Raw genomic sequence first — 71,012 nt, 5'->3', positions numbered from 1 at the left:
CAGACTGCTGCACTGGGCAACACAGCATGGGGAGTAGGTGACCAGCCCTCTGTGGAGAAAGAAGTGGTTAGGGACTATTTAGAAAAGCTGGACGTGCACAAGTCCACGGGGCCGGATGCGTTGCATCCGAGAGTGCTAAAGGAGTTGGTGGCTGTGATTGCACAGCCATTGGCCATTATCTTTGAAAACTCATGGCGATCGGGGGAAGTCCCGGACGACTGGAAAAAGGCTAATGTAGTGCCATCTTTAAAAAAGGGAAGAAGGAGGATCCTGGGAACTACAGGCCAGTCAGCCTCACCTCAGTCCCCGGAAAAATCATGGAGCAGGTCCTCAAGGAATCAATCCTGAAGCACTTACACAAGAGGAAAGTGATCAGGAACAGTCAGCATGGATTCACCAAGGAAAGGTCATGCCTGACTAATCTAATCACCTTCTATGATGAGATTACTGGTTCTGTGGATGAAGGGAAAGCAGTGGATGTATTGTTTCTTGACTTTAGCAAAGCTTTTGACACCGTCTCCCACAATATTCTTGTCAGCAAGTTAAAGAAGTATGGGCTGGATGAATGCACTATAAGGTGGGTAGAAAGTTGGCTAGATTGTCGAGCTCAATGGGTAGTGATCAATGGCTCCATGTCTAGTTGGCAGCTGGTATCAAGTGGAGTGCCCCAAGGGTTGGTCCTGGGGCCGGTTTTGTTCAGTATCTTCATAAATGATCTGGAGGATGGTGTGGATTGCACTCTCAGCAAATTTGCGGATGATACTAAACTAGGAGGAGTGGTAGATACGGTGTCAGGTAGAGGTAGGATACAGAGGGACCTAGACAAATTGGAGAATAGGGCCAAAAGAAATCTGATGAGGTTCAACAAGGATAAGTGCAGGGTCCTGCACTTAGGACGGAAGAATCCAATGCACCGTTACAGACTAGGGACCGAATGGCTAGGCAGCAGTTCTGCGGAAAAGGACCTAGGGGTGACAGTGGACGAGAAGCTGGATATGAGTCAACAGTGTGCCCTTGTTGCCAAGAAGGCCAATGGCATTTTGGGATGTATAAGTAGGGGCATTGCCAGCAGATCGAAGGACGTGATCGTTCCCCTCTATTCAACATTGGTGAGACCTCATCTGGAGTACTATGTCCAGTTTTGGGCCCCACACTACAAGAAGGATGTGGAAAAATTGGAGAGAGTCCAGCGAAGGGCAACAAAAATGATTAGGGGTCTGGAACACATGACTTATGAGGAGAGGCTGAGGGAACTGGGATTGTTTAGTCTGCAGAAGAGAAGAATGAGGGGGGATTTGATAGCTGCTTTCAACTACTTGAGAGGTGGTTCCAAAGAGGATGGTTCTAGACTATTCTCAGTGGTAGAAGATGACAGAACAAGGAGTAATGGTCTCAAGTTGCAGTGCGGGAGGTTTAGGTTGGATATTAGGAAAAACGTTTTCACTAGGAGGGTGGTGAAACACTGGAATGCATTACCTAGGGAGGTGGTAGAATCTCCTTCCTTAGAAGTTTTTAAGGTCAGGCTTGACAAAGCCCTGGCTGGGGTATTTAATTGGGGATTGGTCCTGCTTTGAGCAGGGGGTTGGACTAGATGACCTCCTGAGGTCCCTTCCAACACTGATATTCTATGATTCTATGATTCATTTTGAAGCACTTGGAGGAGAGGAAGGTGATCAGGAACAGTCAACATGGATTCACCAAGGGCAAGTCATGCCTGACCAACCTGATTGCCTTCTATGATGAGATAACTGGCTCTGTGGATATGGGGAAAGCAGTGGACGTGATATATCTTGACGTTAGCAAAACTTTTGATACCGTCTCCCACAGTATTTTTGCCAGCAAATTAAAAAAGTATGGATTGGATGAATGGATTATAAGGTGGATAGAAAACTGGCTAAATTGTCAGGCTCAACAGGTAGTGATCAATGGTTCGATGTTTAGTTGGCAACCAGTATCAAACAGCATACCCCAGGGGTTGGTCCTGAGGTCAGTTTTGTTCAACATCTTTATTAATGATCTGGATGATGGGATGGATTGCACCCTCAGCCAGTTCAAGATGATACTAAGCTGGGGGGAGAGGTAGATATGCTGGAGGGTAGGGATAGGGTCTAGAGTAACCTAGACAAATTGGAGGATTGGGCCAAAAGAAATCTGATGAGGTTCAACAAGGACAAGTGCAGAGTCTTGCACTTAGGATGGAAGAATCTCATGCACTGCTACAGGCTGGGGACCGACTGGCTTCGCAGCAATGCAGGAAAAGGCCTGGGGATTACAGTGGATGAAAAACTGGATGTGAGTCAGCAGTGTGCCCTTGTTGCCAAGAAGGCCAACGGCATATTGTGCTGCATTAGCAGGAGCATTGCCAGCAGATCAAGGGAAGTGATTATTCCCCTCTATTTAGCACCGGTGAGGCCACATCTGGAGTATTGCATCCAGTTTTGGGCCCCCCACCAATGTTCCCTCTAATTTTTGACAGGCCATGTGTGCAAAAAATTTCTTCTGTGCAAATTTTTGACAGGCCATGTGCACAAAAAATTTCTTCTGTGCAGATTGTTGTGCTTCTGTGTACATTTTTGTGTGCACGGTGTTTCATCGTGTGCACGGGGTTTAGGATCTGTGTGCGCGTGCACATGCGTACAGCTTAGCGGGAACAGTGTCCCCCACTACAGAAAGGATGTGGACAAATTGGAGACAGTCCAGTGGAAGGCAACAAAAATGATCAGGGGGCTGGGGCACATGACTTACGAGGAGGGAACTGGGCTCGTTTGGTCTACACAAGAGAAGGGCGGGGTGGATTTGATAGTAACCTTCAACTACCTGAAGGGGGGTTCCAAAGAGGATGGAGCTCGGTTGTTCTCAGTGGTGGCAGATGACAGAACAAAGAGTAATGGTCTCTAGTTGCAGTGGAGGAGGTCTAGGTTGGATATTAGGAAACACTGTTTCACTAGGAGGGTGGTGAAGCACTGGAATGGGTTACCTAGGGAGGTGGTGGAATCTCCACCCTCTCTAGACTTTTGAGGCCCGGCTTGACAAAGCCCTGGCTGGGATGATTTAGTTGGGGATTGGTCCTGCTTTGAGCAGGGGGTTGGACTAGATGACCTCTTGTCTCTTCTAACCCTAATCTTCTATGATTCTGTGATTTACAATAATCATTTGTAAGTTTAACTACAATATAATTCTAGACTTGGTTTTGTTACTAAAATTCATTAGCTCCATTTTGCACAAATGGGTTTATTAAAAGGCTGCTCAGTAGTGCTGTGGAGTTTTGCTCTGGTTTGTTATGGTAGGGTTACTCATCACAGATTGGTATGTTCCTGGAGCATGCTTGTGAATGCTGGGTAAGGGGAACACTGGAGTGTCGCTGTAGAGTTGTTGCAGTGAGATGAGCTCCTTGCAGTTTTGTTTAAGAAAAAACTCAAACAATATATTTTGCTGCTTTCTAAAAAAACATATTAACTAATCTATACTAAATGTCATGTGGGGAATTTCCCCACTCAGGCTGGTAAGATCCATTCCTTACTTCTGCCTGAAATGAAACCTACATTTCACAGGGCATACAACTGCACAAGTCACAGGCCCTCCACTGGGCCAACAGCAGTCTGTGATAACTTGACACATGCCATGCACCCACAGGTTTTGCCTGTTGAGGTTGCTCTTAGGATTTGATGGCCATTCTTTGTACTGTTCCAATGTGCAACGGAGCACAGAAGAGGGGCTGTGCACACTGTATAAGAATCTCCAGGGCAGCTCACTCCCAGTAGTTGTAGAGGCAAACTTCATTAGTGTAAAGAGAGAGCTGGACAAATTTATGAGTGCAGTTGTATGACAGGGTTGCTCCTGATGGTCAGAGGCAGGGCTCAGCAGCCCTGGGGCTCACTTCCAGTTTGTTTCCTTAATCCGGGTTTCAGCCAGCCACCTGTAGGGATCAAAAAAGGATTATTTTTCTCCCCCACCCAATGTATTCTGTTTTGGGGTTTTTTTTTTTTGTTTTATTTGTTTTTGTCCCCTTCCTCTGAAGCATCAGAGATAGCCAGGGCTGGAAATGGACACTGGACAAGGAGGGCCAGGGCTGTGAGGTGGGCGACACCAAGCACACCTTCTCAGGTGCTATTCTTGCTCACATGCTCAGGGACTGATTGCCATACATGGGATAGGGAAGGAATTTTTCCACAGGTCAGACTGGCAGTGACCTTGGGGGGCTTTCACCTTCCTCTGCAGCATGGAATGGGGGTCACTTGCCAAAGTTATATCTGGGTCTATCTCACTTAATCACATCCCTTCCATTGCAGGGGCCTCAGGCACTGATGCATCTTGGTCCCTTGTATTGTCTCCCTGTGGCACATAACAGTCTAGTCTCCAGCAGGCTGAAATACTTTGGTCTAATTTGGGTTGTTGGGTTAGTATGCGGATGCTGGATGGTGTTGGTAGCCTATGATATACAGGGGGTCACACTTGATGATCTGATGGTCCCTTCTGGCCTTAATCTCTATCACTCTAACTCACCAGAGTCAGTTAAAAGGACATGACATGTAAACCACTGGAAAGCATCAATTCCACTTAAACTAAATAACAAGATGCAATGGTGGGGAAAGCAAAGCTTCAGCTGTTGATGGGTCAGACACTTGGCTGATGGGCATGGGGCTAAGAGCACAGACTAACCCACTACATTTTACCTAACTTCACCCTACCCCACCTCCTGCTCCACCCCCAGACACCCCTATGCTACCCAAAATCAACCCCACCCCTGATTCCCCATCCCACCCTTTCCCCACCTTCACCTAACCTCTACACTCACGCTACCCTACCTCTGTCCCCTACTGTATCCCACCCCAACCCCAACTCTGAGCCTACTTACAGCCCATCCCAGCCTAACCTCAGCTCCACCTCTGACCCCTTCCTCACCCTGCCTTCCCCCGCCTGTCCCCTACCCACCCCTGACTCCACCCCAATGCCATCTCTGAACACTACCCCACCTTACATTCCCCTGCTTCTGACCCCACCCCCAGAGCCGCCTGACCCGTACCTGACCCCACCCTGCCTGCCCCTACCCCCCCTCTGACACTACCCCACGCTGCCTTCCCCAACCCCTCTCATACTCCTATCCCAGTCTGCCTTCTCCAACCTCCCTCATACCCCTACCCCACATTCCCCTGTTGCTGACCCCACCCCCAGATCCTCTTGACCCCTACCCCACCCTGCGTTCCCCTACCCCCCCACCCTGCCTTCCCCACCTCTGATCCCACCACACCCTGCCTTCCCCCACCCCGCCTCTCACCCCTACCCCACCCTGCCTTCCCCTACCCCAACCCCCCTCTCACCCCCTACTCCACCCTGCCTTCCCCAACCTCCCTCTTACCCCTACCCCACCCTACATTCCCCTACTGCTGACCCCACCCCCAGATCCTCTTGACCCCTACCCCACCCTGCGTTCCCCTACCCCCCCACCCTGCCTTCCCCACCTCTGATCCCACCACACCCCGCCTCTCACCCCTACCCCGCCTCTCACCCCTACCCCACCCTGCCTTCCCCTACCCCAACCCCCCTCTCACCCCCTACTCCACCCTGCCTTCCCCAACCTCCCTCTTACCCCTACCCCACCCTACATTCCCCTACTGCTGACCCCACCCCCAGATCCACCTGACCCCTACCCTACCCTACCCTACCCTGCCTCTCACCCCTACCCCACCCTACCTTCCCCAACCTCCCTCTTACCCCTACCCCACCCTATATTCCCCAGCTGCTGACCCCACCCCTAGATCCACCTGACCCCTACCCCGCCTCTCACCCCACCCAACCCTACACCTTCCCCTACCCTACATCTCACCCCACCCTGCCTTCCCCTACCCCAACCCCCCACCCCACCGTACATTCCCCTGCTGCTGACCCCTACCCACCCCGCCTCACCTCACTCCCAGCCCCGCCTCGAGTCGCCCCCCGTGACCCCTCCCCGCGCCCCCCCAGGCAGCGGCGGGGCGATGCGGGCCCGGCCGGCCGTGCGGCTGCTGCGGCTGGGCCGCCTGGCCTACGCGGAGTCGCTGGCGGCGCAGGAGCGCTGCGTGGGGCGGCAGCGGGCGGCGGCGGGGCCGGGGCCGGGGCCGGGGCCCGGGCCGGGCGCGGCGGGCTGGCTGCTGCTCTCCGAGCCGGCGGGGCCCGTGTACACGCGCGGGCTGCGGGGCGCCCCGGAGCCGGCGGCCGAGGAGCGGCGGCTGCGGGCGCTGGGCGCCGAGTTCCGGCGGGCGGCGCGCGGCGGGCTGCTCACCTTCCACGGCCCGGGCCAGCTGCTGGCCTACCCGGTGCTGGACCTGCGGCGCCTCGGCCTCTCGCTGCGCGCCTACGTCGGGGCGCTGGAGGCCGCGGCCCTGGGCCTCTGCCGCCGCCTGGGCCTGCCCGCCGCCGCCGCCCGGCCGCCGCCCTACACCGGCGTGTGGCTGCGGGGCCGCAAGCTCTGCGCCGTGGGTGAGCGCCGGGACGGGGACATGGGGGGCAGCGGGGGGGGGGTGTGGGAGGAGTGCGGGGTTCGGGGGGTCCCGGGGGAGGAGGGGAACATGGGGGGCAGGAGAGAGGTCGGGGGTGGGGGGGGCTCGGGGTCCCTGGGGAGGAGGCAGGAAGGGAGTGAGGAGGGGAACATGGGGGGCAGGAGAGAGGTCGGGGCTGGGGGGGGGCTCGGGGTCCCTGGGGAGGAGGCAGGAAGGGAGTGAGGAGGGGAACATGGGGGGCAGGAGAGAGGTCGGGGCTGGGGGGGGGCTCGGGGTCCCTGGGGAGGAGGCAGGAAGGGAGTGAGGAGGGGAACATGGGGGGCAGGAGAGAGGTCGGGGGTGGGGGGGGGGCTCGGGGTCCCTGGGGAGGAGGCAGGAAGGGAGTGAGGAGGGGAACATGGGGGGCAGGAGAGAGGTGGGGGGGGGCTCGGGGTCCTTGGGGAGGAGGCAGGAAGGGAGTGAGGAGGGGAACATGGGGGGCAGGAGAGAGGTCGGGGGGGGGCTCGGGGTCCCTGGGGAGGAGGCAGGAAGGGAGTGAGGAGGGGAACATGGGGGGCAGGAGAGAGGTTGGGGGTGGGGGGGGGCTCGGGGTCCCTGGGGAGGAGGCAGGAAGGGAGTGAGGAGGGGAACATGGGGGGCAGGAGATAGGCCGGGGGTGTGGGGGGGCTCGGGATCCCTAGGGAGGAGGCAGGAAGGGAGTGAGGGGAACATGGGGGGCAGGAGAAAGGTGGGGGGTGTGGGGCACTGGCAAAAATTTTTGCACTTTTTTTTGTGGGTGGTGTAGTCTAGTCATCAAGCATGGAAAAAATCACACCCCATAACTGACCTGTTGGTGGTGGCAAAACCATAAGTGTAGATGCAGTTATACAACATGCTTTTGGTGATATAGTTTATTTCATTTAGGGAACTGGTATAAGTTATACCAGCAAATGCACTGTTTTCCTAGTATAAACGGCACCTCCACTAAGATGGTTTGCCAGTATAGTTACACTGGCAGATCCTTTCTAGCAGAGACAAGGCAGTATGCCTATATTAAACTGCTTCTCCTTTCGTGTGTTGCTGTGTGAAAGATCCATGGAAAATAGCAGGTAGCGTGAACAGATTATACATGAAGTGTGGCTAAAGGCAGTCCACATAGTGGAATAATAGATTCCCCCCCACCCATGCTAATCTCAATTCTAATGATTTTAGGGGTTACTTGTAAATCACTAGAAGCAACACTTTTATGCCTATTCCTGGAAAGATTTATGCACGTGTGTACCATTGCTCATGTGTGTAATCTCATTGGATTACTTCTCTGACTAAAATTGTGCACATGTGTAAATCTTTCAGGATGTGGGCCTTAATAATTCCTGGAAATTTTCTGCTACTGAAAAGCTCTATGATTCTCTATAAACAATGGTCACAGAAGGAATCTACTGGAATCAGGAATCTACTATGTAGATCAGAAATCTACTATGTATGACTGTGAAAAATTGCACATCATGCTGTCCTTTGTCCTCATTCGCTACCAGAGCCAAGCCTGCGAATAGGCAGGATTTTCTTGGCTAACAAGTAGATATTTACAAGAATTTCACTTCCTCATGAGGGACTGCACACCGTGCATGCATGTCTCTGCAATAACAATGAACCCAGTGTCCTGAGCTATCTTACTTACTGTTATTTACAATTGGTATTGTAATAGGGTCTGGGAACCCCAGTCACAATTACAGTACAGATAGACGGGTGTCTGCCCCCAAAAGAGCTTGCAGTTGAAGTGTAAGACGAGATAACAGATGCAGTCAGCAGATGGTGGGGGAGTACAAGGAAATATTGAGACGGTATTGGTGAATGGGATAAACTATGGTATGTGATAAGCTATGATAAGCACCACAGCACTGTTGTCTCATCAGCTGGACAACCTGTGTGGTAAGGTGGATAGGAGTCTTAGTGTGAAGGGGACATTTAACCATTGGAACAACTTGCCAAACGCTGTAGTGGATTGTCCATCACTGATAATTTTTAAAGCATTGGATGTTTTTCTGAAAGATCTGATCTAGAGGTTATTTGGGGGAACTGCTACAGCCTGTGTTGTACAGGTCCGACTAGATGATCACGATGGTCCCTTCTGGCCTTGGAATCTGACATTTAAGACGACTTTGGGGAAGGGGTGGTGTGTGGTTCATAGCACTGAACGAGGTGACATGTATGGTTTGCTTTTCAGGTGTCCATTGTGGAAGGCATATAACCTCTCATGGTCTGGCACTGAACTGCTGCACAGACCTTACGTGGTTTGATCACATTGTTCCTTGTGGACTCGAAGGGACGGGTGTCACCTCCCTGAGCGAAGAACTCCAGAGACATGTCACAGTTGATGAAATCACTGAGCCTTTTCTGGATGCTTTTGAAGAAGTGTTTCAGTGTACCCTAACTTCCCATGAGGAATCTATGGGATAAAGGGCTCCCAGCACCTCACTTACCTGTGGAAATGTGAATATACTTTGGTGCTTTCATGTTTTACTAGAAATCCAGCTTGCTTGTTCTGTCTTCCTTTCAGCAATTAAATATGTGTAACAAACGGTACTCCCAGCATTTGAAACCTATTTCTTGCTTTTGTAAAAATGAGCTGCTGTGTCTTTAAGTGTACATTGCATTCTGACACTGATCCTGGCCACCGGGAGCTCTTTCTCTTAATGATCAAATGACATACAAAACTGGGCAAAAAACCCAAAAGGGGTTTAATTTTCCTTTACATTAAACCCCCTTTACACCATTCTGGTGGTATTACAATGCTTTAAAGTGGGTGCAGGTGCAATTTACTCCCACTTCAAGCCCCCAGTGTACTGCCAGAGCAGTGAAAAGGGGTTATAGCATAAATGGGGATAAAGCCCAGGAATTTCATTTACGAACTAGGTGCTGTGACTGAGTTGAGCTTTCCCGGAGAAGTAAGTTTGAAATTGAAACAGGAAGGGCTATGTGATTCATGTCTAGTTTATGATTCATGCTAGCAGCCAGATCCTTTTCTGCAGTACTCCTGCCTAGGCGGTTATTTCCCACTACGTATTTGTGCCATTGATTATTCCTTCCTAAGTGTAGTACTTTGCATTTGTCCTTACTGAATTTCATTGCATTTATTTCAGACCACTTTACCAGTTTGTCAAGATCATTTTGAATTCTAATCCTGTCTTCTAAAGCGCTTGCAACCCCTCCCAGCTTGATATCATCTGCAGACTATAAGTTTGGTTCTCCGTGCCATTATACAAATCATTTATGAAGATATTGAGTAGAACTGGACCCTGGACAGATTCCTGTGGGACCCCACTTAATATCCCCTTCCAGCTTGACTGTGAACCATTGATAATGGCTCTTTGAGTATGCTTTTCCAACCAGTTATGCACCCACCTTACAGTAGGTTCATCTAAGTTATATTTCCTTAGTTTGTATATGAGCAGGTCATATGAGATGGTATCAAAAGCCTTAGGCTAAAGTTAAGATATATTACAAGGCTTCAGAGTAACAGCCGTGTTAGTCTGTATTCGCAAAAAGAAGAGGAGGACTTGTGGCACCTTGCTTATGCTCAAATAAATTGTTTAGTCTCTAAGGTGCCACAAGTCCTCCTCTTCTTATTACAAGGCTTGTTATCCTGTCAAAGAAGGATATTAAGTTGGTTTAACATGATTTGTTCTTTGACTAATCCATGTTGACTGTTACTTATCACCTTATCTTCTAGGTGCTTACAAATTGATTTTTTGATTATTTGCTCCATTATCTTTCTAGGTAACAAAATTAAGATGATTGGTCTGACCGGTCAGACCAATTCTTTAATTTGTCACGGTCATTTTGAATTCTAATACTGTTCTCCAAAGTGCTTCCATCCCTCTCAGCTTGGTGTCATTCTCAGATTTTATAAGCATACTTTCCACTCCATTATCCAAGTTAGTAATAAAAATATTGACTAATATTGGACCTCTGAGTGACCCCTGCGGGATCCCACTAGATATGCTCTCCCAGTGAACCCTTGAGAGCTACTCTCTGAGTTCAAACAATAAGGAGTACTTGTGGCACCTCACAGACTAACAAATTTATTTGGGCATAAGCTTTCATGGGCTAAAACAGGAAGGGCTATGTGACTCATGTTTAGTTTGTGATTCACGCTAACAGCCTAATTTGAACAGACTCCAACGAGAAACTGCAGAACTGGAATTAATTTGCAAACTTGACACCATCAAATTAGGTCTGAATAAAGACTGGGAGTGGATGGGTCACTACAAAAACTAATTTCCCCCTACTGTTATTCACACCTTCTTGTCAACTGTTTGAAATAGGCCACCCTGATTACATTGGCCTCATTACCACTACAAAAGTGATTTTTTTTCCTCCCTTGGTATTCTACTGTTGAGAATAGCCCACTTCCACTTTAAGTGAATTGTCTTGTTAGCACTGACCCCCCACTTGGTAAGGCAACTCCCATCTTTTTGTGTACTGTGTTTATATACCTGCCTACTATATTTTCCACTCCATGCATCCGATGAAGTGGGTTTTAGCCCACGAAAGCTTATGCCCAAATAAATTTGTTAGTCTCTAAGGTGCCACAAGTCCTCCTCATTGTTTTTGCTGATACAGACGAACACGGCTACCATTCTGAAACCTGTCTCTGAGTTCAGTCTTTCAATCAGCTGTGCACCAATGTTATATTATTTCATCTAGACCACACTTCCCTAGTTTGCTTATGAAAATGTTACATGGGACTGTGTCAGACACCTTTCTAAAATAAACATATACCATGTCTACTGTTTCCCTCCTATCTGCTAGGTTTGTAACCCTGTCAAAGAAGGAAATTCGGTTGGTTGGCATGTTTTGTTCTTGAAAAAATCTATGCTGGCTATTCCTTAGAACCCTATTATCATTTAGGTACTTATAAGTTGACCATTTAATATTGATGGTTCGAGTATCTTTCCAGGTATTGAAGTTAGGCTGACTGGTCTATAGTTCCCCGGCTTGCCTTGTTCCCCAAGAAGAATGATACCAGGAGCATGTAATGGAATTGAACTAGATAGTTATTTATTAATAACCTGATCAAATTATTTCTTTCAGTGAATTCCCTTCTGGCATTTACAGTGCGTGGGTCCTCATCTTGCAATAACCTCTGCTCAGGTGGACTCCACTGCAGAGCTCCCATGACTCTACTGGGTCTCCATACAGTCATAGCTCTCTGCCCATGTAGTGCACCCTTGCAGGACTGGGACCTTAGATCTCTTCCCCCCCGGAAGACTGTGTGGACAACTGGGAAAGTGACAAGATTACCAAAATCCTTAAACAATGGGAGGAAGGGTTGTCTAGTTGACAACTGAGCACAGGACTGCGACTCGGGAGATGTGGGTTTGACTCAGCCACAGGTTTTCTAAGTGCTTCCTTGGGAGAGATTTCCAAAGGCACAGAGGACAATTAGGCACCAAATACCCACTGAAAGTCACTGGGAGTTGGGTACATAACTCTGATTCAGGCCTTTGAAAATATCCCCCTTTATCTCTCCATTCTCAAGTCCCCATCTGTGCAATGAGGATAATACTTTCCTACCTCACAGGGGTGTTGTGAGGATAAAATCTATTGATGACTGATGCGCTCAGGAAGAGCCTCGCATGGATACAAAATTTGTATCCACGTCCAATCCACTGTCTGCAAACATGGTATGCGGTTATCGGCAGATTTGCAGAGCTCTACACTTAGGTACCACGGTGATAAGGGCCGCCTAAGTGCTTGGTAGATATTGGATGCCATACAAATGAAACCTGGTTAACAAAGAGGGGAAGTGATTGTTATTCAGACTGTTTAACTCAAGCTGACACACAGCTGGAAGGAAAGATTTTGATTCAACACCCATGTAAATCGATTAATGGCTGCAAGAGCTGACATCCCGGTTCTCGTGGCCCTGCAAGGGCATGTGCAAGACATGATTTGATATTGCTAAAGTAACAAGAAAAAAGCAGGTCCTCCCACCAACTGCATTAAAAAAAAAAAAAAAGCATGGCCCCCTCCCACCTCCTTTGCAGTCATCTTTAACAGCATATGTATTTTTAGTGTGATTCCAGTGCAGGCAGGCTAAGGCTGCTATCGTTTTCTTTGGGATTGTCTGTAGAAGACTCTTAAGGAAGTGGCCAGTCACCCTCAACTAGCTCCCCCTTGTCTATCTAACATAAGCTACTTGTCTTCACTTTCAAGACCTATCCTCACCCTACTTATCTCTCATTCAACCTATGATATTCATCGCGGTGACATTCCCCAGAGTACAATCTGGACTGATGGACAGCTGTGTCCCCTCAATTCTACAACCTGGGGGTGCCTTTTACACTGCTTTGCTGTGAGAACAACCACTCCCAGCCTTCTCACAGCCAGCCTCTAGCATGTAAATTATTCTAGCTGAGTTAAATGAGTGCTCTTCGCCAGCCATTCCTGAATTATATTTCAGAGTGACACCAGAAACTTCCCAGTCCCAAATTTGTCTCCAGAAATGTGCTTCTTGTACTGCCCACCCAGTACCTTCCACACATATTTACCAGGACAATAACGTTCAGCAGGTTATGAGCTTTCAAATGATACTTCACAACGCATACTTTATACAAAGTTTATCATAGGCTGGTAAAACACAAGGGTACAGACTGTCACAATTGCCCACTTGTTAAATTTTAAACAAGCACCTTTGTGCTTTCTCCCATGGTGCCCTTAAGCTTGGGAGGTTCTCCCTATAAACATCTGCAAAACTAACTTGTTGTCCTACTCCACAGCCCTTCTTAAAATTCTCCTTTTCCATGATGTCTGTTAAACACCTGACAACAGTTAGGCTGCTGGTATGCTGAGACCACCGCCTGTCATGCTGACCAGTGGTGTCTCATTGTTACCCTGTACTCCCCCATCTCTCTCTATCCATCTGTTGTCTCTTATCTACACTTAGGCCTGATCTACACAAGAAATTTACATCGGTACAGCTACATCCACACCCCAAGAGCCATAGCTATGCCAACCTAACCCCTGGTGTAGACTGCCTAGCTACCACCTCTTGGGGAGGTGGATTACTTATGCCGATGGAGAACCCCTCCTGTCAGTGTAGGTAGTGTCCACACTAAAACACTACAGCAGTGCAGCTGCAACAGTGTTTTAAGTGTAGCTATATCCCTAGACTGTAAGCTCCTTGGGGCAGGGGCCATCTTCTAGTTCTATGTTTGTATAGCACCCAGCATAATGCTGTCCCAGTCTATTACGAGGATTCCTATCTTAATACAAGTAATTAATTCTAATAATAATGTTGAAGGGCTTATTCAGAAATGCAGGATACAGCGTGCATCCTTTCAGCACCTGGGGAACTTTAGAAGAAAAATGCCACTTATTTTTAAAGTCTCATCACTTCACCTGCTTATAAAAATAGATAAAACAGTAATACAATAAGATTAAATATAATAAAACAAGTAAAGAAGCAGGTGTTATTTTGCTTGTCTAGTGACACAAAATCTAGGGTTGCTGGTTTGCGTAATACATTGTGTATTTACCTTTAGGCCTTCAGCCAAGCCCTTGAGAATGTGTTCAATGAATAATAGCTTGCTTTTATTGTACAGCCAGAGAAACTCCTTTGGTTTCATTGAAAAGCAAAGGATCCATATTATGTTGTCAGAACGGGTTGAAAAATGGTGCCAAAGGCAGATAAATATCCGGAAAAGGTGATTTAAAAAATTCCACTAGCAGGGCGAAAGGGTGGAAAAGTTAAGTAAAAGGAAAAATGGCAGAGTGGCAGAAAAACAGTGAGCAGAAAATAGGAGGGTGGTTTGAACTGACACGGCCCAAGGTCAATATTTGGTTTGAAAACAAGTTAAAAGATTTCTTGTTAATCTGTTTTCCTCTCCCATTTAATTGTGATTCAGTTGAGGAATTCAGTCTCTCAGGGTTTTTGCCTTCAGTAACCAACTACCAACATTTTGATGTATTGGAAGGGAGAGATTTAAACAAAGAGGACGTTACCACCAGAATGAATTCAGGGGACAACATTCTCTAAGTGGAGGCTGAATTCATTTCTGAAGTGAGTGGAGCCCCAGCATTAAAACCCTCCTCAAGCTTTGATCCCATCCCAGGCAATAACCACTTAAAATGTGCAACTTTGAGGGGGAGGAGGCTGAGATTTTAAAAATTGCCTAGGGGATGCTCAGTTCCCATTGACTTTAATGGAATTTGGGCATCTCAGGTGGCTCTGATACTCTCAGCCTTTGTTTGCATGGTTTTTTAACCTACTCTTCAATGCAGTCAAAGGGAGGAGCGATACAATCCATGGCCTTGGCTAAGTCAGTTACACTTTGGCCCTCTGCTTCTGGATCATGGCAATGATAATGCCTAGAGCTCATGGGGACATTGGGAGGCTTAAAGGATTTTGAGACTTTCAAGACAATTAGGTGGCATGAGGTGAATTCCACTTTGTGAGGTAGAGGACCACAAAGTATACAAGTGTACAATATTTTCTGCCAGTACTCCTGACTTACTGTTGAGAAGACAGGATAAAACTAGCCAGCCCAGTGGACGTGATATACCTTGACTTTGGCAAAGCTTTTGATACGGTCTCCCACAGTATTCTTTCCAGCAAGTTAAAGAAGTATGGATTGGATGAATGGACTATAAAGTGGATAGAAAGCTGGCTTGATCGTCAGGCTCAATGGGTGGTGATCAACAGCTTGATGTCTAGTTGGCAGCCGGTATCAAGCAGAGTGCCCCAGGGGTCTGTCCTGGGGCCAGTTTTGTTCAACATCTTTATTAATGGTCTGGATGATAGGATGGATTGCACCCTTAGCAAGTTCGCGGATGACACTAAGCTGGGGGGAGAGGTAGATACGCTGGAGGGTAGGGGTAGGGGTAGGGTCCAAAGTGACCTGGACAAATTGGAGGATTGGGTCAAAAGAAATCAGATGAGGTTCAACAAGGACAAGTGCAGAATCCTGCACTTACGATGGAAGAATCCCATGCACTGCTACAGGCTGGGGACTGAATAGCCAGAAAAGGACCTGGGGATTACAGTGGACGAGAAGCTGAATATGAGTCAACAGCATGGCCTTGTTTCCAAGAAGGCTAATGGCATATTGGGCTGCATTAGTAGGAACATTGCCAGCAGATCAAGGGAAGTGATTATTCTCCTCTATTCGGCATTGGTGAGGCCACATCTGGAGTATTGCGTCCAGTTTTGGGCCCCCCACTACAGAAAGGATGTGGACAAATTAGAGAGAGTCCAGCGGAGGGCAACAAAAATGATTGGGGGCTGGGGCACATGATTTACAAGGAGAGGCTGAGGGAACTGGGCTTATTTAGTCTGCAGAAGAGAAAAGTGAGGGGGGATTTGATAGTAGCCTTCAACTACCTGAAGTGGGGGTTCCAAAGAGGATGGAGCTCAGCTGTTCTCAGTGGTGGCAGATGACAGAACAAGGAACAGTGGTCTCAAGTTGCAGTGGGGGAGGTCTAGGTTGGATATTAGGAAAAGCTATTTCACTAGGAGGGTGGTGAAGCACTGGAATGGGTTACCTAAGGAAGTGGTGGAATCGCCACCCTTAGAGGTTTTTAAGGCCCAGCTTGACAAAGCCCTGGCTGGGATGATTTAGTTGGGGTTGGTCCTGCTTTGAGCAGGGGGTTGGACTGGGTGACCTCCTGAGGTCTCTTTCAACCCTGATCTTCTCTGATTTACACCTTCATTCCAATCCTCCCCATCCGTAACCATATTATAGCAGAGTACCAGCTCTGTTGCAGTTAAGGTTGAGGGTTGCTACCTCTTGAAAGTTGGACTATTCTAAGTGCTCTACAAGCCACATGCTGAAGTGGATTGTCTTGAAATTTGCCACACCTCATGGGGGCTAGGGTTAGTGATCCAAATTTGGGGTCATTTGATCAAGGGCTTCCTGAGGTGCAGCCCCTGCAAGCAAACAGCATTTTACAAAATCATCTTATTCTTAAAAACTTTTTTCTGTGTTTTGCGCACACCTGGGGCTTTAGCTATGGCTTTGATCCTTCCCACATTGGTCTCAGTCATTCAGGGTGTACGTCAACTACTGCATGGTCCCCCACAGTTCCCTTGGAGAAGCCATGGTGAAAAAGTCATTAAGGGTAAGTTTGTCACTCCCAGTCTGTGTGAACGAAACGGCGCCAAATGTACATGTGCGGCAAGAGGGTTTCCAGGCACTCTGTTGTCATAGTAACTGGGCGACTCAAGGGGACATGCTGTAGCCATTCAATCCCAGCTTCACCCATAGAAAATGCCCTCAAACTTTGTTTGTGCAGAGCTCAGGTTGCGCAATGGTGCCTTGTGCCCTTCCAAAATGTGGAGCGTGACTAAACTTAAAAATGCCTGAAAACCAGGAAATACAAAGTTAAGGTCGCAGTGTAACCTTAACTCTGCCCCCCCTGGAGCTGGCAATAACCACTGGGAAGGGTTCAGTAAGAGGGATGCAAAACTTAAACTACCAAGGGAAGTGGTGGATTCTTGTCTCTTGATGTCTTCAAATCAAGACCAGATGCCTTTCTGGAAGATGCTTTAATCATTATAAATTACTGGCTCAATATGGGAACGCCTGGGTGAAATTCTTTGGCCTGTGATATAAAAGGAGATCACTGACATAAAATCTATGACTCTGCTACATGTAGATATGAGGAAGGACTAAGAGAACATGCCATGGTTTGTGGCGTTCTACAGATTTGAATTCTAGCATTTGTTTGCATGCACTCTAGCTATGCTGGCCGTGTGAAGAGTAGCTGTGCTGAATGGTGGCGGGATTACTTGGAGCAGCTGGACACAGATGTGACTGCGACTGAGAGGTGCACATGTGCCTTGAGAGATCATATATGCCTCATTCTGTAGGTTGTGTATGTAGAGATCTACCAGGGTATCTTCTTGCCATGGGGATTGTCAGCAGCCTGGTGGCAGACCTGACAGTGGTTGCTGGGGCTTAGTGAGGGGTAGCTGAAGGCAATGCTTCAGAAGGAATCCCAAGGGCAAGGGTGAAGAGGCATGTCATGACTCATTTGTGGTAGAGCGCCCCCCCTTGGGCTACATGGGAAGCGTGCACACGAGCCCAGTGAATCTCTCATCCTGGCAGGTGTTTCAGGGTGTCTTTCTACCAGGCCAGTGCTTAATTCTCCAGCTAAGGCCTCTCAACCTTCTCATCTCCTCTCAGGGTCCCAGCTGAAATCACAGAACAGCTCACACTCAGCAAGCGGGGTTAAGCAAAAGAAAGGTAAAGAAAAACCTGTGAGCATCTCCCTCCAGGCTATGAGCCTCTCTTACTTCAGAGGGGGCTGTGCGAGTACCACGGCCCACTTCAGAGTCCACTGGGATTGCCGTGCACGTCTCAGTCCTTTTCCCCCTTCAGCTCAGGGGTTCTGCACCCACTTTCTGCGAGGGCAGGGGGCTGCAGGATGTCAGTCCTCTCTCCAGGGCTGGAGAAGCTCCACAAGATTACCCCCATCTCAGCGGAGTTCTGTCCTTTTAACTCCTCCTCCAGTCCTGGCATGATTTGCCAGTATGGCAGGGGGGACCACTCCAGCCCAAAGCAGCTCCTTAACCCCTTCCATGCTACTGCGGGGTTTATATGACCATGTCACAGGGTGGTGGCATTTAGCAAGGCTGGGGTGTTTGCGTGAAGTAGGCTCGGGGTTGAGTGTAGGTAGCTCCTGTGTGTGACACCTGACCTAAGCCCGAGCTCTGCCTTAGCGAAGCGAAGGTGTTGGACTTTGTCCTACAGTGCCCATGGTGCTGAATGCCCAAGTATTCTATAGCATCTGTAAGTGGAGAATCTTAGTATGTGTGTTATTGGAGTGCTGGGGCATGGCTCAAAGAGGACTTGGTCACATTGTGGAGGTGGCATGCACCTTCACTTCTTATTTCAGAAGTTTAGGTTTAGCCACTCCACATTTTGGAAGGGCATGAGGTACCACAGAGCAACCTGATCTCTGATTAACAAAGTTTTGGGGCATTCAATACCCTTCATAGCAACAACCATGATTTCTGAACTCGGTTGTTCAGAGAACACACTCAGATACTGCAGCTTCGCTCCATAACCAGTGGCTGGGGGTTATGAAGAAGGGTTGTCCTCTTTCTTTTAAAACCCAAGAGTAACATTTGCATATTGTTCCCAGCCAGCAAACCCCACCCCATACTCTCCCCATAAAACCAAACCAAATCCTGAGACCCAAACCCCAAGATTTGGAGATCTGGAATCTGTGACTGTTGAGACTCAAGATTGGTTGTTTGCCACCCACTGCATCTTCCTTACCCAGGACAATCCACATCCTAGAGGCCACCCTGTTCTTACAGGGAAGGAGAAGCTTGGGCCTTCGACATCAGCCGTGGGTTCATGTTCAGATTTCACCAACTTCTCAGCAGGTGTAAATCCCATAGCTCCATGGACTTTAGCAGAGCCATGTGGATTTGAACCAACTCAGGATCTGGCCCAGGGTGAACAATCCGGTGCTTCCATATAAAATATGCACCTCGGCTGCATTGCTTCTCGCGGTTTGTTTGGAAAGGCAGCGTGAGAACATGCCCTTTTTCAACTTTATTATAATAGACATTACAATAGCAGCTAGCAGTCCCAACAAGGGCAGCCCCAGCCATTCTGCTGGCGAGGGCAGCAAACGTTTTTGGCACCCTGCTGGCCACTCAGACGAGAGGGTGGAAAAAACCCCAAGTGGCACAGCAGTCCAACAGCTGCTCTGATTGCCCACCCCTGGGTCCCAACCATGACTGGGACCCTGTTGTGCTCGGCCCTGTACACAGTGAGAGCCAGTCTCTGCCTCAAAGACCTTACCGTGTAAATAGGCAAAGGACAGGAGGGGAAACTGAGGCATGCAGAGGTGAACTGACTTGCCCAAAGCAGATTAGTGCCAGAGCCACAACAGAACGAAAGTCTCCTGGCTCCAAGGTCAGTGTCCCCGCCTCTCCTCCAGGTCAGTGCAGTAGAGAAGAGAGTGAGGGTGTGACATTCCAGGGGTACAATCCAGACTAGTGGGGGGCTGTGTCGCTGCCTTACAATGCCTTGCTATAGGAGTTCCCACCTGGGCTGCTCACAAAGAGCCTTCCAGCATGCAGGTCACACCCTGAGTGTCTGTGTGTAACTGCAGCCTGCTAGCTACACCCTCTCTCACCAGCCTCAGTTATCCTGCACCCCGGGGTGAAAGTAAGTCTAGGGACTCACTGGTACAGGGCTGGGCTGGGGACGGCTCTGGCCCCCGGAAGGGGCGGGGCCTTGGGCAGAAGGGGTTGGGCTGAGGGAGGACAAAGCCAGCCCCGGCCCACCCTGTACCGGCACGTGCCTCCTTCCCCCCACCCTGGGTAACAACAGCAGCCGGGGGCTCTGGCAGCGGTTTAAAGGGCCCTGGGCAGTAGCGGTGGCCGGAGCCCTGGGTCCTTTAAATCATTCCCAGAGCCCCACCACCGTTTCCCCCGGGGCTCCAACAGCAGGGATCTGGGGACAGGGCTCCGGCTGCCACTACTGCCCTGGGCCCTTTAAAATCATCCCCGGAGCCTGCCCGAGCCCTGGAGAAGTGGCGGCGGGGCTCTGGGGATGATTTAAAAGGCCCAGGGCTCAGCCACCGCTACCGCCCCGGGCCCTTTAAATCTCCACCCCGGCCCTGCTGCCGCTACCCCAGGGCTCCGGCAGCAATTTAAAGGGCTGGGGGCTCCAGCCACTGCAGGCCCTTTAAATAGCGCCTTGGGAAGCCGATCCATCCCAGTACAGCGCACCGGCTCTTGCCGGTACGCCGTACTGGGGTGTACCGGCTTACTTTCACCTCTGCCTGCACCCTCCCACACCTCCAGTCCTGGAGCTCCCCCCAGAAATGTACATCCTGTACTGCCCAGCCCTCTCCTGGACAGTGCAAATATATTAAGTCTCTTATTCCTCTAAGGGAATAATATGCCACTTTATTATTTTAAATAGAGTATCCAGACATTCCAAATGAAACTCATTGGATTAGATAAAACAGTAAAACAGGTTTATTACCTACAAAGAGAGAGATTTTGAGTACAAGTAATGAAGTAGACAAGTCAGAAATGGTTACAAGAAAAATAAAGATAAAATGCTTACCAGTATCTATTTAAGAAACTAACAGTATCTGTTTAAGAAACTAACAGTTTAAAAGGAAAATTTCTCGCCATGTTTCCAGCATGGTTACTACAGGTCAGGACTCCTCCCCCAAAGTCCAAAGGCTGTTTATTCTTGTCTTCTCAGGAGCAGAGAATGAGGTGTGCGTGTGGGGGGGGGGAGGTTTATGATGGGTTCAGTCACAGAGACCCCCTTGGGACTGTCACCTGACATGCTGAGATTACCTCTGAGTCCGGTTTCCCTGCCAGCTTGGGACTCCAGAACCCTGCCTTGTTGAGCCAGACACGCCAGCCTGCTGCAACACAGACCCAGGTCTGATCCACGCTCCCAAAGCTGCAGGCTTTAACCAAAAACTGCTCAGCAGGTTACTTGCCTCCACCACCCAGACACCCAGCTCCCAGTGGGCTCCAAACCCCAAATAAATCCCTTTCACTCTGTATAAAGCTTACACAGGGTAAACTCATAAATTGTCTGCCCTCTATATCACTGATCAAGAGATGTGCCCAGCTGTTTGCTCCCCCAGGTATTAATCACTTACTCTGGGTTTATTAATAAACAAAAGTGATTTTATAAGTATAAAAAGTAGGATTTAAGTGGTTTCCAGTAATAACAGATAGAACAAAGTAAGTCACCAAGCAAAATAAAGCAAAAACACGCAAGTCTAAGCCTAATACATTAAGAAACAGTTTACAGGTAAAATCTCACCCTCAGAGATGTTCCAATAAGCTTCTTTCACAGACTAGACTCCTTCCTAGTCTGGGCCAAATCCTTTCCCCTGGTACAGTCCTTGTCAGCTCCAGCAGACATCTTAGGTGGAAAGCAGGGGTGTTTTCATGATGGCAGCCCCTTTTGTTCTGTTCCACCCCCTTTTATAGCTTTGGCACAAGGCGGGAATCTTTTGTCTCTCTGGGTCCCCACCCCTCCTTCTAAATGGAAAAGCACCTGGTTTAAGATGGATTCCAGTATCAGGTGACATGTTCACATGTCCTCCGAGACCCCAGCCTCCATTCTTCCTGGGTGGGCTCACACAAACACAGGAAAGCTTGCAGGTAAATAAATATTTACAACCAATTGTCCTAGTCAATGGGAGCCATTAAGATTCTAAACCACCATTAAAGGCCCACACTTTGCATAATTACAATATGACCTCAGAGTTACACTTCACATTTCTAGCTTCAGATACAAGAATGATACATGTATACAAATAGGAGGAATATATTCAGTAGGTTATAACCTTTGTAATGATACCTTACAAGAGACCTTTTGCATAAAACATATTCCAGTTACATCATATTCACACTCATAAGCACATTTCCATAAAACATTATGGAGTGCAACATCACAGGGGTGTCTTGGGGTGTCCATCCCTCCTTTTTGTAGTTTCAGTCCCCCTCTTGAAACACATTTCCAGCTGAGCCCCAGGAGAAAAAGAGTCCATGTGGAAGGATGAACCCTGCTGTTTTTTTCATCTGTTTGAACTTCCTTGGTTTTCTACTGCTTAAATTAAGGCATGCACATATTCCTTCCACTGTTTAGAGAGACATGGTGGGGTGAGTAATATAGTTTATTGGACAAATTTCTGTTTGTGAGGGAGACAAGCTCTTGAGCCACACAGAGCTAGGGTGACCAGAAAGCAAGTGTGAAAAATCGGGACAGGGATGGGTTGGTGGGGGTAATAGGTGCCTATATAAGATAAAGCCCCAAATATTGTGTCTGTCCCTATAAAATCGGGACATCTGGTCACCCTACACAGAGCTCTTCTTCAGGTCTGGGTAAGGAATTCCCAGCAGCACAGCAAAATGCGAGGCGTAACAGACTGGTTACCTGGTCAGCGCATTATAGATGGTGAGACCTCAGGGGATGATGTTTTGTTTAATGCATTTGCTCAGGAAGTAGATGTCACTATTAAATTTTGCTTCCTTCTTCTTCATGTGGTAGTGTTTCAGAGCTGACTTCTGCCTCGGCAGGACTGTGGGGTTTGGAACATGTGTTAATAACATCACAGAGGGGAATCTTATAACTTCACATGCAAAGTTGCCACACATATTTGACCAGGACAATACTGACCAGCAAATTCTGAGTTTTCAAATGATACCTCACAAGGCATTCTTAGAACAAAGATTATTATGATAGTGTATAGGCTGTAGACACAGGGTACGTTCTGTCACAGAGGGAAGATGCTAAGTTGTGCTGATCAATCAAATTTAAAATGACTTCATTTGAGTTGACTGAATTCCATGTTTCATTCTATATTTTGCTTGGAATTTCAAAATGTTTTTTTTTTTTGCATGACTTGCAGAAAGACACATCAACAACTGAGGTTTACAAAAAGTCTTTCACCCTGATCGATCCCAAAGGCTTTGCTATGCAGATGGCAGCACTGAAATGCAGCCATCTCTGGGGTGGAGGGTCAGCAGATGTTATTATTCACAGTTAGTGCTTAGAGGCCACAATCTGGGCTGGGTCTTATCATACAGGCACTGTACAAACAGAGAGAAAAGGAGAGTCCCTGCCCCAAAGAGCTCACAGTCTAACAAATGAGGTACTGTCAGGTGGATGAGGCAAAAATGGGGTTCAGTGTTGTCAAGGTTCCTTCCCCACTCTGAATTCTAGGGTACAGATGTGGGGACCTGCATGAAAACCTCCTAAGCTTACTTTTACCAGCTTAGGTTAAAACTTCCCCAAGGTACAAACTATTTTCCTTTTTCCCTTGGACTTTCATTGCTGCCACCACCAAACGTCTAACCGGGTTTATTTTATTAGGAAAGAGCCTGTTTGGAAACGTCTTTCCCCCCCAAATCCTCACCAAAACCTTGCACCCCCCTTCCTGGGGAAGCTTTGATAAAAATCCTCACCAATTTGCACAGGTGACCACAGACCCAAACCCTTGGATTTTAAGAACTAATGAAAAAAGCATTCAGTTTATTAAAAGAAGAATTTTAATAGATGAAAAAGTAAAAAAGAATCACCTCTGTAAAATCAGGATCGTAAATACCTTACAGGGTAATTAGATTCAAAACATAGAGAATCCCTCTAGGCAAAACCTTAAGTTACAAAAAGACACAAAAACAGGAATATCCATTCCATTCAGCACAGCTTGTTTCCTCAGCCATTTAAAGAAATCATAATCTAACACATATCTAGCTAGATTACTTACTAAGTTCTAAGACTCCATTCCTGTTCTGTCCCCGGCCAAAGCATCACACAGACAGACCCAGACCCTTTGTTTCTCCCCCCCTTCCAGCTTTGAAAGTATCTTGTCTCCTCATTGGTCATTGTGGTCAGGTGCCAGCGAGGTTACCTTTAGCTTCTTAACTCTTTACAGGTGAAAGGGTTTTTCCTCTGGCCAGGAGGGATTTTAAAGGTGTTTACCCTTCCCTTTATATTTATGACAAGTGTTATGCTGGGAAAATACAGGGTGACAGAACCAACAGGATGTGTGCAATGCTTCAGTGAATAATGGGCACACAGTGTATTGGACAACAGTACTATAGGGGGGTGAAGTGAAATAAGGATGTAGTTTTGGCCAGTTATACCAGGGCAAACTGCTTCTCATACCAGAAGTGCCATGGGATCTTTAATGTCAAACAATGCAGCCTTAACCTTGGGCTCTTCTGAAAGCATCACCTAGTGCAGGGGTGGCCAACTTGTGACTCCAGAGCCACGTGCGGCTCTTCAGAAGTTAATATGCGGCTCCTTGTATAGGCACCGACTCTGCGGCTGGAGCAACAGGTGCCACCTTTCCAATATGCCAGGGCTGCTCACTGCTCAACCCCTGGCTCTGCCACAGGCCCTGCCCCCACTCCACCCTCTCCCGTCCCCTTCCCTGAGCCTGCCATGCCCTTGCTCCTCCCCCATCCCCGCCTCAGCTTCCTGCACAAAACAGCTAATCGGGAGGTGTGGGGAGGGAGGGGGACGCGCTGATCGGTGGGGCTGCCAGTGGGCGGGAGGCGCTGGGAGCAGGGTGGGGGGGAGCTGATGAGGGGCTGCTGACGTATTACTGTGGCTCTTTGGCAATGTACATGGTAAACTCTGGCTCCTTCTCAGGCTCAGGTTGGCCACCCCTGACCTAGTGCCAGGTGTTTCTGGCTCTTGGTCCTATGCTTAGACCGCTAGCCCATACGTCTCTTGACTGTAGATTGAGTCTCTCAAAGAAAGTGGTGGAAGCCATATTGCTTGAGTCACAAATCTACAGGATAAAGCAATGGAAATAATCCCCCATTGATCCTTACATCCATTTTACACCTGCGTAAATGGAGGCACTGAGAAGTCGTCCCATAGGTCATGCAGTGAAATGATGGCAGAGTCGGGACTGGAACTCACATCTCCTGATGTTCTGCCCATTCCACCAGAAGAACAATTGGTGAGTTGTGATCAGCACCGTGGAAAACCCTGGACTTCTTTAGAAGAAACGAGAGAAGAAAGTATCTCATGGTGAGCCATGAAACTCCTCCCTCCCTTCCTCTATCAGGTGCAATTTAGAAACAGTCTATTAATAATTCTAGAGAAGGGTCACCCCTTTTAAATGATAATTAAATCATCTATGAGTAAGACTCAGTGATTAAATGGGTAAATCACAAAAGACTAAGTAACCTTTGGAAGTGGCACCATTTCAGCTAGCAAACCAGCTCCTCCTGTTTTGATTCCCTCCATACCAGCTAACAGGCAGCTAAATCACAGCTTGGAGCCTTTCTGCCAAACACGCCAGGCTCTTTTACATCCAGATGTAAACCACTTTGCCAGCTGTGCATTTGGTTCAAAGTTGCTGCAATTGCCTCTTGCATCTTGATAGGCTTGGGATAGTCGTTGCCCTAGCAGACCCCGGACACATAGTCTAAGGCAGCGGTTCTCAAACTAGGGTCACTGCTTGTTCAGGGAAAGCTGCTGGTGGGCCGGGCCGGTTTGTTTACCTGCCGTGTCCACAGGTTTGGCCGATCACGGCTCCCACTGACTGCGGTTCGCCGCTCCAGGCCAACGGGGGCTGCGGGAAGCGGCATGGACCGAGGGATGTGCTGGCCGCCCTTCCTGCAGCCCCCATTGGCCTGGAGCGGCGAACCGCGGACAGTGGGAGCTGCAATTGGCTGAACCTGTGGATGCAGCAGGTAAACAAACCGGTCTGGTGCGCCAGGGGCTTTCCCTGAACAAGCAGCGGCCCTAGTTTGAGAACCACTGGTCTATGGTACTTATATGGCCTCCATCACCATAGCAACTGAGGTTCTTACAATCTTTAATGTATTTATACTCAGAACACCCCTGGGAGGCAGGGCAGTGCTGTTATGCCCATTGCACAGTGCAGATCTGGGACTCAGAGACTAAGTGTCTTGCCCAAGGTCACAAAGGAAGTCTGTGGCAGGGGAGGGACTTGAGAAAGGATGTCACTCTTGGTGTCCTGGCTAAGTTTCAGTTTGTGTAGTTAATGGTCATTTTTCTCCTTATATTTTCCCTGAAGTTTCATATGGATCCAGAATTCTTCTATATTTCCTGTTCTAAAATGTTAGGTAGTGTTGCCCTGTGCTGTGAAACAACTGCCATGTTACACCCTAGAACTGGCTGCGTTTCGGTGGTGGTGGAACTGATACCTGCAGTTCATGCCATCTGGAAAGCTCTTTAGATTCTTTGAGCAAATGGGAACAATTATTCATAAACATTCCTTCCCTGACAGCTATTGGCCAAACAATGACAGGTCAAAATTGCATTAGTGCTTTCAGAAAGCTGAGGCCACAAACTCATTTCACCTCTGACCTCCGCCAAAGTTGAAACTACTGGGCCATCTATTTCAATACGAATCTGAGAACAGAAAAACATGTGAGCGAAGAATTAAACCAAGTTGAAGGAATCTGTTGAACTATGTTGTCTCCTAATCATTTTGTTCTAAGCAAGCTGTCTTTTTCCCCCTACATCATTTTGGGATCGTGGGGGAGGAGAATTTGGTAACTTATTTTGAATAGAAACAAAGATGAGAGCCTCTGTGTCAGGACAGGGGGAGCTGGAAGTTGGCAGGGGCAGTTGGAGGACGTCAGGCCTGATAGCTCAAATGAGTAATGCATCATCTGTCTAGTGCATGGGCTTGTAAGACAAGTATTCATGGGGTAATATCAGATGATCTATGGAAATCCCTGACCCACAGCTAACTTCTGCCTAATAACACAATAGCAATCCTGTGGGCACCCAGGATATGTGGCTGTAGATTTGTTACACTGGCAGGATTGAGTGTAGGTAAAACCCAGACATGGGAGCACACGTTTTTCGTAAAAAGAGGAGTGTGCAATGAACTAGCTAGTTTGTATAGGAACCACTGTCTTCTATGGAATGGAATTGATCAACTCTTTGTCATAGGCCCTATACTGCTAACATTAATGAAGATTCTCCTTCAGTTCAATGGAAAGGGCCTGTGCTTTCTGAGTAGGAGGATCTGAGCTCAATCACAGTTGTCACTGAGGTATCTGGGTGCTCCTGGTGCCCAGCACAGGGACATAGGCAGACATGGATTTGCTCCAGTAGAATAGAATAATTAGCCATGGGGGATCACTGTCATACCACCCCCCGCCCCAGCAATAATACATATTGAATAGAAACAAATGCATACATATGCATGTGCTCCCTGTCCCTGCTGGGAACCACTTTCCTCTGCTGCAGCTAGTGACCATGATGCCGAAGTAAGGGGAAGTTCAGCTGTGTCCAGCTCCCGGGGGCTAGACTCACAGCCCCCGTGCTCCTCTGGAGAGAGAGCTAACAAGGTGGCGCTTGATCCTCCTCGCGAGCCTCGTGAGCTGAACTCTGTGCTCCCGCTCATGATTGATTAGCTTGTGCTGGGCCCTGCTTTGTTCTTTAGCCCTGGGGATGTTTGACACCCTGCTGCAACAGCCGATGGAATGGAGCCAGCACAGAGATTAGCGTGGGTAATAATTACCTACACGCTAACGGAGCCGGCCCAGAAATGCTTCAAATCGGGGAAGCTGCTGCCTTTGGCCTCTGCCGTGTGCTTTCTGCACAGCGAGCTGCGGAACCTCCAGAGGCATCGGTGGTTTGTCCCAGCTTGGAGATGAGGCCCTGCTCCAATTTGGAGTGACGGTACCTGGGGGCCATCCTCCCCTGCCAGACAGCAGCTGCATGGGGTCGTCTATCCCCACCCCTTGCCTTCAGGAGTAGCGGGGGTGGCAAAGGGGTCCCCTTTCCGCCATTCCCAGAGAGGCAGGGATGCCCCCCCCAGTACTTAGCTTAGCAGATGGGGTGTATCAGCTTTGGTGGGTGGGCTGGGCCTGCCTCCCTCTTCAGCTACACACAGGCTCCGTCCACACAGCAAACAAACCCCTGCGGGTGTGAGTCTCAGAGCCCAGCTTGACCGACTCAAGCTCACAGTGTGGGGACAGAAATAGCGGTGTAGACCCTCGAGCCTGGGCTTGAGCCTGGGCTGTGGAACCTGGCGAGGGAGGAGGGGCTCAGACCCTGATCCTGAATGTCTACACAGCTGCCTTTAGCCTCACGGTGCGAGCCCCCTGGGTCAGAGTCAGTTGACCCAGGCTCTGAGACTCACTGCCATGGGTCTTTTTTTGCAGTGTGGACATTCCCACAGAGTCCTCTGTTGGAGGAGTGGGGGGGGAGGGAGTGGCAGGGCCTTCACCCCTCACTTCCGGATGTCATTAGCAGTCATTCCAAAGACTGGAAGCTGATGGGAAACAAATTCAGACTAGAAATAGTGTGCACATTTTTAACAGGGAGTGTAATGAATTAATCCCTGGAGCAGCCGACCTAGGGAGGTGGGGGATTCCCCATCACTTGGACTCTTTACATAGAGCGTGGATGTGTTTCGTGAATAGACATGCTGGCCTGTTTTATGCAGGAGATCAAACTAGATGAGCATGATGGTCTCTTCTGGCTTTATCCGCTTTGAATTGCTGAACACCCCACTGTGATACGCAGGGCAATTCATCTCTCCGAGCTGTTGGTTCAGGCTGGCTGCAGGCTCAGGCAGACATCACTGCACTGGCTACAGTCAGGTCATGTTTTCAAGTCTGAATTTGCCACCATGCTCTGCACTTGAACACAATTGTTCTTAAGGCCTCGTCTGCTCACAAAACTTGCATAGGTTTAACTAAAATCGGTTTTAAAATTAAACTGCAGCAAACCCCTATGTGGACACACTTAAATCGGTTTACAACTGACTTACCTCGATCTAGCTTAAGGCAGCTCCTTACCAAATTAAGGTAAATTGATATATATCATTTATATATCAATAAATATACATATATATAAATATATCATTTATAAACTGATTGGAATGTACCACACAGGGATTTGTACTAGTTAAAATAAACCCATTACAAAATAATGACACAGCTCCCCAAGGGTTAAATGTGCTCATTTGCCTTTATTTTCTGTACCTTAGACCAGTGGTTCTCAAACTAGGCCACTGCTTGTTCAGGGAAAGCCCCTGGCGGGCCGGGCTGGTTTGTTTACCGGCCGTGTCCGCAGGTTCGGCCGATAGTGGCTCTCACTGGCTGCGGTTCACCGCTCCAGACTAATGGGGGCTGCAGGAAGTGTGTCCACCACATCCCTCGGCCCGCACCATTTCCCACAGTCCCCGTTGGCCTGGAGTGGTGAACCACGGCCAGTGGGAGCCGTGATTGGCCAAACCTGCAGACGCGGCAGGTAAACAAACTGGCCTGGCCCACCAGGGGCTTTCCCTGAACAAGCGGTGGCCCTAGTTTGAGAACCACTGCCATAGATGACACATATCCCCTTAAGGAAAGCATAACAAAACTTCTATATCAGCTGCCATCCAAAGATCTCAAAGATCCTGGATATATTAAGCCACACAATACCCCTATCAGCTAGTTGTTATTACCAACTTTTACAAGGGGGGAAACTGAGGCACAAAGCTGCTAAGTGACACTGAGGAGGTGGATGGGCAGACCCTGAATAGAATTCAGAACTCCTGATTCCTAGCCCGGTGCTGTAACCAGAAGTCCATCCTTCATCCCTATGTTTAATAATAATCATGTTTTAAAATGGGTGTTTAATAGCAGACCAGTTTTATACCTAAGGGTGAAGGTGCATTCAAGGACTCTGTATGGCACATGTAGGTCAATGGTAGCTTGTAGTGTTACCAGTTGAGTTCCCATTCCCAGGGATACCTATGTAAGCAGGGGCTGAATGAGTTCTCCCCTGACAACTAGCTGGGAGGGGGAGAGATTTTAGGAGCAAACTGTATTTACATGAACATATCTGCTCTGCCAAGATATCCAGCAGATAGAGCTGTGTTGCTCAAAGTGATCAACTTTGGCTGGTGTTGGGTTACAAATCACTTTAGTACTGAAAGCAGGGGTAGGGAGATGTAGTTATCAATGTTGCTGTATGAATAAAGGGGAGCAGAACTGTGCTTAACCTGTCCCTAATGAAGGGGTCACCCTCAGCTGAAAGGACCTCATTAAGCCAGGGTGTCAAATGCCAGCTGTCCCAGCCATAAAATGTGGGCTCTTCCCAATGGTTCCTGGTCTGGTTTAACCTGGTCCTCTCTGCTGTTCAAAGATATAGCTAAATAGGTTCCATTAAGAGTCTTTGGGTATGTCTACACTACGGAATAAGGTCGAATTTATAGAAGTCGGTTTTATATATTCGAGTGTGTGTGTCCCCAGAAAATGCTCTAAGTGCATTAAGTGCATTAACTCAGCGGAGTGCTTCCACAGTACTGAGGCAAGCGTCGACTTCCGGAGTGTTGCACTGTGGGTAGCTATCCCACAGTTCCCGCAGTCTCCGCTGCCCATTGGAATTCTGGGTTGAGATCCCAATGCCTGATGGGGCTAAGCATTGTCGCGGGTGGTTCTGGGTACATATCGTCAGGCCCCCGTTCCCTCCCTCCCTCCGTGAAAGCAAGGGCAGACAATCGTTTCGCGCCTTTTTTCCTGAGTTACCTGTGCAGACGCCATACCACGGCAAGCTGGAGCCCGCTCAGGTAACCCTCACCCTATGTCTCCTGGGTGCTGGCAGACGTGGTACTGCATTGCTACACAGTAGCAGCAACCCATTGCCTTCTGGCAGCAGACGGTGCAATATGACTGGTAGCCATCATCGTTATGTCTGAGGTGCTCCTGGCCACACATGGGCGCAGGGACTAAATTTGGAGTGACTTGACCAGGTCATTCTCTTTAGTCCTGCAGTCAGTCCTATTGAACCGTCTTATGGTGAGCGGGCAGCCGATACAGATTGCTAGCAGTCGTACTGTACCATCTTCTGCCGGGCAGGCAAGAGATGAGGATGGATAGCAGTCATATTGCACCATCTTCTGCCGAGCAGCCATGAGATGTGGATGGTATGCAGTCCTTCTGCACCGTCTGCTGCCAGCCAAAGATGTAAAAGATAGATGGAGTGGATCAAAAGAAGAAATAGACCAGACTTGTTTTGTACTCATTTGCTTCCCCTCCCACTCCTCCATCTAGGGGACTCATTCCTCTAGGTCACACTGCAGTCACTCACATAGAAGGTGCAGTGAGGTAAATCTAGCCATGTATCAATCAGAGGCCAGACTAACCTCCTTGTTCCAATAAGAACAATAACTTAGGTGCACCATTTCTTATTGGAACCCTCCGTGAAGTCCTGCCTGAAATACTCCTTGATGTAAAGCCACCCCCTTTGTTGATTTTAGCTCCCTGAAGCCAACCCTGTAAGTCATGTCATCAGTCGCCCCTCCCTCCGTCAGAGCAACGGCAGACAATTGTTCCGTGCCTTTTTTCTGTGCGGACGCCATACCAAGGCAAGCATGGAGGCCACTCAGCTCACTTTGGCAATTAGGAGCACATTAAACACCACATGCATTATCCAGCAGTATATGCAGCACCAGAACCTGGCAGAGCGATACCGGGCGAGGAGGTGACGTTAGCGCGGTCACGTGAGTGATCAGGACATGGACACAGATTTCTCTGAAAGCATGGGCCCTGCCAATGCATGCATCATGGTGCTAATGGGGCAGGTTCATGCTGTGGAACGCCGATTCTGGGCTTGGGAAACAAGCACAGACTGGTGGGACCGCATAGTGTTGCAGGTCTGGAACGATTCCCAGGGGCTGCAAAACTTTCGCATGCGTAAGGGCACTTTGTGACTTGCTTTCCCCTGCCCTGAAGCGCATGAATACCAAGATGAGAGCAGCCCTCACAGTTGAGAAGCAAGTGGCGATAGCCCTGTGGAAGCTTGCAACTCCAGACAGCTACCGGTCAGTTGGGAATCAATTTGGAGTGGGCAAGTCTACTGTTGGGGTTGCTGTGATGCAAGTAGCCCACGCAATCAAAGATCTGCTGATATCAAGGGTAGTGACCCTGGGAAATGTGCAGGTCATAGTGGATGGCTTTGCTGCAATGGGATTCCCTAACTGTGGTGGGGCCATAGATGGAACCCATATCCTTATCTTGGCACCAGAACACCAAGCCGGTGAGTACATAAACTGCAAGGGGTACTTTTCAATAGCGCTGCAAGCTCTGGTGGATCACAAGGGACGTTTCACCAACATCAACGTGGGATGGCCGGGAAAGGTATATGACGCTCGCATCTTCAGGAACTCTGGTCTGTTTCAAAAGCTGCAGGAAGGGACTTTATTCCCAGACCAGAAAATAACTGTTGGGGACGTTGAAATGCCTATATGTAACCTTGGGGACCCAGCCTACTCCTTAATGCCATGGCTCATGAAGCCGTACACAGGCAGCCTGGACAGTAGTCAGGAGCTGTTCAACTACAGGCTGAGCAAGTGCAGAATGGTGGTAGAATGTGCATTTGGACGTTTAAAGGCGCGCTGGCGCAGTTTACTGACTCGCTTAGACCTCAGCGAAACCAATATTCCCATTGTTATTCCTGCTTGCTGTGCACTCCACAATATCTGTGAGAGTAAGGGGGAGATGTTTATGGCGGGGTGGGAGGTTGAGGCAAATCGCCTGGCTGTTGGTTATGCACAGCCAGACACCAGGGCGGTTAGAAGAGCACAGGAGGGTGTGGTACGCATCAGAGAAGCTTTGAAAACAAGTTTCATGACTGGCCAGGCTATGGTGTGAAAGTTCTCTTTGTTTCTCCTTGATGAAACCCCCCGCCCCTTGGTTCACTCTACTTCCCTGCAAGCTGACCACCCTCCCCTCCTCCCTTTAATCATTGCTTGCAGAGGCAATAAAGTCATTGTTGCTTCACATTCATGCATTCTTTATTCATTCATCACACAAATAGGGGGATGACTACCAAGGTAGCCCAGGAGGGGTGGTGGAGGAGGGAAGGAAAATGCCACACAGCACTTTAAAAGTTTACAACTTTAAAATTTATTGAATGCCAGCCTTCTTTTTTTTGGGCAATCCTCTGTGGTGGAGTGGCCGCCACATTTGAGCTTCAGCCCTGTCTTCAGCCCGCCACTTACTCTCTTCAGCCCGCCACCTCTCCTCCCGGTCGTTTTGTGCTTTCCTGCACTCTGACATTATTTGCCTCCACGCATTCGTCTGTGCTCTGTCAGTGTGGGAGGACAGCATGAGTTCAGAGAACATTTCATCACGAGTGTGTTTTTTTTTCTTTCTAAGCTTCACTAGCCTCTGGGAAGTAGAAGATCCTGTGATCATTGAAACACATGCAGCTGGTGGAGAAAAAAAAAGGGACAGCGGTATTTAAAAAGACATATTTTATAAAACAGTGGCTACAGTCTTTCAGGGTAAACCTTGCTGTTAACATTACATACATAGCACATGTGCTTTCGTTACAAGGTCGCATTTTGCCTCCCCCACCGCGTGGCTACCCCCTCAACCCTCCCCCGTCCCCATGGCTAACAGCAGGGAACATTTCTGTTCAGCCACAGGCAAACAGCTCAGCAGGAACGGGCTCCTCTGAGTGTCCCCTGAAGAAAAGCACCTTATTTCAACCAGGAGACCATGAATGATATCTCACTCTCCTGAGGATAACACAGAGAGATAAAGAACGGATGTTGTTTGAATGCCAGCAAACATACACTGCAATGCTTTGTTGTACAATGATTCCTGAGTACGTGTTACTGGCCTGGAGTGGTAAAGTGTCCTACCATGGAGGACGCAATAAGGCTGCCCTCCCCAGAAACCTTTTGCAAAGGCTTTGGGAGTACATTCAGGAGAGCCGCGAATGCCAGGGCAAATGAATCCTTTCACATGCTTGCTTTTAAACCATGTATAGTATTTTCAAAGGTACACTCACCGGAGGTCCCTTCTCCGCCTGCCGGGTCCAGGAGGCAGCCTTGGGTGGGTTCGGGGGGGTACTGGCTCCAGGTCCAGGGTGAGAAACAGTTCCTGGCTGTTGGGAAAACCGGTTTCTCCGCTTGCTTGCTGTGAGCTATCTACAACCTCCTCCTCCTCATCATCATCTTCTTCGTCCCCAAAACCTGCTTCTGTGTTCCCTCCATCTCCATTGAAGGAGTCAAACAACATGACTGGGGGAAGTGGTGGCTGAACCCCCTAAAATGGCATGCAGCTCATCATAGAAGCGGCATGTTTGGGGCTCTGACCCGGAGCGGCCATTCGCCCCTCTGGTTTTCTGGTAGGCTTGCCTCAGCTCCTTAAGTTTCACGCAGCACTGCTTCGGATCCCTGTTATGGCCTCTGTCCTTCATGCCTGGGGAGATTTTGACAAAGGTTTTGGCATTTCGAAAACTGGAACGGAGTTCTGATAGCAGGGATTCCTCTCCCCAAACAGCGATCAGATCCCGTACCTCCCGTTCGGTCCATGCTGGAGCTCTTTTGCGATTCTGGGACTCCATCATGGTCACTTCTGCTGATGAGCTCTGCATGGTCACCTGCAGCTTGCCACGCTGGCCAAACAGAAAATGAGATTCAAAAGTTCGCAGTTCTTTTCCTGTCTACTTGGCCAGTGCATCTTAGTTGAGAGTGCTGTCCAGAGCGGTCACAATGGAGCACTCTGGGATAGCTCCCGGAGGCCAATACCGTTGAATTGTGTCCACAGTACACCAAATTTGACCCGGCAAGGCCGATTTAAGTGCTAATCCACTTGTCAGGGGTGGAGTAAGGAAACTGATTTTAAGACCCCTTTAAGTCGAACTAAAGGGCTTCATCGTGTGGACGGGTGCAGGTTTACATCGATTTAACGCTGCTAAATTCGACCTAAAGTCCTAGTGTAGACCAGGGCTTTGTTATTTTAAGTGCTTTAATGAGAGCTGAGATCACTTGTGGTGGGGCGGTGTTTCTGCCCAGCCTGCAAAAAGCTGAAAATCACTGGGAGCTGACAACTACTAAGAGACTGACCTGCAGAGGTCACGGCAGAGAGGCAGGTGGCAGCAAAAGGTAACTGACAGTCGGCCGGTGGGACTGGCGAGCAGTCAGCTGGTGGGAGTGGCAAACAAGCGGCTGGCAAGGCGGCCAGTGGAGAGAAACCGCAACTGGTGGGGTGGCCAGCCAGAGCAAGTGCTCAGATGGCAGAGAAAGCCAGGTGCCTTCTTCCCCGGACGGGAGGTGAACTTACACAAATGCACCTCTGAACCCTGGGTCCTCACTGACCAAGGACAACCGCTGTGAGTGGGGTGTGGTGAGGGAGCAGAGAGGGGCACAGAAAAGGAACTTTTGGTTGTAGGACTCAAGAGCACGAGGCGTAAGGCTCTGCCCCACGCACTCTGGGGTGGGCGTCCTGCTCACAGTTCTATGTTTATGAATCCTGCTTGCAACTTTTCCCCTAATTAATGTCAGGTGACTTCCCGCCTTTCATTAAAAGTTTCTTTTCTGCACTCAGACTCTGTGCTTGCAAGCTGGGAAGTATTGTCTCTCAGAGGTGCCCAGGGAGTGGTGTGTAATTTTCCCAGGTTATTGGATGGGGGCTCGAGCTGGTTCTGTGTTGCATTGTTGAAAAGGAACCCCTAGGTATTGAACCTGGCCCTGGTTGCTGCCGGCTCCACCTGGCAGAAGGGTTACACCTTGTCTGAAGTGTAACTCAGGTATATCTCTTCAGTTTGTCTATTAATAAGCTAGGGTACACAGAAATCAGACTGAATTTGGATTACAGTCATGCCACAAAGCACAAATAACATGGTGCAGACTGTTCCCACTAAAGTTGATGGGAGTTTTGACCTTGATTTCAATGGGAGCAGGAGTGGACCCACATGTTGTTCTCTTCCTTTGCCTGAAGCCAGGATTGTGAAATGCTGGTTTCTCTAGTAAGAGATTAAATAATGGTGCTCTCAGACATCTCCTCTCAAATTCCAGACAGTTATGTGTGCCAACACTTATGTGCACAGAACTTCCTATGCAACGTCCTGGATACCCCAGTCTGCAACCTTTACCAAGGTAGCAGCAGTCCTTGCTCACAGCAAACCAAAGTCAATTGGGATCACTGGGGTGCAGGCCTGCAGGATCAAGTTCCAAGTGCACATGGGAAAAACCCTGATACCCATGTGCACAAAGCCTGTAGTGGGAAGGAGGGGGACTGTGTCTATTTATTTTGGTCTATAAAACCCAGCTAACGGAAAGGCTCATCCCAAGCTGGGGGAAAGGTTACAAGATTCCTTATTCAAAGTAACTATAACATTACATTAAAGGTCTAGAAAACATGACCTATGAGGGAAGATTGAAAAAATTGGGTTTGTTTAGTCTGGAGAAGAGAAGACTGAGAGGGGACATGATAACAGTTTTCAAGTACATAAAAGATTGTTAGAAGAAGGGAGAAAAAATGTTCTTCTTAACGTCTGAGGACAGGACAAGAAGCAAATGGGCTTAAATTGCAGCAAGGGCAGTTTATATTGGACATTAGGAAAAACTTCCTAACTGTCAGAGTGGTTAAGCACTGGAATAAATTGCCTAGGGAGGTTGTGGAATCTCCATCATTGGGGATTTTTAAGAGCAGGTTGGACAAACACCTGTCAGGGATGGTCCAGAGATAATACTTAGTCTTGCCTTGAGTGCAGGGGACTGGACCTGATGACTTCTCAAGGTCCCTTCCAGTTCTATGATTCTATGATTAAATAGCTTAGATCCAATGCCGCTATCCCCCATAACCATCCTTAGGTCCAGTCCCCAATGTAATTCCCCCATGAGCCTTGCAGTGCAGCCCATCAGCCCGGGCAGAGCAGGGTGGGAAGCATTTTCTAGAGGTGAGGGGCCCTCCTGGAGAATGCTCAAGGGCCTCACCTATCTAGGCCCCCAGCAGCAGCCCCAAGTCTAAGAACACCTGTAAATTGCTAACCTCTTTCACATATAGTGGCCAGTCACCATCAGTTGGCAGAGCTGATCAAATTCCAGTCAGTTCTTCTAGCTACGTCCCCCACCCTAACGAGACTACCTCTGTCTGGTCCTGACTGAGCCTCACCCAATGAGACCTCACGCCAACCCCAGTCTCCAGTAGGCAGCAGGTAGCCAGGCCTCTCCACCAGTGGTATCATCCATAATGGAGCTACACGGATAGTTATTCTCCACACACAGCAGATAGCATGACTCATATCTCCTTGCTAATCCACTTAGTATACACATACTGCATGACCGCACCGTATCCTTCGAAAGAGAGCCCTTGGCTTAGATAATCAATTGCCCTTGTTCACCATCTGGATCCTTCTGTATTAAAAGGAGTGAAGCCACTGCCGAGCTGAGTCACCTCTTCCTGCTAAGGACCACACACCCTTACCAACCACCCCTCATTACTCATCACAGCAAAGGCACCCAAGAGATAGAACGGAATCAGCTGGGACAAAGCTTCTGATACTGCACTCACCACCGTCATAGCTGAGCGCCTTCCGTAGAGCATTAAGCAAAGCGACTAGCAGCTGGCATGTGTTGTACGTTCTCTCATCCTCTTTGTGGGAATGCTCACCAGCCAACACCACCAGTGCAGGTTGGCTCCTGCACCCAGCTCTCAACCCAGATGGACAGGGGTTAAGGAGATCTGTGGCGCGTGGAACAAGCCCCGTGACCAGTAGGGGCAGGCTGCTAGGCCCCTGCCTCTGCTCTCTGGGGGATCACACTTCCCAGGGCTGCCAGCTGCCGTTGTGCACAAATGGCTCATTTAATTCCATGAACCAAGAGTGACTGGTGTCACAGACCCCTCCAGGCCAAAGGGTGCCAAAGCTGGAGCCAGCAGCAAGGGGTCATCTGGCATGGAGAAGAGGAAGAGGAAAGACCGAGAGTACAGAAGAGGGAAGTGCTGGGCCAGCCCTTTCAGCTCCTCCTGACTTCCCCAAAGGACTTCTCGAGACTTTTGCACCCGCCCTAGTGATGACTCTGGCCAAGCAGGGGGTGGGGCTGGGGGCATATGACAGGGAGCCAGGACGCCAGGCCTGGGGGATGTGGCAGGGAGCCAGGAACTAATTGCTTGGGGGCCTTGGCAGGGAGCCGGGACCCTGTACCCAGGGATATGGCAGGGAGCCAGGGACCCAGGCCCCGGGGATGTGGCAGGGAGCTGGGACTTCAGGCCCTGGGGACGTGCCAGAGAGCCGGGATCCCAGGCCCCAGGGACGTGGCAGGGAGCTGGGACTTCAGGCCCTGGGGACGTGCCAGAGAGCCGGGATCCCAGGCCCCAGGGACGTGGCAGGGAGCTGGGACTTCAGGCCCTGGGGACGTGCCAGAGAGCCGGGATCCCAGGCCCCGGGGACGTGGCAGGGAACCGGGACCCTGTATCTGGGGACGTGGCAGAGAGCCAGGACCCCAGGCCTGGGGCACATGGCAGGGAGCCGGGACCCTGTACCCAGGGACGTGGCAGGGGGCTGGGACCCATGGCCTTAGGGCTGCTGGCATATGGCAGGGAGCCGGCACCCCTCACGTAGGGGGACATGGCCAGGAGCCAGCGGGCCCGGGGTGTGTGGGGTGCCCCTTGGGCTGAGGTACCGGAGGGGGCAGGGGCTCGTCGCCAGAGGCTGGAGGGGCAGCAGGGACACGGATCGGGGAGAGGAGCCCCGTGCCCCGAGCTGGGGCAGAGGCGCCCCCGGCGGCAGTGTGGGGCAGCGGTAGCAGGTGGCCCTGCCCCGGGACGGGCGGTGCCGATGGCTGCAGCCGGGGGACGATGCGCTCCCCTCCCAGCCGCGGCGGGCGGGGCTGGGACCGGGGCAGCGGCCCCCACGTGCCGCGGCCACAGCCGGCCTGCGGGGAGCGAGCGGCGGGTGAGTGCGGGGCGGGCGGCCGGGGACGGGCGGGAACAGGCGCTGCGCGGAGCCACGGTCCGGGGGCTCGAGAGGTGCCGCATGATCCCCGGGTGGGGTCTTCCCCAGGGAGCTCCCGAAGCCCCTCCCGGGAGACCCCCCCCTCCTGTCCCGAATTCCCCCCAGGGAGTCCCCGTCCCCGTCCCCTGCCCTGGGGACCCCTGACCCCCCTCCCCGGGGAGCCGCCCTGCCCCGGGGACCCCCCGATCCCCCAAGGCTCCCCCTTCCCCTGCCCTGGGAACCCCTGCCACCCCCCTCCGGAGCCTCCATCCACTGCCCCAGGGACCCCCAACCCACCCAGGGAACCCCCAACCCCCCATTCATCTTCCCTAGGGAGCCCCTATCTGGTGTCCCAGGGGATACTTGACTCTCCCTCCTTCCCTAGGGGATCCCCGTTCCCCCCCACACACACTCACTGTACCAGGAGACCCCTGACCCTCCCCCCTGCACTTTCCCTATGGAGCTCCTATCCCCTGTCCCAGGGGACCCTCCAAACCCCCTGCACATTCCCCCAAAGATCCCTTACCACCTGTCTTCAGATCTCCCCTACTACCTACTTCTTGACCCAGCGTCCCTCACCTATCCCCCTGTCCCCAAATCCCTCCCACCCCGCTTCCCCGTGCCCCAGCCCCCTGTCCTTTTGCTGCAGGAGGCGCTGGGGGGCTCAGGGAGAACCAAACTGCTCAGGGGACTCCCGGGGTGACACATACCTGGCGTGTGTGAGCTGGGGGAAGGGGGATTTGTCCTGATGGAGACGTTCTGGCCCTGGGCATGTTGTGGAGAGTGCCTTTGCTTTGGAACTGGGTGATACAAAGCCAAAGTGGGTGTGGATGATGCGGATGCTGGGGCAAGGAGCGTATCCTAACAAAAGCACCTTTTCAGGCGCTTAACTTCTTCGCAGAAAATTTTAACCTTTGGGCTAAAAATATTATCATCCTTGTTGGCTTCTGAAATCTGAACTTCCTCTCGAGAGAGCTTGGCAAAGCCTTGTTAGCCAGCCTTATAGTAGCTGGGCGAGAGGAGGCATTTTTACACTGAAGACTTTTCTTAGGGTAGAGGTAACTCTAGGTGTGCAGGCACGGCGGAGTCTGAAGGGGGGAATTGGTTGAATAATTATTAGTTGTTACTTGAAAGTCCTGTCTAGAGTGCATGCGGGACTGCCCTCTACTGGATGGAGTGAACACTACTCACCTGGGTCATAAACATTATGCTGCTAATAGCTAATGGAGATTCTCCTTTAAGATCTTTCGGGGCAGGGACTGTTTTGTTCTGTGTTTGTACAGGGCCTAGCACAATGAGGTCCTGGTCCATGACTAAAGCTCCTGGGTGCTACCATATACAAATAATAATAAAAAATGGTGTGGGCTAATGGTTTGGGAGCAGGAGGATCTGGGCTGCCGCATGTCACAGTGAAGTTCTAAGTAGCCGTGGCGTGGGCACTAGGAAATCCTAGGTGACTATGGTTTTGTTACAGGAGACTGGAAATACTTTATTGGGCATATGTAACTTGAACCAACGTGGGCCAGTCAGGTGAGTTAGATAGGACCTTCAGTAACAAAAGCATAAGCCTCTAACAATTGAATAAAGAATTAAATCCCTTAGGGCTTGTTTAGGCTCGGATAAAAGGTGTGTTTTCAAAACATATTGGTTAAAGCAATGTAGCCAACGTGTTTTCAAACCCTAGTGTTGTGGACCGAACAAGAGGTATTTTAACAATTCCAGCTAACACACATTAAAATACAACTTGTCCTGTCCACAGCAGGATTTTAAAATGATGCCTTTTATGCCAGTCTAGATGTACCCTCGATTAGAAGCCACAGACTCTTCAACCCCTTCTGTGAATCAGCCACAAGAGAGGGACAAAGACTGACTTGCGGGGTTATTAAGGGTGATTATGCAGATACCTACCCCTATGTGGGTCGCTACCCCTTGAAATGAACTGTGAATTTCAATGATTAAATGTACAGGTAAAGCCTGACACCACGTGCGTTAGCAAGTGGCTTAAACAAAATTCCCAGCCTTCAAACCCCTGTGATGTTTGGGAGTGCTAAAAATCCAAATGTTGCAAGTCCCTGCCAGGTCTAGCTCCTCAGTAGCAATCTGGGAGAGAGTTACCTGCTGGTGCCCTGCTGGTCCTCTCTGCTCAGAGGAGGGTGGTGAAAAGGAACTATGGATAGACACTAACGGGAAAGGAAGCAAGGGGAGAAAGCGGCCATGTGAGCTGGGATGGGAACCACTTGCCTGGGTGGTGAGGCCCTCCAATAAAATGTGTTTGTCAAGGGGCATCGGCAGCACACAGCATCTTCCAGGAGTGGGAGGGCGAGTCCACCCGCCTCTCCTAAATCGGGGGTTTAGGGAGAGGAAATCACCATACGAGGATAGATGCTAAATTGTGTTTCCACTGGGAGAATGGGGGAGGATGTGGATCTTTCCGACGTTTCTGTCAAACTCCTGCGGAAGTGAAGCTCTAGGACAGGTATGGGGTCATCACTGAGGCAGAGTTTAACAGAGGTTGCCTCTGGGTTGGCAAAAATAAACCCCACGGTTCCCTGGTGGTGTAGATCCATAGATGGTAATAATAGTGAAAGTGCTTCCCTAGGCAGGGCTCAGCTGTTCTTAACCACTCTGCTGTTTAACCCTGCTCTGAGCGGTGTTAGACATCATACAGGGAGAAAAATGCCTGAGCCCTGTCTACACTATGGGTATGTCTACACTACGAAATTAGGTCGAATTTATAGAAGTCGTTTTTTTAGAAATCGTTTTTATATATTCGAGTGTGTGTCCCCCCACAGAAAATTCTCTAAGTGCATTAAGTGCATTAACTCGGCGGAGTGCTTCCACAGTACCGAGGCAAGCGTCGGCTTCCGGAGTGTTGCACTGTGGGTAGCTATCCCACAGTTCCCGCAGTCTCCGGAAATGAGATTCAAAAGTTCGCTGTTCTTTTCCTGTCTACTTGGCCAGTGCATCTGAGTTGAGAGTGCTGAATTCTGTGCTTGATTTCTGCCAGCATAGTCCAGGCTAGAAGGATCAGCCCTGGAATTTTATGGTGGGGGTTAAATACATTATGACAAGGGCACTGGGGTTACAGTCCTCTGTCTGAAAGAGGGTGGGACTTCATGGCAACAATCCACTGAGCTGGCAATAGGTCAGGGTACGCAGGTAGGACCGATTGCATTGCCTGTATTTCTTCCCACCGCGGAATCAGAGTTTGCAGGAAAGCCACCCAATTTTCTGTAGCAATCATTATTCAGTTTCACATAACAACCCCCCACTCCCGTGGCTCCAGTCCAGCATTTTAGAGCTGCACAATTACGTCTAGCCTCACCTTACATTCCATACTCTCACAACCCTGTTACTGCCTGACTTAGCCGTAATATCCAAACAGCCTCATAGCGCCAGGCTGGGTACAAACACTTAGCGAGAGATGGTCCTAGCGAGAGGCACAGATAGGTGAAGTTACTTGCCCAAGGTCCCTTATCAGATTAGTGGTAGTGGAGGAGAACCCAGATTGCTTGACTCACAGTCTGGGCTCTCCTCCTGGATCTACCATTAACCTGCAAATGCTTCTTACGGGCATTGCAGTGCGGGGGGGTCTTAAGGAAGGTTTTGAGGGAGCACAAAGTAGCAGCTGGAATCGGGCTGAATATTTTTCATCAACATGTTAATTTTCCCCAAAATGTGACCAGCTCTGTGATGTGGTTGAAAATCAGCCAAAAAAAAAAAAAAAATTCCAGCCAGTGGTAGCAGAAACCTTTGAGGCTGGCGTTGTAGGCAGAGTGGACGGAGTGCTGCTCTTTGAGGCATTCGTAACCTGATTGTTACCCTTACATTTATTTTTGTGTGATGGGCAGTATTTTTTTAACTGACTAGGTGTTTTCTCCCCTTTTTCCAATCTGTGGTTTGAGCTGATTAATGCCCTTTGCACTGCTCTTAATTATATTTTTATGTCAGATTTTGTCACATTTTCACTCGTATATCTGGAAGCAGTGAAACCATATTGAAATCCCCATTTGCTTTTTAGAGATTTTGACTGAATTACTTATAGTCCAGTTACTCAAATGAGATTGTCACTCTGCCCGCAGCTGCCGGCGCAGTTAATTATTTCCAGACACATTCATTGGGAAGGGCCCACTTCCTTCAGAATGGCTGTAACGGCGTTTCGGGGGGGAAAGCATACAGTGATGGTAGTTGTCACCACTTGACCTCCCCGTTGCAGAAATTATTTTATGACCAAGGGTGTCACCGGACATGACTGCACAGAGTTTTACTGCCATCACTGGGTTTCAATCTTAAACTGAGCATTCTCTTCTTTAACATGTTAACGTCCTTTTAAACATTTTTGCAACCCCCAACTGTTTAATTCCTTCTCAACTCAGCAGGGTTTATTTGTCCAAAAGTTTTTTTTTAACTTTTAAGGGTTTTTTTAAATTAATTATTTTTTAAACTGACATTTTTTTCAGGGGCTCTAAGCTTATTGTTTGTTTTTTGCACTTATTTTTTAACTTTGTTCATTTTGCTGCAAAACTGTACTCACTAAATATAGTCCTGGAAGGGCGCCTGCTTTTTACTTTGGATTTATGCAGATAGGGAATAGACATTGTTTTCCTCCTGCCTTTTTTCAGGAATTTTTGAACACTTCAGTGGCATTCGGAGGACCACTGCGGTGCTCTGCCATGCTTTCTTTTCTCTCTCTCCAGTACCACTCTCTGGAGTTCCTTTTTTCACCCAATCCTAGTTTCCCTGTAATACTTCTGGGGCGTCCCTTAGATTTAACCTACTTTTCCAGTGTGGTGCTAACTTTGTTTAAACCGTTAAACCCTTCCAATGCCATTTCCTTTAACACTGGGTCGCGCCCCTTACTGTAAGGGGTGTATACGTTACCTGCTCCAGACGAGGGGATCTGAGTCATGGCACCACTGTGTTGGGTTTCCCCTGAGACCTCTTCCCCTCGATTCCCCAAGAACTCAGTTTGACTCCAGTCTTGTCACTCAGGTTCCTTTATTTGGCATACGGCACAGCTAGGCTGAGTTGTTCAGACTCAAGCATGGGGTGTGTATAGGGCGTACCACACATCCAAAGTTACATAGTAAATCTCTTCCTTTATATACATTTACACGTTCTATGGCATTTACTGTGTACTGGATCACCCATTTTGGGATTGGTCACTTTCCAGAAACCAATCCCTGTACAGTGTGCACTGTCCATGTGCAACTTACTCTGTACCTACCTCATCTTATGTTCCAGGCTTAGCTTATCCATTATCTTGTCCATTATAAATGGTTTCCTGGGTGTTCTCCCTTATCTTAACTAGTCCAGACATTCTGTTTCCAGCGTGCTGATTCATTTACCTCCCTAATCCTATCTCCTAAGAAATAAGGCTTCCCCCATATTGTATTACTCATGTCAAGTGAGGCCCACAACTCTCTCATAGATTCGTCCTCTGAAAGCCTCTTTGCTTCCCTCCAGGGGACATTGTAAAGGCCAAAAGTATAATTGGGTTAAAAAAAGAATTAAAGAAGTTCCTGGAGGATAGGTCCATCAATGGCTATTAGCCAAGATGAGCAGGGATGTTCTGGATGTCCCTAAACATCCAACTGCCAGAAGCTGAGAATGAACAACAAGGAATGGATCACTCAATAATTGCCCTGTTCTGTTCATTCCTTCTGAAGCATCTGGTACTGGCCAATGTCAGAGGCAAGACACTGGGCTAGATGGATCATTGGTCTGGCCCACTATGGCTGTTCATGTGAAGTAGGAGATTCAAGATCCACTGCAAAAAGGGCTTTCAAGCTGAAGCGAGCTAACATGTAGTTGAAATCATAGAATATCAGAAGGGACCTCAGGAGGTCATCTAGTCCAATCGCCTGCTACAACCTCCCTAGGCAATTTATTCCAGTGCTTAACCACCCTGACAGTTAGGAATTTTTTCCTAATGTCCAACCTAAACTGCCCTTGCTGCAATTTAAGCCCATTGCTTCTTGTCCTATCACCAGAGGTTAAGAAAAACAATTTTTCTTCCACCTCCTTCTAACAACCTTTTACATACTAGAAAACTGTTATCATGTCCCCTTTCAGTCTTCTCTTTTCCAGACTAAACAAAACCAATTTTTCCAATCTTCCGTCATAGGTCATGTTTTCTAGACCTTGTATCATTTTTGTTCCTTTTCTCTGGACTCTTTCCAATTTGTCCACATCCTTCCTGAAATCTGATGCCCAGACCTGGACACAATACTCCAGTTGAGGCCTAATCATAGCAGAGTAGAAAAGAAGAATTACTTCTCGTGTCTTGCTTACAACACTTCTGCTAATACATCCCAGAATGATGTTCACTTTTTTTGCAACAGCATTACACGGTTGACTCATATTTAGTTTGTGATCCACTATGACACCCAGATCCCTTTCCGCAGTGCTCTTTCCTAGGCAGCTCTGCGCTGATTCTGTGTCGACCTAATGACATTGACCGCTCGGGGAGGTGGCATTACTAAATCGGTGTAGGGAGGCACTTTACGTCAACGGGAGCCGAATTTAATTGAAGACACTTCCACAGCTCAGTGGACTCAAGGCAGCTTACGGTGACCTAACCCTGAAGTGTAGACCAGGCTTCACTTTTCTGGAGGCATTAGAAAGGGGATTGCAATAATGGGCCTGACAAGTGCCAAAGAGTTGTATGGGATACAGCTCCTTAGCAGGTGACTAAGCCGTTGACATCCCAAGATATCAGTTTACCCTCTGACAGAACAATTGCTGCATTCATGAGAGACATGGGCAGGTATTCAACTCCGCCCCTAGGCAGGACCCTGAATAATGGAGACAATTATCCTTTCCTTTGTTGCGAGAGCTGCAGAAGCCAGTGTCTGGCCCTGGCAGGAAGCTCAAGTGGACCAGCCCTGTTGGCGCTACAGAACCTTGTTGTCCTTTCAGAGAGGTGTAGCTGGGAACTCGTTAGCTTGTGGGATTGGTCGTGAATTGCAGCCCCTCCCAGCTCTAGGTCAGCAGTTCAAACCCAGCCTGTGTTGGGAGTTGGCTGATGGGTGTTACCATCTGATGCCTTACTCAGCCAGCTATGAAATAAACTCGGCCTTGGTCCTGGGTCTAGGCCACAACAACCACCCCAAGAGGTCAGGGGCTAACTTAGTCCTCTTTCCCCCAGTGGGGAGATTGGTGGGTCCTCTAGAGTATGTCTGGGGCACATGAGTATGTCATCAGTCCATACTTGCTTAGTGTGGCTCTTTTCCTCTAGCGGCTGGACCACAGAGAATTATGGCTCTTCTGCTGGCTTTGAGCTAAGAGACCTTCCCCTCTGGGGTAGCTCACCCTGAGCTTCCTGTGGGGGCCACCACTTATAATGTGATACCCCTGAGCATGTGAGCAGCCGCAGGGCTTGAACCTGCGGCCTCTGTGTCAAGCTGTCCTGCAGTGTCTCAAGAGCTTGAATACCAACCTCAGGGCAGTCTGTTAAGAGCCAGGCACAAACTCTAGATTGGTTCTATACACCGGGCCAGTGTTCCCTCTAATTTTTCCCACCCATGTGTGGAATGAATTTTGTTATGAGCACCGATATGGAGGTGATGTGTGACACATCACCTTCATATTGGTGCACATAACAAAATTCATGTGGTGTAGGAGGGGGCTACGGGCTGGGGCAGAGGGTTGGGGTGCAGGATTGTGAGGGCTGGGAGTGCGGGCTCTGGGGTGGGGTCCAGGATGAAGGGTTTGGGGTACAGGAGGGTGCTCTGGGGCTATGGTGGAGAGAGAGAACTCCCCCCAGCTCTCTCTCCCTGCTGCGGCTCCGGGGCTGGGGCTGTGGGATAGGTGCCCCACGGCTGTGGCAGGTCTGGGCCGGGACTAGGTTCGGGCTGCCCCTCCCCCAACCGCGGCAGGTCCAGGAGCACCCACAGAGAAAAGGCAGCCTCTCACTTGCCAGTGGCCCCGCTGACCAACTCTTCCCCTCCCTCCCAGCACCTCCTGCCCCCCGCGAACAGCTGTTTCCTGGCGTGTAGGAAGCTCCAGGAGGGCGGGGGAGGAGCGGGGATGGGGTGCGCTCGGGGGAGAAGGCAGGGAAGAAGCGGGATGGGGGCAGAGCGGGCGTGGGAAGAGGCAGGACGGGGACTTGGGGGAAGGGGTGGAGTGGGGGCAGGGCCTGGGGCAGAGGCGGGGGTCAAGCACCCCCTGGCTAGAGGGGAAGTCGGCACCGTTGGCGGGCCCTGGCCGCAGCAGGGCGGATTCCCTGAGTGCCTGCCTGGCGCGCGATAGGCTGCTGCCCAGCTTCCTCAGCACAGGGCAGGGCGACACTAGAAGGTCTGCATTGGCGCCGTTGCCCAAGTGCAGCTCCACCGCTGCCGTGCATCTGGTGAAGACCGTCCGTGCCCACGGCAGGGCGCTCTCCCGTCAGCATAATCGCGCCAGCTCCGCGAGAAGCTGCTGGGGGCAGCGCTTAGGTTGCTGTAACTTGCGTCACTCGGGGGTGTGCGCCTTTTTCACGCCCCGGCGCGATGGAAGTTGGATTGCTTTACCCGGTAGTGTAGACCTGCCCTGGGATTTCACCAACCAAGTGTAAACTCCTCAGGTGCTATAACAGGCTTAATTAACATGGAGTCACAGACAGTCCCCTTGGATACTCTGATCTGTTTCGCCACCCAGCTGAGGGATCTTTTGTTTATGGCTAGCAATCCTTGCCTTCCAGAGTCCAAGCAGTGCACACAGTTTATTGTTAGGGGCTTTTATCCCCTTCCGCACCTTGTGCTTTGAGCTGCAAACTCAGCTGATGGAAGGAATTCACTTGTATGACTCATCTTCATGGAGGAGAGAACAATCAACAAAGTCTTTTGTCCTCTTTAATGTTCCACAATAGTTTGTCTGGTTTTGGTGTCCCTTCCTTGTTGGGCAGGATGTAATACCTTCTGTTGGAGATCAGCACTTTACACTAGTTAATGTCTCTCTCTCCTGTCTGATGATTCACGGAGACTTTTAGTACAAACGCTTAAATATTACCATACAATATTGGATACAGACATTATAAGTGAGATTAATGCATGCAGCAGCTTGCAAGCATTCAAAGAAGGACATTTTTAAGCATACTAAATACTAATAACACACAGGGGAGCCAGACTGAATCCAGCTAGGTACTGGTCAGTGTTTCATAGAGGCCTGGGGACCTTGGCAGGAGCCGGCACCTGGTCAGCCAGCGTCACACTCTGCAGCTAGATGTATGAGCCTCAGCTGTCTGATCTAAAAGACCCCTCCCTCTGAGCTCAAAACCAGTAGCCGATTCATAAACCTCATTGTGGTCCAGCTGCTTGAGGGGCACAGAGAGCCACCCCATGTAAGGGTGGGTTACAGGTGGATGGTGTAAGGATGCTTGCTCTACGGCTACCTCTATTGTGGGGAGCGAGTGTCCATCTACAGAAGGGGCTGTATGACCCCTTTCACCAGCTGGAGTAATTTAAAAATGGCTCATGGGTATAACTGTAGAGGTAGGATTATGCTAGTAAATTTCCCCATGTAGACAAGCCCTTATTGGTGGCATGCTTCCGATGAGATGTTAAACCAAAGTCTCTTCTGCCCAACTCTGGAGGCTGGCCAGGGAGAAGTGACCTTTTACGTGGAGCTTTTCAAAAGAGATCAAGGGTTAGCCTGGTACTGTGGCAAACGCTCCCTCCCTCCAGGGTCGGTGCACGCCAGCAGCCCATAGGAAGCAGTGATCTTGCTACCAAACTAGGAAAGGAGCCCCCTGGCCAGGGCTTCTCCAGCCTCTTCATTATGCAGAGGGTGTGAAACTTCCTGTAGTGGATCATCTCCCTTTGCAACACCCTCCTGCTCCCCTGCTGCTTCGCTCCTTGATCTCTTGAATTCTGTAGACCACCAAGGGGGCTCAGCTGAGCGCCTCTGACCGGCGCTGCTGCTGGCAGTTCCTTGGCAGGGCGGGATGCGTGGTTCTAAAGGCAGCTGAGTCCAGGCAAACAAAGGACATTGACCCCGGTTTCAGCTCCGAGATGGTGTGACTGTAATGCTCCTGGGTGTCGTGGCCAGCTCTGTCACTGACCTGGGGCAAGTGCCTCTTTGTGCCTGGGTCTAGCTTTGTAAAAGAGATGTGATGTGTCACCTCAGCACAGGGGCAGTGCAGGGGCATTCGTTAGTATAATTAGTGACAGGTGTGTCTCCCTGTGAGTGCGTTGATCAGAGAGGACCTTAAGCATAAGGACGGCTTGGGGGCCCTGCACATGCTTACAATTTATGGGCCAGCTTGGTTCCCTTCCTTGGCAATGGGACCAGAGTAAAGGGCAAACCAAGGCCTAATCTCCTGCTCCAGCAATGGGGCTGCTGTTTGCAGCTGGAACCTCTCAGCCAAATGCAAAATCCAGATCCAGGGTTTGCCTGCCTCTGTGTCTAACAGGACTGACCAGTTGCTGCTTATTAGGGGCTTGTTATGTCACTGCTGTGTTTGTAAATGGACTTCAATATTCTGTAATTCGTCTTGTTGGCTAATGCGTTATGAGGCCCTGTGAATTCCTGTAGTGCCTCCTTGGGCCAGCCCCTCCAGGTGATCCGTAATAAAATATCATCATTAAATGCTTCTGGCATCCAGTGAAATGGATTATTTGGCAAGAATATGTCTTTACCCAGCCTTTAAGTAGGAGCTGACCAGCTGTTGCAAGGCCAGGGCATGGTTAGCCCAAGCTGTGTTTATTGTCTCTGTGTGTAAGGTATGAGCTGAAGTGTTAGCCAGGTTGGGAGAAGGACAAATTCCCACTGATGCTGATGGATGCATGTTGGACAGATGGTGCTGAGCTCCGGGGCAGGGGAAGCAGAGGGAACGTGATCTGTAGAAGTAAAGGCACCAGGAGCCCTGGCTGCATGACATCCTCCCCTTTCTCTACTGTCTGCGTCCCCCTCTGCCTGGGCTTAGCGGTTCCTTCCTTCGCCCGGGTACTGATCGAATGCAGGTGCTGAGCACCCCCTGTCAGTCGTTCCTCGGCTCTTGTGACCCCTGAGTGCTGGCACATGGGGGACCAGTGATGCGAGGGAAGGAGAGAGGGCATTGCCAGGCTCTGGCTAATAACCACACCACGACGTTCTCCTTCAGCCTTGGTGAGGGGCTGAACAATGGGCAGCTGCTGCCGTTTGTCTGTGAAGGAACGAAGGGCCGCAGCATCAGTGCGAGTGGGTGAAACTCCTCAGGTGGCTGAAGGAGGCCATAACTGCCTCCCCACCCTGGTGTAATCAGCCAAAGCTACTGCCTCGCAATGCAGCAGTAGAGCAGTTGTGAGCCTCTCCACTGACGGAGTTAGACCTGCTGTCACCACACCTCAATTTGGCCCAACCCCACCGAAGGAGCTCTAAGCACTTCCCAAACACTAGTGAGCCTCGCCGTGCCCCTATGTGTCAGGGACGTATTGTTATCCCTGGGTCTCAGATGGGGAAACTGAGTCAGGGAGCGGCGACAGGACTTGCTTTGGGACATTCTGGGGTAGCGCTGGGAATAGAAGCCAGATCTCCTGAGACCTAGTCCTAGGCTTGAGCTGCAAGGCCGTCCTGTGTGGGTCAGCTGACCGGCACAGACCTTGTGTTGTGGAGGGGAATCTCGGCCAGAGCAGCAGTGACCGGCGTGGGTCTGTGCGACCTCTGCAGGTCACAAGGGCCTGTGCTTGCTTGGGCTTCCGTTGCTCTCACACAACTGCCCGGCCAGCCAGAACACGGAGCCCCAGTGCTGGCAGAAAAACCAGCAGCACCGAGGGCAGCTCTACGCTGAAAACACTGCATCGGCCCAGCTGCCCCTGTAGCGCTGACGTGAAGACGCTCCTACGTCAAAACGAGAGTTTCTCCCAGCGGCGTAGTTAACCCACCTCGCCGAGAGGCGGAGGGTGTTGGCGGGAGGAGTTCTCCCATCAACATAGTGCTGTCCGCACGAGGAGCTAAGTCGGGGGGGTGGATTTTCACATCCCTGAGCAGCGTAGTGATGCCAGTACGGGTCTGTAGAGTAGATGTGGCCTGAGTCTGGGTCCTTCTCTTGGCCTGGCCCTGTTGGGACGTTGCTGAGAATCAGGACGAGGAAGGCCCAGCTGTGTCATGGTGGATCCTGGGTCCCAGGAGCCGGTGGGGGTGGCAGCCGTGATGGGGAATCTTGCTCCATTCCCGTTCTCCAGTCTCTCAGCCAGTGGTTGTTGGCAGCCAGTTTCATCCTCTTGACTCCCCCGCTGCCCCGGAAAAAAAAAGTTTTTTTTTCTTTTGAGGACCCCAGAAGGAAGCGATGGGTGCAACAGCCCTTCCCCTCGTTAATTTGTTCACCAGTTAGACCTAATTTCCGACACACCAGTTTTGGTCCATTGATTTTTGGTCCAACCCTTCTCTTGGTTACCAGGCATGGTGTTAACACAGTCCCTGAGTTATATCAACAGGCCTTTTTGTTTGGACTCCTTCCCTCTTTGTGTCGTCCCTTTGCACCTTTCACCATCAACATTTATTACTGTAGGTGTGGTGCTGTTGTAGGAACGTTCACTCCTTACAGCTGAGCTCACAGCGAGGGTACATTTGTAGGCCCAATTAATACAACGGGCTTGATCCCAGGGAGCATCCTCCATGCCCCACAAGTCCTTGGGACTTGAGGGTGTTCGGCCTCACTCAGCAGTTGGAAGGAGGATCAAACCCTAGCAATTAGCTGTGATTAATTCCCTAGCTCGAGCTTTGAGTGCCCAACGCAGCCCCACTCTGCAGTGTTTCTGGGGGGCAGTTTAACTAGAGGGGCGCACGGTTTGGTGCTGCTGTGGGATGAGTGTATTGCACACGCCAGGCGCTCCTGGCATCCCTCCATTCCCCTCCTGCAAGGCCCCTGTGTTCACACCTTCAGCCTCCTTTATTTCCGGGATTCCCTGCACCTCCACTCGCGCCAGGGGCTCACCTTTCCCCAGATTCACTGTTCGGTTAGTTTGACTTTTACATCCTTTCTGGTTTTCTTAACAAATAGCAATATGTTGGGAAGGAGAGACCAGCTCCAGGCTGGGGAGCAGCTAGAACCAGAGCAGACTCAAAGCGTAGCCCCTAAGCAGGCCGAAAGCTTTTCTGAAATCTCGGGAGGTTTGATCAGGTGGTTGGTTGGTTGGTTGCATTACCACAGTGCCTTGCGTGACCGTGTCCCAGGCAGGTTGTCTGCTGGGATCGAAGCTCTGAATCGAAAAGCGCCAGTCTCTACTGCTTCAGTTAAATGATCAGATCCGTTAGCTCAATGGCCGTAGCACCATCACAAATCTCTGTGGTCTAGCCACTGGGGTGGGCAGAGCCACACATGGCATGGGTTAAACTAGGGCCCCACTGTAAGATCAGGGCCCTGTTGTGCTCGGCACTGTACAGACGCAGAACCAAGTAGTTGGTGCCTGCCCCAGAGAGCTCTCCCGTTTTAATGTTTAGTTTAACTGAATGATAGTGCTGGTGAGGGGTGCCTCATCGACAGCCCTGGAGACTCATCCTCTGTCCGTCTGCAGGACGGGCCCTGTGAACCAGCTCCTCCGCCCCACCCCACCAATGGGCCAAAGATAGAGGGCTATCCACGCTGTAGACCAAGTCATCTGTGGACGTCTGTGACTTCTTGTGTGTCCTTGGGGATCTCTGTACCTGTCCGTCTCCACAACTGGACGGATGCCAACACCACATGGCCCCTTTGTCTCGCTCTTTGGATGGGAGACGCTGTGTAAGTACAAAGAATTTACCCTGGCTTACCTGACATGAGGTTAGGCCCCCAAGGATGACTGCTCTCTGGCTGCCCCAGCACACGATGGACAGGGCCTGATTGCGTGTCTGTCTACCTGGGTCTTCCACTGGTGCCCCTCCCAGGCTGAGAGCACAATGAAGGGATAGCTTCATCAAGATAGCTCAAAAAGCATCAAGATAGCTCTCTTGAGGTTCAGCTTAAAGGTTACAAGCAAAATAAAAGCATCTGGGGTTAGCACAGAGAAGATCCACAAAATAAAGAAATAAACCTAATCGCGTCTATTTAAACATGCCCTGTCCAGTGATACCTTCTAGGTATGGAAGATGAATTTTTATACCTGATTTAAGCCTTACATTCCTGCTTATAGCATTGCTGCTCTGTGTCTCCTTCTCCAGAGAACAGCAGACAAAGTACTCCACAAGTCCTCCTTTTCTTTTTGCGGATACAGACTAACATGGCTGCTAGTCTGAAACCAGACAAAGGGAAAGTTTCTTTCCCAATTTTAAAAAGTTCTACCTTCCCATTGGCTCTTTTGGTCAGGTGCCCACTTCTTTACCTGGGGGACTTTTTAAGCCTTTACAGGTAAAGCAAGTAGAGAACAGCTACGAAGAGGGATTTTACAGTTAACTGGCTGACTGGGTGTCCATCAAAGGGAGCTACCCTCCGGACTTCATTTATCACAGGCCTTCAGAAGGCAGGCTGAAGCTAGACCCCCAGGTTGGGAAGGAAGGGACCGATCTGTAGCTTGTCACTCTTGGCTGAGGAAAAGTCCCCAGGGTGGCTACAGAGGGACGATGCAAAGCGGGCAGCAGAAATACGAGGCGAACCTCTGCTGAGGCCCACACCTGGTGAGGGGTCACCAGAGCTTTGGTGTAGTGCAGTGTGGGGGAGACAGGCTTGAAGCAGGCCTCGGCGTGGAGACCCTGAACCTCCTCAGAATGACAGGGCCAGGGCTGCAGGCCCGGCCCAGCCCTTCCTCCTTCCGAGGTAGGTCCTTTGGAGCGTTGTGCAGTTTAACAGCTGCTCTTAGATGCTGAAGATCGTGTGGCAGATATGATGGGGGACAAGCCTTCCAGCTGTGCTGCACCTGAATAGCTTCCTGTCCCACCAGGCCTAAAGAGGCAGTTACTGTCGGTGGGCTCTGCTTACCCCCCCTTCCCCAGCACCCTGTACATCAAGGCGTAGGGCTGGTGGATCCGTGTGGTCTCAGACCCTCCTGCCCCAGTCGCACCCTACCTCAAGCCATCGTCAGAGCCATGCACAGAGAGCCCCTGCCCAGACCTGATCTGTAAGGCCTACACCAAAACCTCTCTACAGACTCCACAAATCCTGTGCCCTCCACCCTGCAATGGACCTGTTGTGACTACCTTGCTGCCAGGGCCCACAGCAGCCCCAGAGGAAGGGAGCAGGATTTCCCTACGTAAGAACAGGGGTTTTCCAAAGCGCACGTGGCCAAAATGTCCCCACTGTGCGCTGTCTGGTTGCTGTGCTCTGCACCAGAGGTGGCTTATCTCAGTGTCGCTGCGTGTCTGTGGCTGGCGATACATTGGGATTACGCATTGGGATCCTTCGCGGGAAGGTGACATCACAATGTTATGTTATCTGGGGTCTGCACTTTGATCCCACCTCACCAATATGCACAAATTGTGCGCTGGTGTTAATCAGCCAGCACGACCGCAGGGCCTGTCTTGAAGCAGTGATGCTGTGTGACTTGTAAGCTCCCTCAAACCATTGTGAAATAAACTGCAAGTCTCAGAGTCCGGGTCAACTGACTCAGGCTTGTGCTGCCGGTCTAAAACGAGCAGTGTAGACATTTGGACTCAGGCCAGATCCAGGCTCTGAGCGCCACCCCGACGCCAGGTTTCAGAGCCCGGTCTCTAGCCCAAGCCCGGACGTCTACACTGCTATATGTAGCCTTGCAGTGCAATCCCAGGTAGTAAACCCGGGCTCTGAGGCTCGTTGCAGTGGGTCTTTCTTTACTGTGTATGTGCCCTCCCCCCGCCCCGCCAGTGAGGCCTGACTGAAGTCATTTTTCCCCTTTTATCCTGGCAGAAAGTTTCCTGGGAGTTGCGAGGACATGGAGGTGGGGAACCTGACGGAGACGTTGTACCAAAGCCTGCACTCATTGCTGAAGGCCCTGAACCAAACACTTCACGGTGCCATCCTGTGCCCACCAGACCAGGCCACGAGGTGGACGAATGGCAGTCACATCAAGCTAGCCAGCAAAGACGACTATTCCTACATGTACATCTTGTTCGTGATGATTCTGTTTGCCGCCACGGTGGGGAGTTTGATTCTGGGGTACACCAAATCCAGGAAGGTGGACAAGCGGAGTGATCCCTACCACATATACATTAAGGACAGGGTGTCCATGATCTGAGCAGGACAGGGACCCTGCTGCAAGGACATGCACAGCTACCGGCATCTGCCTTCTGTAGCAAGAGAAGCCCTTTTCCCTGGTCCAGTCAGACTCTTCTCAGAGGGGCCAACACGCGGCTCCATCTTGCTAAGAGACAGCCACGTGGACACATTTAGTGCCGAGGAGCACTAGTAGGCCTGATCTTGCACACAGGCAGAGAGTGCCAGATCTTAGAGGCCGCAGAATAGTTATGTGACGGCTCTGGACGCTCTCCAGCAGGCCCGTCCTGGATCACTCTGCATCAGTTGTGAAGTTCCCACCAACCTTGTCCTCCTCCAAAGGAGCATCTCTGTTTACGCCAAAGGGCATGGGGATAGGCTGATGGAAGGTCTTAAGTGTATCCCAGAATCCTTTGCTCCAATGCAAAGGAGCATGGGATACACGTGAGTGCTGCAAGTTCTTATTTATTGTGATGTCGGACGCCATACGAGATTGTAGCTAAATGGATGCGGAGATTCAGGTGCATGGTGCATGCAGCTCAACAGTGAGTGGGCACCTGGCTAGGGCAGAGCATGACACAGTTCGGGGACTGGGTGGGAGCACAAGAGGAGGGCACCTCTTGTCTCCACCTAGAGTCCAGAACGTTGGTGCTATGACCCAGCATCAGTGTGTGAAGATGCCCCTGTCAGCAGAACAGAGAATGAATGGCTGGTGGATGAGCCAATCGGATTGTTTAATTTGTCCCTCCACGTCCTGTCAGCCTCTTGCCATGCATGTGCGGGCTGGAGTCTAATGGGCCTCTGAATAGGGAGGCCTCCCAATCTCAGGGCGGCAGCTAGAGAACAAATCTGTGGGGCTCATCTTGAGAGGGGCTGAGCGCACGCAGCTCCCACTGATATCTGTGCCGAGGGCCAAGAGGGTCTGTACGCCACAGGGAGTCAAGCTGTGTTCCCTGCACTGGGTAAACGGTTGTGCATTTTAATACATCCATGGCCACGTAACGCACACAGTTGTTGGCTACTCAGAACTTCCTGGGGACAGCAGAGATATAGCTCAGTTCCTCCTATTCCAAAAGCACAGGCTTCTACATTTGTAGCTGAAAGACACTTTTTAGCAATATAGGGCCTATGATATACAGTTGTCGTAGTAGGATTTTATGTTTGCATTTTGTGTAATTTAAAATGAAAAATAAAGAATAATAACGTACCATGTATGAAATGTATTGGTGTACGATTTGACCGTAACCTGCCAGCCACCCTTTTTGAACACCAGAAAGGGACGGGCCTAATGGGCCATTTGGTAAAGCTGCATCAGCCGGAATCTGTGTCTGGGCTGATTTCAAGGCAGTAACAGACGTTTTAAGGTCACCACTTTGTTGTAGGTTTAGCATTTTAAAATAAGTAAAAGAATGAGACAGGCACCTATCAATGGGGACAAAATATCTGTGATCAAAACCAGCCTGGGATAACTCCCTAAAAACATTAATAAAAACAAAATAAAAAGTAAGAAGGACAATTTAAGAAAACAAGCACTTGTCAAACAACAATTGATGACAGCATGACGGTGCAAAACTCATTGGTCCAATAAAGGAAAAGCACTATATAAACAGGGTGCCTAGCCATGAAACTTTGGGTTGGTCCTGCCAAGGCTTCCCCGGAGCATCGTGCCGCGACTGACGGAACCTGGCCACTGGATTGATCCGTGATCAACCTAGCTGGCCACTGGATTGATCTGGACTCTAAACTGGTAACTATAACATCGACTGGTGGGACAGTGTGTGTGGGGAGGGGGGGTAGGGGGGTGATTGAATGCATATGCTAATTGTTGTTTCTTCAATAAATGTGGCACATTGCCTTTTCCCCTGAAAAAGGTCCTGTGTGCTTCAGCATAACAATTTTGGTGGAGAATTGCGAAATGGGGAAGACATGCACTGTGATTGTTGAACATACTGCTAAATATTGCTAAAAGGTATACCATACCTATAAAGTGATCGATCATTCAGGTGTGCACACCCCCAGTCGTAGAAGTGCCGGGCTATAGGGGGAGGATTAGAGTCCTTGCTTTGACCCGTCTGTCAGGAAAAACTACACAAATAAGATGTATACAAACTGTCTAGGTAAATACACCCCAGGTCCTAGAGGTGCCGGGCCATAAGCGGGAGGATTAGAGTCCTTGCTCCTACCCATCTGTCGGGGAAAAATTGCATAGATCAATATACCCTTGGTCATAGCAGGATCGAGCCCAAAAGGTAGAGGCTTAGCATCCCGTCCCCCCCTGCTCTGTCAGGCAGAGTTTTTAGTGGGTATAGACTTTTTGTGTTTTGTAAGTCCCAGCACAAGTGTGGGCAAATAAGGAGTAAATTTCTGTAAGACCTCACTCTGACAGATACAGGAGTGTGGGATATTGTGATTTCAAAACTTAAAAAAAAATGTTTAAGAAAAGGGACCAGGAGGTGTGGGGGCTAGTTGAGGAGCCCACCCTCCTTGCTAAATTGGCAGTGGAACAAAGCCTGTGTCCATGAAAAGGGACAGTTCAGCAAGGAAAGCAGAATCGGGCCCAGACAAGCAGGCAGGCAACACATTTTAAAAAATTGGAAAACAGGTTGGAAGTCCTGAGGGCATAGTGGCAGGAGTAAAGAAAGCAGCAAGTACAGGCATGGGGAATTCAGATCCCTGGAACAATACTTGGAATGGTGAAATCTGAGTTGATGAAGGTGTCATTTTGGGAAATAAGCAAGTGATTTAAGGAAAGAGAGTGAGAAGTTAACTCTGCAGAGGCTGGAGGGAATTAAGCAGTTGAACGTTGTAAAAATGTTAAAAAGGAAAAGTGTTATAGAAAGAAAACTCTTGGTTTCTTTGCAGCCATTCTGAAGGAGAAATGGGCCCTTTACCAAAGGAATGTCTGTAAATAAGCCAGACAAGGAGACAATCTGATTTAAATCATTTGACTATGAACAATTTAGTCAAATTCCCTAAAAGAACGTAAGGGGTTTCTATTGGAACTTAACTGCCCCCAAATGTATACAAATGTAATCTATGTACACAATAATGTGTCTATTATTTATATGGATACATAATTGGTATAGGAACAGGTGAAAAGCAGCAAATAAAAAAAATTGCATATTCAAAAAAATAAAAATAGATTTACCAGTGGGTAGCAAAAAACCCTAAACAGTTAAAGGTGTGACATGTAAGGGCACACAGTAAAGAAACGGGTATAAAAACCACGTGGAATAATCGGGTAGATATAATAGCCGGACAGTATAACATAGCAGTTGTAACCAAAAGTCAAAAGAAGAATGTCTGTGCTGACACATCTGAGCCAACAGATGGCACCACAAATCACCCTAACCAAGATCCAAAAAGCCAGAAGTTACTTAGTGTAGCCCAGAGGTCTCAAACACGCAGCCTGCGGCCCCAGATGGGTGGCAACCCCTAATCAGGTGGTCAGTGGTTGGCTTATCGGCATCCAAGTTGCCTGTTCCTCGCACCTGGCCTTTACTCAAACTACGGGACTTACTGAGCTACGTTCAGTCTCAGTGTTAGCCCCCTGAACACCCACCAGGCCTGAACTCAACCTATTGGCCCTTCATGCTTCATATAAACACACTCCCACTAGTGCATCTGGTCTGTAGCAGTTATTGTCTCTTCTCCTGCTGCTCAGCGAAAGCTGCATTGCTGTAGTGGGCCCCTGGTGGAGGGTGTATTTGTTGTGGTGGTACAAGGGCTAAGGTCAGGTTTAGTCCCTTGTGATTTCACCTATCTCATTTATGGCCTGCATATTGGGTCTCTTTTTAATTTCCCAGATTTCCCCCATGATAGTGTTTGTACACCATGAGATATTCAGAAATAGGTCTGTCTTGCCACTGTATCACTAAATGCTTTCCTGTATGACTAAGCTAAGGAGACTTTGCGTTTCTTAGCGGACAGCGGTCCAATGTCCTCAGAGTGCTTGATAAACATCTGTACCTGTTAGCCTCACGGCCCCCCCTCAGGAGGAGGGAAGGGTTATTAGCTGCATTGTACAGATGGCAAACTGAAGCCTAGAGAGGTTAGGGGAACCAGCCTTGGGTTACAAAATGAGTCTCGCATAAGAACATAAGAATGGCCATACTGGGTCAGACCAAAGGTCCATCTAGCCCAGTATCCTGTCTTCCGACAGTGGCCAATGCCAGGTGCCCCAGAGATAATGAACAGAACAGGAAATCATCAAGTGATCCATCCCCTGTCGCCCATTCCCAGCTTCTGGCAAAACCGAGGCTATGGCCACGATCGCTGCCTGTGCCCATCCTGGCTAATAGCCGTTGATGGACCTATCCTCCATGAATTTATCTAGTTCTTTTTTGATCCCTGTTATTGTTTGGCCTTCACAACATCCTCTGGCAAGGAGTTCTGCAGTTTGACTGTGCGTTGTGTGAAGAGACTGTGTGCAGGGTGAAGATGGAGCCCATTGATAGACTGTCATGCAGGGATTGTCTTTTGTGCAGCACCTAGCACAATGGGGCCTAGTCCATGACTTGGGCTCCTAGCTAGTATGGCAATACAAATAACAACACATATCCAGCACCTGGCACAATGGACTGGGGCTGTTAGGTCCTACTGAAATTCAAATAAATAAGAATAATGTGACCACCAAGGAGATGACCTAAATTCCTGGGGCTCTGTCTGCTGGCAGCTCAGGGAGAGGCAGACTGTCCCTGGTAGGGAGGGGGAGCCAAGGCAGACTCACAGTCCGCCCAGCAATAGGGAGTGAGAGGCCCTCCCAGGCAGTTGAGAAAAGGGGAGAAGCCATTTTGGAGTCAGTCTGGAGCCAGCCAGGGCAAGGGCAGGACTGGCTGTGTGGGGAGCTGGGGAGTCCCAGGCCTGCATGCAGGGTTCCCCCAGAGATCTGGCCTCTAGGGACCTGACAGCAGATCCCTCATCTGGGTTTTTCCCTCCCCACTGATGACTCCCAGTTTGTAGCGTTTCCTGGGAAACTTCCCCAGCCAGACTGAGTTCGCCTCCCAGCTCCCTAGGTGAGCCCAGTCACCACATGGTCAGCTCTGTTCTGGCTGCTAGTCCAGGGCTGCTGCCTGCTGGGAGTGTGTCTGGACGCTGGGCTAGGAGACGACAGTTTGAAGTTTAGTACAGTTGTGTAATCTGCACCTTGAGCCCTGCACCCCTTCGTGGTGAGGGGAAATCCTGGGACCAAAGCAGCCTAATTCCTGCCCAAAGAGGATCCCTGCCAGCAGAAATCAGCCCCTCTGCAGTGACTGAGGAGTCCAGAGTCATCTCTGAACCTGAGGATCATTCATGGAGTTTGTGAGTGCACCATCTTTTAGTCAGTCAGTCAGGGAATTCATTTTGGGGACCCCCTACTCCCTGAACTGTGTCCTCAAGCCAGGGAGTAAGGGTTTGGGGATTTTATAACCTGCTGCATATTAAACCTGTGGAGGAATTTACCACCTTCTCCCACTTGTGAGTCCCGAACGCAGTCAGCCACACTGCTGAACCACTGCAGAGAAGAATTTTGTGGCCATAGGTCATCAAGGGCCTCAACAAGGTACGCGTTCCAACGGGACACTGATCTTACATTTGCTACATCAAGTCACGTGACTGGGAAAAGTCACGGGTATTAGCAGCGTGGGCACTGGTGACCCTAAAAATAGTGTTTTACCCTGTTATGTTATATTTGTCTCCTGTTTAATATAATGATTGTGTCTGTGTTATTTCTTGAAAGTCTCCAACGATCTGGCAAGTAAGTGGGGGTTACCCTGTGGTTCCTCCCAAGCTGCCCTGGTGACCCTGCCAGGAACGAGCGAGGAGGGTGGAGGCACCGCCAAATAAATTCATAGGGAAAAATAAAGAAGATACACCCAGATCCAGAAGAACCCAGACCTGTCCATCAAAACCTGTCAGCAGATTGGCATTAAAGAAGGTAACCGGGTGGAGAGGGGGGCACTATAATAACAACAGATTTGAATTGTTCTGGGCATAGGGTCAGAAACCTATGCCCTAGGGGACCAGTGGTGTCAAGAACCTACCCCTGGGTCTGTTATTGTCTGTGTCCTTAGCTGCTCTTGTTGACACAGAGCTGAACCGGGGGTATTTTGGTGGCACTCCCTCTGGGGCTGCCTGTATTGTGGCAGGTGAAATACAGCCCGCAGGTGAAATACAGTCCAGAGCCGAACTTGCCGTGCCCTACAGCCTGGTAGGTTTGTTTCCTGCCATGGCTCCGTGTTTGATGCGGCTCTCAGGAGGTCAGTGAGAACGTTTGCGTTCCCATGAGTCACCCCGTGGCTTGAGCAATGCAGAGCGGGTGTGTTTTTCCCACAGAGAAGTAAGCAGAGGTGTGGATCATTTATCCTGTGGCCTCTGCATGGGGCAGAAAAAAATAAATCTTTCCAAGTGTCTCAGGCTTTTATCATCTGCGGGCACCTGAGGATTTGTTTTTGCAAGAGCTTTTAACTCATGATTGTTTACCTCCTCATCAAATGTCACTCAGATTTGCTTGGCTTTCCCCCTGGCCAACTATGAACCTTCCAGCCTGCACTGCTTGGGGCTGTAGGAGCTGGAGCTCCCCTACTGTCAGTACTGAGCCAGTAGGGCTAGGGGGCGCTATGCTGCTGGACCACCTGCCGGAGGAGGCGTAAAATTGAGATCCCAACCAGGGATGGTTCCTGAAGAACCCACACCACTTTTTGCCAGAATTGGGAGGTTACCCCCACTCTCCTGGCCCAATTTCAAGGTAGGGAATGAATGAAGGGTGGGCAAAGCAGAAGACAGGGTAGAGAATAAGGGAAGGAGGACCAGAGAACGAGGAACAGAGACGTGCACAGAAGAGGCATCGATCGAATGACCCACAGGGCAGGGGAAAGGGTGATTTGTGATGAAGACAATGATAAAATGGAGCAAGAAAACCCCACACTGCTTGTAGGTGTTTCTTCTTGAGAGAAGGCAGCTTGTGTTGCAGGTAGGGTTGCCAAGCCTCAAGGATTGGCCTGGAGTCTCCAGGAATTCAAGATTAATCTTTAATTAACAATTATGTCATTTTATGAAACCTTCAGGAATACATGCAACCAAAAGTGGCAACCCACAAGGAGGAAGTACCTTTCCCCCTGCCCTGCCCATTCCATTCCCCTCTCCCTCTGTCGCTCGCTCTCCCCCACCCTCACTCCACTCCTTTATTTTCACCGGCTGGGGCAGGTGGTTGGGGTGCAGGAGGGGGTGAGGGCGGGGATGAGCAGTTTGGAGTGTGGGAAAGGGCTCTGGCCTGAGGCAGGCGGTATGGGCTCTGGGGGAGGGGTGCAGGTTCTGGGGTGGGGCTAGAATTGAGGGGTTCAGGTGTGGGAGGGGGATCTGAGCTGGGGCAGGAGGTTGGGGGTGAGGGCTCCAGCTGGGGGAGCAGGCTCTGGGCTGGGGACAAGGGGTTTGGAGTGCAGGAGAGGGTTACAAGTTGAGGCGGGGGGTGGGGTGCAGGCTTCAGGAAAGAGTTCGGATGCGGGCTGGGGCCAGCAGTTGGAATGCAGAGGGGAGGTGAGGGCTCCAGCTGGGGGTGTGGGCTCTGGGGTGGGGCTGAGGGTTTTGGGGTGCAGGGAGGCTCAGGGCGGGTTGGGGTCTGGGGGGAGGACTCAGGGCTGTGGCAGGGGGTTAGGGTGCAGGAGGGGTTTTGGAGTGTGGGCTCCAGGCGGTGTTTACCTAAGGCGGCTCCCAGGAAGTGGTGACATGTCCCTCGGCTCCTAGGCAGAGGCACGGGCAGGCGGCTCTGTGCACTGCCACCGCTCTCAGGTGCTGCCCCTGCAGCTCTCATTGGCTGCGGATCCTAAGCAATGGGAGCTGCTGAGCTGTCGCTCGGGGCAGGGGCCACACATAGGAGCTGTGTCCGCCCCTCTCTCTAGGAGCTGAGAGACATGTCATGCTTGTGGGGAGACGCGCAGAGCCAGGTAGGGAGCCTGCCAGCCCCACACCGACTGGACTTTTAAACAGCCCAGGCAGCAGTGCTGACCAGAGCTGCCAGGGTCCCTTTTCGAGGGGGCGTTCTGGAAAAAAACCAGACATCTGGCAACCCTAGTCAGCATGCTTGCAGCCAGGAAGATTCTTCTACAATTAAAGGTGGAGTGCCCAGAAAAGAGAAGGATGACATCTCAGTCACATGCAGCCTAGTGCTCAGTGAGGAAAGCAGGCCCCACACACTTGGAAATCAGCAGCAGCTTTATTATGCAACTAACAAACTCTGCCATATTAACTCTGGACCGTATGTCTGTGATGCTTGGAAAGGCTCCTATGAGAGGGGGGAAAAAAAAAAAAAACACAATAAAAGCAATGATCTTCAGCTATCGATCTTCCAAACTCTATTTCTATCCATCCACCTTGCATCTAAACACTCTGCACTCATATTAAAAACACCAGAAAGGACCCCATGTCCTGCCCCTCTAGGGTTAAGGCGAGTACCTAGAGCTGTAGTGTACAGCCCATGTCTGCGCTTACCTAGCTCGTCCTGGAACAAGCTCCTTGGGAAACAGTGCCTCAGCCCTTCCAGACTGGAATAGGTAGAGGAAGGATTAAGCATTCAAACACGTAACAGCCCATGCCACCGCAGGGATGAAGGGCTCTTGATATTCACTAGGGTGACCAGACAGCAAGTGTGAAAAATCAGGACGAAGGCAGGGGGTAATAGGAGCCTATAGAAGAAAAAGACCCCAAAATCAGGACTGTCTTTATAAAATCGGGCCATCTGGTCACCCTACTGCTCACACTGTGTCAATGGGCAAAGAGGCTGGCCATAATCTGATCTGCTACCAAGGGACCTAGGAGAAAAAAGTAGGGGAGGCAAAGCATCAGCACCACCCTGTGGTGAGTGGCTTACATGACTAGTTTCTGCCTTACCCCAAAGAGCACTCATTTTTTGGAAAAACAATACAGAGTCCTAAGTGAGCTGTAGCTCACGAAAGCTTATGCTCAAATAAATTGGTTAGTCTCTAAGGTGCCACAAGTCCTCCTTTTTTGTTTCCCTGCAGTGAGTCCAGGAGGAATTCCCACCAGAGGGGCTGCTGCTGGGCTAGGGTGTTAATTTGGACCCTTTGCAATCCCCAAGCCTCTTCAAGCGCAGGCAATTAGGACTCTAGGAACAGAGGGGGGTTGCTTTGGGTAAGTCTACACTTGTGGCTATTTCTATCCTGCTAGCACAGGTATAAACAGTGTAGATGGTGAGGCACGGCTTAGGTGAATAAAGGGACGCTCGAACCCTATGGATACACACCTTACATGCCCATGCAGGGCCTCCCATGCCTACACTGCTATATTTAGTAGGGTAGCATCCTGCCCCTTCCCCTCTGCCAGAGCCTTTCCCCGCCACAGTGAAAGATCCCTCTGCCAGAGCCTTTCCCCGCTGGAGAGGCAGCGGCAGCTCCCCGAGCCGAGCCTGGCTGCCCTCCCCACCACAGCCGTTCGCCTGTAGCTACCCGTACCCTACATGCTCACGTTAAGTGTAGACAAGGCCAGCTGCGTAATAAGGACCAGAGCAGGATGGAAGAGGGACAAGGACAGGATTTAAGCATAATGGAAGTTTTTTTTTTGTTAGCGGCTGTATGGAGATGGCTGCTGTGTTCGTAAAGGGACCCCAGTACCACAGAAATAGCTCAGGATCTGGGACAGCGTGTCATTTTTCTTTGTCCTTCTGCACCTCAAGATTTTTTTTTAAAAGAAGACTACTAGACAAATCCTGCAGTTGGGAACCCAGTGTGCAGCGCACACAGCCCAGCTATACACCAGGGGTTATTGTAATCAGCGACTGCCCCAAGCCACATCATTCAGCTGGATTTGGATCCAGATCTCAGCGTCCCCAAGTCCACCAGTGCTGGGTTTGGGGTTTCCAGTCTGAGCCCATCTCTCATTGCCATGATCATTTCAAAGCCTCAGCCAACACACTCCAGTGTCCTGAGTCACTGACGCTGCAGGGCTAGCTCCTCAGCTGGTGTGAATCTGCGGAGCTCCGTTGCCTTCCATAGCGTGAAGCCAATTTGTGCCATCCAAGGAGCTGGTTCTTGGAGTCTGGTACTGACTAGTGAAGGAATATCTATAGGCCTCAGTAGACTGACTCAAAACTGAGTTCCATCCAGTCCAGGACCCCGTCTCCGTCAGCGGCCAGCACCCGATGGGTCAGAAGAAGATGTCAAAACCTCACAGTAGCAGCTGTGGAAGAATACGTCTCCCAGATCGGCCCCCTACAGATCTCTACTCTCCCCCAAAGCGGAGTTAAGTTAGCACAGGAAGGTATCTGTTATAAATAGAATTCAGCCTGAGAATTAGTCTGAATCCAATATGCTGATAGGCTGAAAAACTTTAAAGGCCCAGCTGGCTTCCAGGGTGACCAGACAGCAAGTACGAAAAATTGGGATGGGGGTGGGGGAATAATAGGAGCCTATATAAGAAAAAGACCCTTAAATCAGGACATCTGCTCACCCCAGCGGGCTCTGTAGTGCTCTGAGCTTTCCTAGCCAGCCAGGTCCTTCCTGAAGCTGTTGCTCAGAAAGAAGGGGTCTCCTCAGAATCGCCCTGGGCTGTATGGTGACTGGGGTGGGAGACTCAGAGGGGACGGGAGCCAGAGTACAGAGTGACTGTAGGAGAACTACACTGCAAGCTCAACTGTCCCAGGCAACCGACAGGCTGCTTTAATGGTTAACATGGGCCTGCCTCCGGCTTTTTTTGTGCACATGTGTGTGTGGTGGCAGCAAAGAGAGAGCTTGTCCCTAGCTCTACGGAGCTTTGATCTCCTTGTTTCATCATGTGATTCACACCCTTACTGCTGCGTAATATAGGTGAAGGAGGCATGGCCCAGTCTAGTGCATCAGCTCAGTCTAGTAGAAATAGCCCGTTTCAATCATGAAGAGAGAGGTTGCTGTGCTCTGGGTTTATCCTGCCTGACCTGCCAGCCTGGGGCTGGCCAATCACAGTACTGTTATGTAATAAGGGTCCCCTGAGGAATGCATAGTTGTTGGATCATATTGAAGAAGTTCTGTATTAAATCACAAATGAGTTTGATTCCCCATAATTAGTAATACCCTGGAATTTAAACTAAGAGGGAGGTCTCTTGGTTTTTGGCTGCTAATTGCGTTAGTACATCCTAAGACAGAGTCTGTTCTCAAAGCAATACTTTGTAACAGAAACAGCACACAGACTCCCCGCCCTTTTGTTGTATTTATCTCTTTGTTAACAATTGTGATTAAAATAGAGATGGAGGATGTATGTGGATGGATGCTTGGTGTGGATAATAAAGGAACGATCATGGAGGTGCCAGCCTAAGAATCCAGTGTCCATCAGCCGAAGAAGGCGTCAAGTGGAAACAACCAGAGGCCCCCCCCGGAGGGCAGACTGGAATCCACCCAACAGCCTCAAGGATGGGAGAACTGAGAACCGAAGAACAAGATAAAATCTGGCAGCACGGAGCTGTCAGGAATGTGCCTTCTGCTGATTGAATCAGCAACAGCATGGTGAAGCAATTCCCATAGACTGGCATAGGAATAAATTCCTATAAAAATGGACTCTAGAACTGAGAACTTTGGGGTCTGCAATCCAACTTCCAGGAGCATCAGATGTGCATCTGAGAAAGCCCTGCTCCCTCCTCTTGTCCAGGCCACCTGTCCAGTGGCTTGGCACGAGCAACTCTAAGGCTGATAACAGGTTTCAGAGTAACAGCCGTGTTAGTCTGTATTCGCAAAAAGAAAAGGAGTACTTGTGGCACCTTAGAGACTAACCAATTTATTTGAGCATGAGCTTTCGTGAGCTACAGCTCACTTCATCGGCTGTAGCTCACGAAAGCTCATGCTCAAATAAATTGGTTAGTCTCTAAGGTGCCACAAGTCCTCCTTTTCTTTTTATGATAGCAACCTTGCAGAACCTGTGTGTGTATATATATATATATATGAATGAATGAATGTGTGAATAAATATGAGATTGAATGGAATGTTATAGCTATAACTAACTGCTTACTATGATTCTTCTGTAGTCACAATAAATGTGGCATTTTGCCTTTTCCCCTTTAAATAAGATCCTGATGGTTTTTATTTTATAAATGAGATAGCTAAGGTCAAAGGTTACTTGGTCCATCCTCACCCATGAATTTTAGCAGGTGGATGCTGCTCCTCCCTCTTTTCTCCTGTTTGTGACATTGGTGGTGCCCAGCAGTTGTGTTGGGGGATCAACAAGGAGAAGAGAAGTTTAGCAACAGCAGAGAAAGGGGAACCCTGAATTAGCTTTATTCCAGCTCAGTCTCTGCTCTGTCCTTTGTAGGGCTCAAACACCACATTCTCTTCTCTATTGCCCTGGGCCAAAGCCCTTTAAAGACAACGGAAAGACTGACTTCTATGAGCTTTGTTTGGATCAGGCCAACATGAACAAAGAGGTAGAAGGGGCTTTACTTTGTTGGACTCATTCCTGCACCTCTAGGCTTAGATTATAACCATTGCACTGTCCGGTCTCACCCTCACTCAGATCCCTGACTAAGGAACTGTATCTGGGGAGTTGTACCCAGTATTCCCCACCTCCTGCCTCTTTATATCTGATGGTCTCTCTGATGAGTCCTTGCTGAGGACTGTCAAGTCATATTGCCCTGATCTTCTTTGACTAAAAACCAGGAAATATGGGCTTCATCTGTGTCTTTGTATTAACCAGGTGTATCTTCTTCCTGCCTCATTTACCTACCAGGCTCCTCTGATCAGCAAAGCAGCAGAAAAGCTTCCTGACTCAGGATACCGAGTCACTGTACTGCTCAATGCAGCATCTGCCAACCTGCCAGACTTGAGGGCCAGCCTGTGATCTGGTTCTGCAGATCCTAGGCTCAATGCAGATCCTGCAGCTGTGTAGGAATGTGCCTGAAAGCCGCTTTTGTGCACCACCCCCACCAACTTGGAGGGGATCTGGCCACTGGGGAGGCCCCCCAGCATAAAGTAGAGCAGCCTCGGGGATGCCGCAGCCATGCCCTCTTTCCCTCAGGAACGCCCTCTTCTCCTCAGGCTGGGAGGAGGGTGGTGTTGGAGCCATTACAACAGGCCGATGGCACCCATTACAGAAGAGGGCCATCACACAGTGGATGACCAAAGCACACAGTGAAAATTAGACCCCATTGGTGCCATGCCAGGGCCTCTGCCTCCCCATTGGCATCTCCTTGACCCACACCCTGGGACCTCTACTTCCTTACTGAACTAGCCTAAGGACATTATTTACATTCAAGTACCAAGCCCAGGCCTTCTGATTTGGGTCTGTCTGTCACATGCTGGACAGTGCACCCTAGGGAATCATAGAATATCAGGGTTGGAAGGAGCCTCAGGAGGTCATCTAGTCCAACCCCCTGCTCAAAGCAGGGCCAATCCCCAACTAATTCATCCCAGCCAGGGCTTTGTCAATGGCTCTCCTGTTAATGCTTACCTTTTCCAGGGCTAACTTTCAGAGCTTCAGCCTCTCAACAAAGAGCAGCTTTCAAGATATCTCACAGGAAATCAAACTGTAGCAGATCATGGATGCACTGGTGCAGCACCTCCTGCTGGTCATCTTGGGAATTAGCTCAACTCCAGCTCCAGAGCACCCTCTGCTGGCCAGTGTCTCACCTACCTCATATCCCTCCCAGACCCCAGTGCTCTTTACCTCTTCTGCCTCGGCAGTACCCCCACACTCTGGGTCTCCCCTCCCAGGGGAACCTCTAAGCCCACTTTGCCTCAGTGGCTACTGCCAGTCATCATCTGGCCCCCTTTCTCTGGGGCAGACTGCAGTCTGTAATGGCCACTCATCATCAGCAAGGGGTTAGGACCAGCTGCCTCTGCCTATTCCCAGACTGCACCTCTGTAGCCCCAGTACCCACATAGGGCTTTATCAAGGCCTCAGCCTGGGGAATTACCAGGCTGGAGCTCCTCTTGCCTGTGCCCTGCTCTAGGTACCCTTTTCACCCAAGCAGCTAGATCCTTCTCCCTCTAAGGCTAGAGAGGGACTGACTACCTTCTCCCCAGGAGCCCTTCTTATACTGGCCCAGCCAGGCCCTGATTGGCTGCCTCAAGCCAGCCCATGATTCGCTCCCTGGGGCAACCCTTTCCCTGGGCTGTTTTAACCCCTTCAGGGTCGGAGCGGGGTGACCGCCCTGCTGCACAAACGCAGTCACAATCTGGGAAATTACTGAGAGACTGATGGCCAAATGCTATGCTATTTCCACTGTTCCAGAGGGATTTCCTCAAAAGTATCTGGAAGATTATGGTTTCAACCCAATCCCTGCCTTTTACATAAACCCCAGGCCACCCCGCTTACAGGTCAGGATGCAAGGTGGGCCCCGACATACATATGGGGCATTGCCAGTTGTGAGACTATGGGTCTGAGCTACGTGCTGCAATCTCAGTTCAACAAGTCAACAAAACTTACCTCAGCAAAGAAGACAACTGAGGTGAACCTGTGCTTCTTCCTGCCCTGCTTGGGCATGAAATCCTTCCCTCTCTCATGGCCAGCACAGTGATGGGGGGCTCTGGAACATAAATACCCATGAGTAACAGGGACAGCAAGCTCTACAGAGGAAATCCATATGGCAGATGGTAGAAAGAATGGCTTATACTATCATCTATCTATCATTACATGTTAATTCACTTATAGCATCTAGACATTGTTAATAGTAGCAGAATGGCTCACAGTCAGAAGCTGGGATGTGTCTGTTGAGAGGCTGGATTGTAGGGTGAGAGTCCATGTGTAAGGGGACTGTTGCCCCCTTACTAACATTCAGTGGGGGTGTTTTAGTTGCTAGCTCCCAGTACTAAAAAGAGGGAAGGGTCGATCGGAAATCAGGACCCTGAGCCTGACAACCGCCAGGACAAATGGGGAGTGGCCAATGCTCCAGGTGAGCCTGAATGACAGGGTGAGCAGGCTAATCAGGGAGTCAGGAGGCCAGGGAGGTCCCGTCCTCCATGTGAGCTGCAATTGCCTGGGTCAGACAGAGTGGGGCCAAGGTGAGCTGTGGAGCAGAGCTGTGCCAGATCCAGAGGGACCAGAAAAGCAGCTCAGAGAGAGCAGACTTGCCCTGGGAGCAGAGCTGCAGCCCCAAAGCCAGAGGCACAGCCCAGAGAGAGGAGACTTGCCCTGGGAGCAGAGCTGCAGCAACCAGAGCCAGAGGGGCCAGAAAAGCAGCCCAGGAAGCAGGTCAGTGCTGGGAGCAGAGTCACAGAAGCAGCCTGCAGAGCAGACCTGTCCTGGGGGCAGAGCTGCAGCAACCAGAGCCAGAGGGGCCAAAGAAGCAGCCCAGGGAGCTGGAGGCAGAGCAGCAGCAGCCGTGCAGAGACCGCGTGATGCAGCTGGGGCTGGAGCAGTCTGGAGCTGGGTGTGATGAGCAGCTGGGGAGACCGAGGGGGACCCTGGGCAGCGGGCCCAGCACAGGGAGAGGCCTCGGCCAAGGGGCTCTGCAGGCCAGGCGTGGATCGTAACCCCGACAGGGCGGGGGAGACACTGGGAAGAAGGGTCCTACCACTTAGAGCCTGAGAGCGTGTGGCTACCACCAGAGTGAGTGTCCAACCCACAGCATCCCTGCAGCAAAGCCAGGGCCTGAGCAGGAGGCCTGGGACTTACGAGGAACAGACTGTGAACTGCCCTGACGTTCCAGAGACACTGTTTGTGATGTTCCCTGCCACAGAGCGGGGTGATGTGTTTCCTTTAACCTTTCCCATTTTTCCTTATTCTTTTTAAAATTAATTGTTGATTAAATAACTTGCATTTGCTTTAACTTGTATGTAATGGTCAGTGGGTCGGAGAAGTGCCCAGTGCAGAGAGAGTACCCCAGAGTGGGGACACCCTAGCCCCTGTCCTAGGTGACCACAGCAGGGTTGGGGGTCGAGCCCCCCAGGAATCCAGGGCCCTGCCTTGTTGGGGTTATGAGGACTCTGCCAGGCAGGTGAGTGGAAGGGGCGTCCTCAAGGGCAGGGCGGCCACTGGGTAAAGGAAGTGGGAGCGAGGACTCAGATCCTTTCGCTAGCCCACTTCACCGGGGTAGTGCAGAAGCCAGGAAAGTTCCCCACAAGAGCAGGACTATTCCCCGCTTACACATGTATAGGCTCAGGCCAGCGTCTTCCTATGTCACTGTCCAAAGTCTGGCACTAACATTCATATTCAGGCACCTCAACAAGTGGATTGATTTTCAGAGGAGCTGAGCAGCCGCAGCTTTGGCAGATTCAAGTGAGAAGTTATTGGTATAGAGAAGGTCAGGCCATTTATTTAGGTGCCTAAGTGGGGCTCTGCAGCCTCTCCCATGGCTCGTTTACAATGAATACGGAA

At 50.1% G+C, this 71,012-nt stretch overlaps 2 protein-coding genes across 3 annotated transcripts; both read left to right on the top strand.

The window, feature by feature from the left end:
• Nucleotides 1–5,843: 5,843 nt before the first annotated feature.
• Nucleotides 5,844–11,243, top strand: LIPT2 (lipoyl(octanoyl) transferase 2). 2 transcript variants are annotated; one of them, XM_073334059.1, is made up of 3 exons: nt 5,844–6,456; nt 8,680–8,945; nt 9,596–11,243. In XM_073334059.1, exons 1-2 carry the CDS (start codon nt 5,976–5,978, stop codon nt 8,910–8,912), a joined length of 714 nt encoding a protein of 237 aa, XP_073190160.1. In that variant the 5' UTR covers nt 5,844–5,975; the 3' UTR covers nt 8,913–8,945; nt 9,596–11,243. The 2 variants fall into 2 exon arrangements, with proteins under 2 accessions (XP_073190160.1, XP_073190149.1); XM_073334048.1 differs by lacking the exon at nt 9,596–11,243 and having other exon boundaries at nt 5,849–6,456; nt 8,680–9,038.
• A 27,303-nt stretch (nt 11,244–38,546) lies between these two features.
• On the top strand, nt 38,547–56,522 carry KCNE3 (potassium voltage-gated channel subfamily E regulatory subunit 3). Its single transcript, XM_073315801.1, has 3 exons — nt 38,547–38,644; nt 52,159–52,364; nt 54,438–56,522. The coding sequence occupies exons 2-3, from the start codon at nt 52,351–52,353 to the stop codon at nt 54,763–54,765; spliced, it is 342 nt and encodes a 113-aa protein (XP_073171902.1). The 5' UTR covers nt 38,547–38,644; nt 52,159–52,350; the 3' UTR covers nt 54,766–56,522.
• Nucleotides 56,523–71,012: the final 14,490 nt, after the last annotated feature.

Source organism: Lepidochelys kempii, chromosome 1 (assembly GCF_965140265.1).
Source record: "Lepidochelys kempii isolate rLepKem1 chromosome 1, rLepKem1.hap2, whole genome shotgun sequence".
In the NCBI taxonomy this organism is placed as follows: Eukaryota; Metazoa; Chordata; order Testudines; family Cheloniidae; genus Lepidochelys; species Lepidochelys kempii.
This window is presented reverse-complemented; position numbering and strand designations above follow the sequence as displayed.

Bases quoted from the DNA above. Each gene is read 5' to 3' on its own strand.
- LIPT2 (XM_073334059.1), top strand. From the start codon at position 5,976: ATGCGGGCCCGGCCGGCCGTGCGGCTGCTGCGGCTGGGCCGCCTGGCC. The intron at 6,457-8,679 runs GTGAGCGCCGGG...TTTGCTTTTCAG, and splicing joins CCGCAAGCTCTGCGCCGTGG to GTGTCCATTGTGGAAGGCAT.